The sequence below is a fragment of the Hyposmocoma kahamanoa genome, unplaced genomic scaffold (genome assembly GCF_003589595.1).
Source record: "Hyposmocoma kahamanoa isolate Upper Pololo Valley unplaced genomic scaffold, ASM358959v1 93, whole genome shotgun sequence".
In the NCBI taxonomy this organism is placed as follows: domain Eukaryota; kingdom Metazoa; phylum Arthropoda; class Insecta; order Lepidoptera; family Cosmopterigidae; genus Hyposmocoma; species Hyposmocoma kahamanoa.
The window spans coordinates 6,349,916-6,422,004 of record NW_020654810.1 but is presented as its reverse complement, the minus strand read 5'-3'; the positions used below and the strand labels follow the sequence as shown (position 1 = coordinate 6,422,004).

The 72,089-nt window shown below is 36.3% G+C and overlaps 2 protein-coding genes across 3 annotated transcripts in view; both read left to right on the top strand.

Annotated features, from left to right (window-relative positions):
* The first annotated feature begins 17,268 nt into the window (after positions 1-17,268).
* Positions 17,269-44,949, top strand: LOC113237632 (ubiquitin-protein ligase E3B). Its single transcript, XM_026474238.1, has 19 exons — positions 17,269-17,282; positions 17,876-18,115; positions 18,744-18,996; positions 19,823-20,011; positions 21,994-22,185; positions 22,613-22,938; positions 23,428-23,552; positions 24,480-24,651; positions 25,394-25,512; positions 26,301-26,473; positions 28,544-28,624; positions 29,736-29,934; positions 31,835-31,998; positions 33,464-33,610; positions 35,204-35,319; positions 35,609-35,738; positions 38,160-38,324; positions 42,127-42,238; positions 44,225-44,949. The coding sequence occupies exons 1-19, from the start codon at positions 17,269-17,271 to the stop codon at positions 44,395-44,397; spliced, it is 3,090 nt and encodes a 1,029-aa protein (XP_026330023.1). The 3' UTR covers positions 44,398-44,949.
* Positions 44,950-67,698: 22,749 nt separating this feature from the next.
* The window catches only part of LOC113237246 (serine/threonine-protein kinase NLK), a 239,800-nt gene continuing 235,409 nt past the window's right edge, over positions 67,699-72,089 (top strand). Inside the window, exon 1 of one of the 2 annotated variants that reach the window (XM_026473620.1) lies at positions 67,699-68,195. In XM_026473620.1, the coding sequence (XP_026329405.1) occupies positions 67,999-68,195 (197 nt within the window). In that variant the 5' untranslated portion in view covers positions 67,699-67,998. The remainder of the gene's footprint in view (positions 68,196-72,089) is intronic. The other variant, XM_026473621.1, reaches the window with a different exon arrangement.

The window sequence follows — 72,089 nt, the reverse complement described above, 5'->3', positions numbered from 1 at the left end:
TTACACTTAAATTTTAATTTATTGACAATTAATATTTTACATGGCGTTAAATAAATCCATTAAAGAAACTTAACGTAGCTAGCACAATAAAATAATGTTTGGTTGATTAGCGTGCGTGCGATACGTCCGTTCACACCGATATCTAGCGTGTCGTAACGGCGGGAGCGAGCGAGTCTCAACGCACCTCAATTTCTATATACTACATCTACTTTTAACTATTCTTTATATTTCACCGGAGGCTTTAACGACGTGGACTGAAAGTTCGCTTGAGGCACCCAGGGTATCCGCTAAAACACAAAAGTCGCAATGCTGTGGCACTAGTTGACGTTGGTGCATTTAAATTGTTTCTGGTTCCCAGCTTCTCTACCGGCAAAATCTTGCGTGAACTTGGCAGAATGTCACAGTGTTCGTAGAGGTCGCATCCCATTCTAGATGTTTATCCAGTTACCCTAAACCCACAATGGTCAATTGGCTTGAAGATAGCCGGAGGATAATGTTATTCAGTGTTGGATGTCAAGATATCCAACCAGCAGCACTTCGAAGGACAAGGGGCCATGCTGGCCGAAATTATCAACAGTATCTGCTTATATATGTCACTGACTATTATTACTGCCTTCAGAGGAAAAAGCATCTCCATTCAATATTTCGCTATCCAGGTACCTTATAATAAATTTGAATTTGAATTTTGACATAGTTGATGTATGGCCAAAGTGAAAAACACCAGACCGAATGGGTCACTGTTGACAATGGCCCACTAAATCTAGGAGAATGTTTGATTATTCGTTTGTTTTAAATTGTACCATTTATTAGAAAATTATAGCAGCTTAGTAGAGAGTGGGTGCATTGAAAGACATTATATTTGTAGTTTCCAATCAATCTGAAGACGGATCCAAAAAATTTAATACGTCTGTAAAAATCTCTTCTGCTTTATTTTGTTTTTCAACCTCCAGTGGATAAAGAGGCCATAATACATTCCACCAGGCAGCAATACTATCAATAATGCCCGTTTTGTTTTTACTCTTATTAAGAAAAGCACATAACTCACAGAATTCTCTGCTGTAGTTGTCCTCACCCGTAAAGTGAAAATTGTAATGGTCATGCCACCTAAAAAACTCATAGTATCTATTTTTATCGTTTATAATTTCAATCATTTGTTTCGCCAGTTCGTCAGGTGTCACATAATTGGCATTTAAGTAAATTCCTTCAGGCATGAATCTGTGAAGTATGAAAGGATATTAAAACATTTAAAACGATACCTCAATGGCATTTTGACCGATCATTTAAATTGCAATTGAACTTGCGTTGATTCGATGTCTTTCTGTACTCAGCTAATACGGCTGCTTGATTTACCTGGCTCAACACTCTTGGCATGGTCTAGCTGTTGAAGCTTTTAATTTTATTAGAGTTTATAAAATATTTACACTTTAGGGAAATATAAAATTGATAATTCATTATTTCCACCTCGCCCGACGCAAAAGCATCTATTAATTTCTAAGCTAAATTTGTAAACCGGAGCTGAGAAAATGGTTTCAAAAGTAAATCTTAGCGGAAATTGGAGCGGATGCGGAAGCGGAAGTGTAAATATTATAAAGATCTCAACGAAGTAGTCCAGTGCGGGTTTTAGAACCTGATTTTCATAATAGATGTAAAAAATACACATAACTGCTAAAAAAAACATGCGTCCCATCGCCAACATTGCAAAGTTCCGATTAAAGATCTGTAGCATCACTAGTAACAGTCTATTTAAAATTACATCTCGCAAATATTGCAGTTAAGCTCTCCAAATCAATCAAAAGCTCGCTACACTTAGTTTTATCAAAGCCGATAATTACTCGAGTGCAAATACATCATTTGAATAGATTTGTATAGATACCTGTTAAAATCACCTCCTCCAAACACTACGGGCACTGCAAAGTGTTCCAAACCATTTAACATCTTTTCAGTGACATAATCTTCACCGAATGAATTTTCAAACGATAAATAGAAATAATAATCTGATTCTACCAGAGCAAAACATTCTTCCTTACTTTCAGAAGAACAGGGAATAGTACCGCAATGTCCATAAATATCTAGTCTGTGTCCATACTGAGCCAATTCTTTTTGCAAATCGTGGGCATAAAAAAATCGCCAAGGTGTTAAATCGCAGTGGGATACGATCCACGCTGCAGCCAAGTGTTTGTTCTGCAGTTTACTTTTAACATATTGACTTGTTTCATTCATGTCGCTCAATTTCATCCAATACATATCAATCTTAGGCCCAATCACATTATTGTTTTGATCCCTTACTACTATGTAAGGAATCGAAACATTTGATGAGAATTTATACGTAAAAGTCATATTAAAAAACCCATTAAATATTTCAGAAATTTCATGGAAACGCGCGGGTTCAATAGCATACAGACAATATTTCTGTGTTTCAGATCGATTGGCAGGTAGCTCCAAGGCACCCTCACCGTCTACGCTTGCATAACCAACTTGAATAGCGTTAAACATTATGACATCGTAATCAATTACGTTTTGCAAATAATTCCGGTTTTCGGTCAAGAAACAGTTGTCGTAGGTACAATTCTCAAATGGTTTCCGCTCCCTAAGAACCTTGTCAAACGGTGCCCATATCGCAGGAGTCCATATAAGAATGTAAATAAGTTCTTTCTTCTTTTCATTATATCCGCTAACGTGCAATGTACTGATCACAATGGAAAATATAGCAACTAATATCCTAGTAAGTCTTGATTTCGCATTCGTTTCGAACATTTTGAAATTTGTTTTTTATTTGTTCTACTTGTGGAATATTTTAGCCAAATTATACACACGTAACAGTTTCTTCATTTGACCAAAATTAAATATCAAGTTGGACACAAACGTTTATACCAAATCGAGTAAAACTATGAGAAGTACAATGTATTGGTAAGTTTTTAAGAAAAGCAGTAGGCGTTAATTAAATTGTTATGATTGATATTTGTGATTATTAAAAAACAATATTTTAGGTATACTTAATGCAATTATCAATGCAATCCACTTTTGGAAATAACTCTACGGAATTTTGCGATTTCTAATACTGTGTTTGTACCTACAAGTCCATTATCTCTTGTAAGTGGTTGTTGGACAAATACTAGACGTTATATTGTATATTACCGTTAGTTTTATTGGTAGTGTTAAATTACGAATCTCTTTTATAACAATCAAGTCTTAATTTTTTTGTCGTATTTATCATGGCTATAAAGTTACCTGCTGATCGGTCATAAATAGGGAATGCAATCCAGATATTCTGGGATTTTCTTACAACAAACAATATGTCAATAACGTACCGAATTCCGCGCCCGTATCACAAAAATAACTCTGACACAAAAATAACAAAATAGCAGAGAATACACAAGAATATACAAAGTCACCTGAAAAGAAACAGCTTATTTTTATATTATAGTCCCGCAATGATGGCTGGCTGTAGGCCTGACGGCTATAGGTCCCACGCGGGCCTCTTGCGGACTGAGAACTTAATCATTAATAATGATGTCATTATTAATGATTAATGAAATATTATGCTTTGATGTGTGCAGGTTTCTTCACGATGTTTTCCTTCATCGAAAGGCTCATGGTAAATTTCAAATTTAATTTAGCACATAAATTCCGAAAATCGCAGCGATGCAAACCCGGATTCAAACCCACAGGCAAACGACAAGTAAAGGTAAATTATTTTATTGTCCGGTCTTAAAACTTTTATATTGAATGAAAAGTACACATCTCATTTTTTTAAACTTCATGCTGAGTGACGGGACGAACAAGTCGCGCGCCTGGTATTAAGCTACACTTTTTAAATCCCAAAAATCTGAGGGCGCACCCGTCTTCCTGGGAATAAGTGGACAAGTTTCATGTGCCTATAACTTCACCAGTACCCTTCAAAACCGGATTACAGTAATACTCAGATTACCGCCTGGCGGTAGAAATCTTCAAAAAATTTACTAAAAATTTAAGTTTTTAAAATTTAAAAAGTTACTTCGATATCTAATTATTTTTGTAAATTACCTTTTTCTGTATGTACCTATTTCAACGTACAAAGATATCGTCGATGTACCTATCATTTAATAATATATATATATATTAATACATATTAAAAGGATAAACTACATGAACCACATAAACATTGTTGTATTAGCGAGCACAATTTAACAATGATTTTCAGATGTTGTTGGAGCTGCCAGGCATACTTGCCTTTTTTGTCATTATGCGTAAAATCATTCTCACTGCGCGCCCAACCCAATACCAGGAAATCATTCACTCTCCTTTTATTAGGCAAGGCGATCATGCGTCATGTGATCATGTGTAAAAAACAACAACCTTATAATACATACATTACTTTAATTACTAAAATTAAGTTGTGATATTGACAACAGGTCTATGAAAGATTTCAGGCCACAATTCTAGCCTAGGGTACAAAGGAACTGCCAGAGGGAGTAGAGACTCTCGTTTTGATTGCAAACATCTGAGGAAAGAGACTTAGGGTCGTATTCTAGAACTCTACTCAACGCTCAAGTCAGGATTGCACTGGAAACACAAGCACTAGAAATACGACCCTAATGGCAGGGACTTGAGTATGATTTCGAGTGCTTTAAACCATACTCAAATCCTGACTTGAGCATTGAGTAGAGTTCTAGAATACGGCCCTTAATTGGTTAGGTTTTGACGCTTGCCACACGAAATGAACCTTTTTTCGATTCTGTATGTGGCAGTAATTCGGATATATCTACATCTATATATTTTTTTATGATATCAAGCGACACAGGATGGTGGTAAGCGACACGTCTATCTATAGAGCTTAAATCGCAAACATATGAGTATGCAGCCACTACACCCGTGACCCTGAGACGTGAAGTTGACAAGTACTACATGCCTGTAGATTCACCAGCACCCTTAGGCCTTATTCAGAGTGGCGGCGGGCGCAGGTGCGGGTACATCAACCCGCGCCCACGCCCACCTCTTGATTCGGTCCGCCCGTACTTTTCACAGCGCTTGGTCTAGCGTGTAGCGTATGTTTGTGATTTCGACATATAGATATTTACCAAAATAAACGACTCTTTTATGGGGAACTGTTACGTTTTTACAATAAGTTTCCGGAGTGTATATTAAGCTTATCATTTCCTAAGTTTAAAAACTACATTAAAATTTTTTTTTTTATTGAAAAGTCATATTACAAAATTTAAAACTACGTGTTAGATAAAGATGCATGGAAAGGCGACATGGCTCTAGATTCCACACAAATTCGATTCAAAGTGTATTATTCGCATTAATATATATATTATTAGCATTTAAGTTTATTTGAAAAGAGCAATCCCTAAAGTTTCGTGCTCGTTCTTCTAAGGGAAGTCAGCATAGTGAACGAGCAGTAGCTCAAATATGACGTTTTCAAGTGTAAATTTATTTTACCTATGGAATAAATTCTTTGATTTTGGCCCGCTCGTAGCGGCACTGTGAAAGAGAACACGCCAAGATCCGCGCGCCCGCACCCGCCGCCGCGCCTGCGCCTGCACTCTGAATGAGCCCTTACCTTTCAAAGCTGAAACGTAGTTCACATTATTGCTTGGCGGTATAAATAGTTATGGTCTCGTCGAACGGTCTCATAAGGAGTTCTATTATTGCTACTAGTTGTTTCTAACGATTATACCCAACCAAAGTTAATTTTATTCAATCATTATAAAACGCATAGATTATTTGCAAGAAAACAATAATAATAATAACGCATGCACTAATCACCCCGCGCTAGGGAAACCCTGTGTCGCGGGTGCCATGGACACACGCATAGACAACAACGAAGTACACCCAAACTCACGAGAGAAATAAATGTAAGGCTATACAAAAAATTTCTCCCAGGAATCGAACCTGGGACATCTGCGTGGCAGACCAGCATGATAATCGTTTGGCCACTGAGGCAGTAAAAGTAAAAGGCACGTATTACGTGAAAAGATTCTTCAGAGATAAAAGAACAGTGACGCGTGCGCATTTATTTATTCAATCGTCAATTCAAAAATTCAATCGGATGGATCGAGAAAATTTAACAAATTAGAAAAGAACTTCTCTGCACCGGATTGTTCTTCAAGAATTGGCCAAGCTGGTTGTATTTCATTCCACCATTGTGCAATATTATCATAAACGTTCGTTCGGTTCTCATTTTTATTGAGAAATGCACATAAATTACAGACTTCTCTATTAAAACGATCTTCAGCTGAAGAGTGGAAGCTATAATGTTCATGCCACTTGAAAAACTCATAGTATGTATTAATATCGTTTATAATCTCGATCATTTTTACAGCCATTTGATCCGGTGCTAATACATTAGCGTCCAAGTAAATTCCTTCAGGCATAAATCTGTAACATGGAACATTGATCGATCATTTAAACTTATTTTAAAACAACATTCAGCGGTAAAAATGTTAGGAATCTGCTTCAGTAATCCAATTTGCTATAGGTAAGGATTTTTTAATTCGTTAACTATTGTAAAAGCCACAAACTGTGAATAATATCAATGGAGTCAGTCAACTCTACTAAATCATAATAATAATAAAGAGCTTTATTTATCTTCATTGAAATAACAACAATTTAGCGTTAAGTAATATAATCTAACGTTACACATGTACATAAATAGGTAAGAGCCTCATCTGGAGCAGTTTTTCAGAATTTACCTTTTTGATGATACTAGCTACATTTTATATTAGTAATAATAGAACGCGTCCCGAGTAGCTCCAATAAAATTATCAGTAAAATATACACAACTGAAACTTATAACTATTATCATCATGTCAATTATATTTTAGTTCAGTCAAATCAATTATAGTTTTCCAAAGTGGTCCGCCCAATTGGGGGCGTTGATGCTGTCCAAAAGCGGTAGTACCCACCGCATAGAAAAAAAAAACTGAATTATCTATATAAATTACACTACACACATATATAATATTTTTCCATGTGATTGTGTGACGTTAATATAAAAAATTACATGTTTTCAATTTTTTTTTTTGTAGTGGTGGGCGTAGAATTTTTTTTATCTCGCCTAAGCCAAACAGTTTGGGAACCAATGTACTAAATTGAAAGAGTTTACAGTTATCAAATTTACAGATCATTTTATCATATTAATTTTATCTCTAAATAATAATTGAACTCATCTCGAGTTTACCATCGCCAATAATAGTATATACAATTTGTTTCGTCTTTTATAGTACTCGTGTATCATAATCTTAGAATACTTGGTAATATACCAATATAAATATTGAAATGAAACTTTTGCCTCTGAGATTTATGCTAGTTGTTCGATGCGGATATTAGGTATATTTTAGGCCTATTTGTCCTTCTTTAGTATTAGATGAACATAATTGTTCTATACCAGAAAAAAAACCACAGCTCAGTGTTAAAATATTGAAATTGTTTATTGATATTTCAGCTATGCATCATTAGGGTAAGTTTCGACAAGTCGAACGCTTTAACTAATTTTAACTGTTCTTAAAAGAGAGTTTTGTGCTGTATTTTTTTCTATTTAAAACGGATATTTGACCATTTGTCACTTAACCGCGTTTTAGTTAGTGGACGACAGTATACCAATTTCTACTACGTAAATTTATTATGATAATAATCATTTATTTCTGACTCTGAATCCATAGTGTTAGTAACAACTGGGAAAGTACATTTTAATATTTGTTAATGAGATTCCCCTGTAGAAAGGCTCGAGGCGCAGCTACCGGCTTGGTGCCGTGTGCAACTGCACCCAGCGTCTCACCATAGGAAAGTCCCATCTAGCGGCAAGGGTGCTAAGCAGCTTGATTTTGATTGCCTCTCCCGATCGGAAACTGCGTCTCTTCCGAGTCGAGGCGCATAATTGTGATTCACAACTGGCCGATTGGAAACTTTTGACATTTGTAATCGGAACAATAGTTAATTTAACTCACAAATTAGAAAGATATAGTAGGAATCAGGTTCATCTTCTCGCTCAGAAACCCATGCGATTTCGAGTCTACCCGATCCATCAATTTCGATTTAAATCAAAATCAGGCCCCAAGATGCCATTCGTGCTGCCTCGTAGCCGAGTCAGGAGTGATGCACAACGCTTTCGTATAACGGAATAAAAGCAATTCGTACGAGTGTCAGCAAACATAGTGGAGGCACTACAGTAACGCGGTAACCCAAATAGCATTCTTATATGTGACACGCCGTGCGCCGTGTGCACGCTGCGTAAAGTTGACCCACAGGCTACACGTATAGAAGGACTGGCAATATGCTTTGAAAAGTAAAACCTTAACCTGGTCGCTACTACGTGAAAACCTCCGTGCCAACATATTACACCGCACAGACAGCGCCCTGCGTTCCCGTTCTATATCTCAATTATCATTTATATCATCAGTGACCTTAGTGACTTAGATATTTAAACCGTTCCATTTTTTGTAAGGGAATATCAGCAAGTTTAACTGGAGGCACAACGGTATACGATTTAGTGACTGCCTTGAAAATCATAAGCTCGCTCTTTTTTGCGTTGTACCTAAGTCCATGGGTCTCTGCATATAACTCACATATACGCAACAATCTACGAATGGCACTAATTATAAACGCGCGTTAGGAAGGCGTACTCTGAATTGAATTGAAAGTACCTATAGATATTCATATAGACACTTCTGTATGAATATCGTAGATATTTAAGTAGGTACTAAACTAGAAACTCTGTCACAACGACTTCTACTGATATTAAACTCTTTTCTTCTGTACTACATAACACACCTGCTATAGTTAGCACCTCCAAAAACCACGGGCACTGCATAGTGCTCCAATCCATTCAAAATCTTTTCAGTGACATAGTCATCACCAAATGAATTCTCAAAGGCTAAATAAAAATAATAATCTGATTCTATTATAGCGAAACATTCATCTATCCTTTCATCTTTGGGACACTTGGCATTATCACCACATATCCCAAAAACATGCAGATTGTGTCCACGTTTACCCAATTCTTTTATCAAATCCTGAGCATACAAACGACGCCAAGGTGTTCGGCAGTGGGATACGATCCATGCTGCAGCGATTTGTTTGTTTTGCAATTTGTTTTTCACGTAATCACTTGTTTCATTCATTTCGCTCAATTTCATCCATTGCATGTTAGTTTTAGGCCCAATTACTTCATCATGTTGATCCTTTACTATCACACTAGGAATCGTAACATTGGATGAAAGTTTATACGTGAAGGTATAATTAAAAAACCCATTGAATTCTTCAGGTATTGAATGGAATCCCGCAGGTTCCACGCTGTACATAAAGTATTTCTGTTCTTGAGATCGATTGGCAGGCACCTCGATACCCTCTTCTAAGTTTACTGCGTTAAACATTATTACTTCAAAGTCCAATATGTTTCTAAAATGATTATGGTCTGCAGTCAAGAAGCAGTTTTTGAAAGTACAATTCATAAAAGCTTTCTGTCCCATATCGATAAAATTAAACGGTTCAAAATTTGCCGGTGTCCATATAAGAATGTAAATCAGTTCATCTTTCTCTTCATATCCAATAACATAAAACACATCGAACAATACGATTATTATAATTTTGGCTACTATTCGAATACTTTTTTCTTTTCTTCCGAGCATCTCTAGGCCACTGTAGCGTAATCCAAAAAACTGTGTAATGTTCTTAAACTGTAGCTATCTGTGCTAGTTTCTAAGCTCCTATGATATTCATCCTAAAGCAGACTCCCATTGGCGTCAACAAGTCCAACAATTTTAATTATAGCACCCTATTTATTCATTAATGGCATTAAATTCGCCATGTGTACTGTTTTGTGTACAAGTATAAATAAATAAATAAATTTATGTTATGCTACGTCAGAGCCACTTCAACAAAATTATATTAATTGATATACAGTTTTGATACCAGGTTTGTGCTCTTATTAAAAAACGTTTTTTTTTCTTGGCTTTTCGCGGTTAGCGTTATCTACGTATAGAAATAAATTTTCGCCGTTAAAATTTCTTTTTTACTATTCAGGTAATTCGCGGTTTGTATTTGTCCCACTACAAAATGAAGAAACTTACTAAATTACATTTTTTTATGACTATTTTCTTTGCACCACATACACACACCGTTATTTCTTTAAATGTTACAAATATTATTGTTGTTTCTACAGAGATTTCAATACAAATACTTGCATAAAAATAACAATTATGCTTCGTCGTATTTTTCGTTATCTAACGGTAACAAAAAACACAACAGACATCCTATACATAAGGAATCTGAAATAGTTTATATTGTCTATTGGATTTTTATGATACAAAGAAATGCCCTACTAAGTAAGAATTTATTTGTTGCTTTGTCTTTTCTAAAGTTATGACCGAAATGCCATTCATAAAGTATTTACTTGAGAAAGTAAATCAATTATAGTAGCAGTAGAGCTCCTCGTGAAAGAGTTCGTCCGGGGAAGTACTGCCACCTTACCTATTTCTGCCGGCAAGCAGCCATGCGAGCATTATTGCGTTCTGTTTTTAGAGGGTAAGGGTACTGATGAAATTTATTTATTTTTATTTTATTTTTTTTTATTTATTTCAAAACTTATAGACTAATTTCACATTGACAGTATTAAGGTTGCAATATTGCATTTAGGGCAGGACATCTGTATCTGAACTAGATAATCAAATTATCTGTATTCCAGATATCAGCGCTCTTCCGTGAATACAAGAACATGTGACTGATTTCAAAAATAACATTGTCTTCTAAAATAAGTCTAGGAACTTCGAGTTTAAATTTAAAGTTACTTATAATTTTAGATGTGAGTAGTGACCTCGCTGTGAGTAGAATGGAGATGATTGAATGTATGTGGGAGTGTGTGTTGGTTAAAAGAGAGAAAAAAGCTACTTACTGTATAAAACTTAATAAGTTCTCGGTTTCATCATAGGTCAGTTTATGGATATACTCTGCTACTCTATGTTTACATTCTCTTTTGTTTACTGAATGTATATCGATTGTTTTATTAATTTTATTAAATAGATGTGAACCTAAAAAGCAACAATATTTATTTACATATTTATGTTTAAATTTTGGTATGTCATTGTACGGTATAGCGTTACGTCGCCTGGATTTTTGAGATGTTTGTTAGTTTTTAAATTAGATTTTTGCCTAATGATTGTGAGTAATATAAACAGCTTACGCACCGACAAGATTTTACATGTCTGATATAGTAGCTGTGTGGGGGATCGAAAAGTGCTGACCTTGAGAATTGCTCGTTGTGCCATTTCTAGGGGCTTCATAATAGTTTTTGAAGCACCACCCCAGACAGTAATACAATATCCCAATATTGACTGAACAAGTGCCAGATATAACTGTGCAACATATATAACATTTTTAAATGTGTATATTAACGTTCTTAATCTTGAAGTTAGCATCTCTATGTGAGGTTGGAAAGAAAGGTTATTTATTTATAATTATGCCAAGAAATTTCAGGATCGAAGATTAAAACGCGAAATTATATGAATCTCGAACTACAATATGCGTATCGGCCCGTTTTAAGGAATCCCGAGTCAATCCAAACACGCCGCCTCAAATTGCCTATCCTCTTTGTGGCCGCCATATTTACAGAAACAAACTTCATGCTTACGCTGATGGCTTTGCCAAAGCCTTAATAAATTTAAAAAAAAACAAAGTTTAAAAGAAACGAAACACAACACACAGCTGAGCGAGAGTTGCTGGCTGCGCAACAGCGACATCTTTGTAAAGAGGCGCATAATTCTGAAGAGTGAAATGAAACGAATCCTTTTTCCCCGCCAATGGCTCTAGATTCATGTTTAAAACCTCCACCTCCACCAAATTCCTACATCAAATCAATAATCAAAAATAGTGTTTTCTTTTTTCAACGTTTTCCATAATCTTTTTAACATAAGTAATAGAATTAATTTAATGTTTTGGTAGCTATAAAAATTATATTATATTGCAACACAAAAACAAAATGTCACAGTAATAGTAGAAATTTTCTCTGAAAGGGTGAAGTTAAATTCGATTACAGCTGAATTTTTATCGAATATTTTTTCCAGTAAACATGGTTTTGCATCGCTTTCAATAAAATTCTGCTATGGTGTAGGTACTGTGAAAATGGTAGTTTTGCCGCCTAAATAGAAGTGTTACGATGTGTATTCGTTGTTTGATATCCTGACATCGAAGCAAAGCTGTATTTTTATATCGAGTGCAGTAGATTGCTTGCAAAATGTTTTCTAAATCGCTCACAAGTAAGGATACGTTTTTGGAGCAAACGAAAGCGGCTCGGGAAGAGAGGGCTCTGGAGAAAAAACGTGAACAATCGGCAGTAATAATCCAAGCTTCTATTAGAGGCTGGTTGGCTCGACTGAGATTCGTCAAGCATATACTGTAAGTGTTTAATATCAATTCGTGTTAGAAACACCTTAGAACACAGTCCTATACACTAGACTTGAAATGAAACCTGAGGCACTTTCATATTGCTATTTGCAAATATCATAATATGTACTTGGGAGTAGGTATGTATAATATGTGTTATTTATCGCTGTCGTGAGATTGTAAAGTGCCAGACTGTGCAAATTGATTTCACATTATTGTGCCGGTAGCTATTACTGTGTACCTATATCTATTTACGTAACTGTATACAGTTACTTGCTCAAATAACTATGTGGTATACAAAACAACTAGCTCTTTGGCCGGTTAGGGGGTTAAATTGTAGATACTAATATGAAAAGCTAAATTTATAATTTTCAGCTTCCTGAATGGGTTCAAATGAAACACATTTTTCCATTCAATGACAACTTATTTTTTCGTCTAAATCTATCAAATATTATAAAGAATTTACATCATCCTCCTGCCACGGAGTTGCGCATGTGCTGGCCAATACAAAATATGCACACAACCGATGTTTGGAAATAACACAAACACTTAAAACAATAAAATTTAACACTGAATAAATATTTACAAAATTAACCTATCTGGTAACTTAACACGTCGACCAAAACGTGTGGCAATGCCTGAGGAGATGACCTTGTCCATTTCAGGTATGTCTTCGTTTCGTATGGACAGTTCCAGACGGTACATAGCCTGTAGGGATCGAACCCTCACCCCTGAATTTGTTTTTATGCGAGCTACTCTGCTACACCCATCAGCTCCTTGAATCGTTTCAATAACAATACCGAGAGGCCACTCTACACACCTCTTTTCTGTCCCTATCAAAACTACATCTCCAGGTTTAATTGACCTAGCCTGCTCATTATTATATTTATGTTTAAGCAAACTCAAGTATTCACTTCTGAAGCGATTTTTTAAGTCGCTACATAGCTTTGTTATATAACCTCAATGCAATGAGTTCAATACTTATGTTACTGTTAGGCACTGTTAGCTGAAAGAAATGTGAAGGTGTAAGCGTAACCAAATTTTGTATGTTTGTATATTATTGACAAAATAATCAGTCTGAATAACTCTAAATATTCGTTGCTCCGCCACTCGATACTCTTCAATAGATAGCTCCCCACATTGCCGTAGTACATTCTGAACTTGTATGAAAACTTTTTTCGCACCAAATACAAGTCTGTACTACTTCCTTACTCTTATTATCATTTGTGGAAGTAGCATTTACAGGACTAGCATTCATAGAAATAGCTAAGCACGATGCAGTCGTATGCTTAGACAAGTAGTGTCAGAACGCGCTATTCTATTATATTAACGCGTATTCTCTCCTCCGATTCAACTTCAAATTTGAGAAATTCCAACAGCTGAGAAAGCGGATTTTCTTTTTTTTTTCAGTACGAAAGTTGGATCTATTCCAAGCTCTCATCGTCTCATCGAGTAACGCTGACTCTATGGATATAATAAAGCAGCATACCTGTTTTGCGTTAGGCCAAGAGACTCCAACTTGTCATTAGCTTGTCATACAAAGATCTCATTGATAGTTTTGACACACTTTTAGAGATGACTAAATGAAGTACCTCTCTCACATAATCTATAATTAAATCATATCTGGCAAACCTTTGGCGTAACTGAGTGATGGCTTTCTCATAATTTTCGCCACAAGGAGGAAAACTTCCAATGAGTTCTCTTGCTGGAGAACCTTTTTCTATTGCTTGCAACAAAAAATGCATCTTGTCATCATCACTTAATTCAAGCGCCTCATGAATTTTCCGAAATTGCGCCCAAAAACCAATCCAATTCTTCACGTGGCCGTCAAATGTCGGCAACTCAAAAGATGGTAATTTTAGGTATTTCGACTGCTTCGACTCGGGTACTGATGGAGCATCATCATCAAATTCTTTTACTGTGGCTCCAACTGGAGAACTCTCGATGCGTCAGATTTCGGCGGACTCAACATAGACAATGCATCATGCCGCAAAATATACCACCTTCTCTCACACGCATCCACGCTATCTATGTCGGCCTCCATAGCCGCCTCGTCTCTATCCTCCATATCTAGCCACAGAGATAAAATATTATTGTCAATCTCCTTCAAGACTTTGTGATGTCTGGTCAGCTTCTGTAATAAAGCGGACACCACCTTTTTAGTTCCGGCCGCGATCGCACTTTCCAAGTCGTTGGAACATTTTGAAAATAGCCGCCGTGCGACTGTTCTTTGGAATTTAGCGCGGTCCATAATTATTGGTTCGTAACCTCGGTCGCCACAAGTTGTAGATACTAAACTGAAAGGCTAAATTTATAAATTTCAGTTGAATGAATGAAGAAGAATGGGTTCAATAGAAACACGTTTTTCCACTCAAGGACTACTTATTTTTTCATCTAAATCTGTCAAATATTATAAAGAGTTTACAACATAAATCTTGCGTTGGGTGACCCGATGGCGAAGAGGGTTAAAACACTGTACTCATTATGTGAGGTCTTGCCTCTCACTACGAGATGATACAATAGAGTAGAATAATCCACAGGATCACAGGATTGACATCACAAGACCGACATTGACACCCAAGTGTTACATGCCTTAAAAATAAGATTAAAAAAAACATGAGATTATTATTGGGATGTATTGTTAGAGTTTACTTATGACACCACATCTCTGGGACTAGAAATTTATCTCTTGTGATCACTGCTAATTACCTAAATGAACCTTACTTCAGCGGCACAGTGAGCCAAAGAAAATCTTGGCCTCCAAATTCCTCCACGGTTCCTGGTTCAGAGCCTGCTCCTGCCAGCCACTAGATTTCATTGCTCCAGCGGTAACTAAGCCGTCCGACGGGTTGGCGTCCATTCGGATATGTTAAATAAGCTCTCTCTTTGCAGTATGATCCTCTCCCATTCTCTCCACATGTCGGAGCAAGCGAAGTCTCGCAGCTTTAGTTTCTCTCACAGTATTTGGCCTTGACATCAGAACTTCAATTTCCTTGCCCTCCAGCTCCCATCCTCCCTTTCAGTACCAATGAACCAATAAGAAGTAATAATGTTGAACAATAATTGAAGAATTGCAGTATATTTTTAGCTTTTGATTAAATGGTTGAAACATGAGATAGTGCGTTACAATTCATTCCAAGTTTTCAGTTCTTAATTTACGTTTGAGTGTTTTTTTTTTTCTTTCAACCGTGACATTGGCAAAATCATCATTTCTCATAATGATGGAGCCATAAAAATAAAAAGTGAAGTGTGAACTTTAAAATTATGAATATGAACTTGGTACTTGGAGTAACGGGCTGGTGTCCGCAACTCGACGTCTAGGCGCCTATTTTGCGTGTGGTGGGTGCATGGTCCTACTCGTGCCACCCAAGCTCCTCCAGGAATCTCAGCAGCCTGGTCAGTTTGTTGAAGACTTTTTTTTAGCGACATTGGCACCAAGGTACTTCGCCCTGTAGTTGGCCACGCCGGAGCACTGTAGTAGGATGTGCGCCGCCGTTTCCTCCTATCTGTGATACCTAAATTATTGAATATGAAGTAATTTCATAAGTTCCTCACAGTTGGACACGACGGCGAAAAAGCCATTTAATTAATTAAATCTGCGACAAAGATCCACACACCTAAAGAAATTCGTAAGATCTGCTGACTCAGATGCTGGAGTCCAATCTGATTAAAGAAATTTTTCTTAATGTTCGATCTGTGTATCAATTATTATAGCTAATCTATTCTTTAGACCATTAATCTGTGTAGTAGGCACCTCAACAACAGATTAGGTTTAAACTTGAGCCGGCTAGAAGCCAATTTCAATTAGGGGATATTTGGCAGGTTGGGGGGTTAAATGTCGTGTTGGGTGAACTGTTGGCGAAGAGGGCTAAAACTCTATACTCATATGTGAGGTCTTGTCTCTCACTAAGAGGCGACACAATATAGTAGAATATATAATCCACAGGGATTGAAATCACAAGGCCGACATTGACACCCAAGTGTTTCAAGCCTTACTGATAAGATTTAAAAAGCTTGAGCCAGTTAGAAAAAGTTTTATTATTTATAAAATTTGATATCAATTCCGTGGCTTTCAAGCATGATGTAACAATAACTAATAAAATTTGTAAACTATGTATACACGCCAGCACATCAAGCTACACATTGTCATATCTTGTTCCATTGCACTGGAGGCGATTTTGGAACAAAAATGTGTAATCTGGCATGCCGTTGTCCGTACATAATATATATACATAGTTTATAAACTTTATTGTAAGTCGACAGCACAAAAATTTATACACTTGTCTGCATATTGCCTCCAATGCAATGGAACAAGATCTGTCAATTTCTAGCTTGATGTGTTGCCGTCTGTACAGTAATAGAAAACAAACAAAAAATATCTTTGGATGCGAAAACTAACAAATGAATTGTTTTTCTTGTAATCACTTGGGTACATTCATATACAGAAGCTCTTGTCAAACATTGTTATTGTCAATTTTTCGTTTAAGGTGGTATATCACTAACTTAGAGCAACCCAAATTTTTACTTAAACTCAATTATGAAATCAAAGTCCCAAAATGTAAACAAAAATTAAGCAATAACAGAAAAAGATTTTAAGAAAAGTGGAAAAGTGAATTAATGCAAGATGTATATTGTTCCTAAATTGTGTGCAAATGTACAAACAAAATATTATCAAATCATAATTTTTATTTAAAACACCCTATTTAACAAGATAAGCTCAAGAAAAAATGATCCAGTGGAAAGATTTTTTATCCTATTAGCAATGTTTTGGGGATGCACAAACTTTGGCTGCCCTTTATGTAACATTTTATTTTTTATCTCGAAATGTAGGAAAATGTAATGTGTGTGGTTTATTTGCAATATAGGTCCAATCATTATCTATAGAGAAAAAAATTATCCATCTTCAGGTACATGCAGCTTTACAAGTAAGAAGGTGTCAAAATTTTAGATTTGTTGTTTATTTTTTAACACAATATACTAGTTTCTCCTTAACTTTCATGTTATTGTTATAACACTCTCTAAATTACACTAAAATTAATTTTTCTTTAGTCAAAGCTCGTGTATTTTATTAAAAAAAGTACATAAAAGGGTTAGCAATTTTGCCGCATCTATACTTACAAAGCTGCAAGTACATGCAGACGAATTATTTTTTTCTACATAGAAAGTGATTGGAACTATACTGTAAATAACCCACGCACATTACATTTTCGAATATTTTGAGATAAAAAATAAAATATATATTTCTCTTACAAAAAGAATTTTTTTTTCTCCGAATCTATCAACTTTTCAAGAAATTATGCAAGAATAAATTTGTTTACATCAGAGTATAGGAGATTTGGTCACTTCAATATCGATTTGCGAAAACTGCATGCTGAACATCTGGGCAATAAAATAAATCCAATAAAGTCTACAGTGAAGAGCACGCCAAACTTTACACTTTGAACCATTCTTATCAGATTTAATGTGTAACTGCGGTTTGACAAAATTCCTGATCACTTGAATTTTGGAACTTTTTCAGAAATGACTTTGACAAGACTCTGCCTGAGCCTATTGCAACAGGTGCTGATGATGCTCCTCATGCACTGGAACTCATCCCAGCTTTAGATGTGTACCGTGTTACCTGCCGCCTTTTCTTGGTGTTTAAGCAGCAGCGTGACAAAAAACGGTTTGAGAAACTCTGCAAATACATTGTACAGAGTTTACTCTCTGAATCTGTAAAGATGTCTTATGTTGGTGTCTTCTTGAATAAGGAGTACAGGTAAGCTGGTAGGATGTTCACCAAATCATATTTCTTATATTTTTTTTATAACTAATTATTCTTATTTTTTCATTTTTAAGCCAGAAACTATGTAACACTTTTAATAGATCCCGCATTCACAAACTAGTTTACAATTGTATAGGCAATCAATATTTTGTTCTTATATAAGACTTTACCCGATCATACAAAATCCTGAAAACAGGCTAAAGTAAAAGTCGAAAACGAATTATTTAGGAATGAAATATCTAACTTTGTGCATAATTTTTATATGGAGATATTTCTCTTTAAGTACTACAGAGAAAATGCAAAGTTTTGATTTTCAACTAAAACCCTATGGTTATTAAATTCACATTTATACCAAAAGTTGAAAATCGCCCAGTGCAGCGGTGTGACGACCGCCGCGCCGCCTTCTGCCCCGTCAGTCGCCATCGACCGCTTCTCAATGTCAGATCTGTCTCAAGTTTTCTCCTCTTGTTTCTTATTATATTTTCTGCGCACGGATTGCCAGATGCGTGGGCGCCCTCCACACCTTACCTCGCAAAATCTAAGCTCGCGTTCAAATACTTTGCCGTCAATTGTATTCTATTCTATTATTTTGTACAAAAAATCATTTTCTTTTATCCCTCAGTCTTCCTTGGATTGCACACATTAAAGACCTTCTATACAAATGCTGCGTTTACTTAGAACAAATGAAACCAGAGTCACCAGTAGACATGCAGAGTATCTTGATCTATCTACACACTCTCATAGCATTCACTGCTACTAACACCTGGGCCTTGACCAGGTCGAAGAACTTTGAGAAGCTTCGTGGAGGCATGACACAGTTGTGTGCAAATATAATGGGATCCTTATTTCATAAAGGATATTATTTAACATTGAAGGTATGTATATTATTGTTACGCACACACAAGTGCATATTTAAAAATGTATTTAAGAAAGAGTATGGTTATAATTGTGACTATTAGCGCAAAAGTAGTGTAACCCCATGAAATGTATATTAGTAGATAATGAGAGATTTAAAATTAGCTAAATTCATTTTATACTTGCATAATAATCATAATATGACCACTATGTAATTATTCTTTAAGCATCATTTTTTTTTTTCATTTATAATGCATTAGTAATGTACATTATAAATACATTACAATTTAGCCAAATACAAGACCATTAAGTAATTTACATATCAATTAAATATAATAATAATACCTACTAGTACCTAGAGTACAGAGGAAAACAAGATCGCATGACCACGTATTCGCATTGTAGCGGCGCGATTACACCGGCGCCATTCTATATCTTAGGTAGTTGATTGCAAAATTTTAAATGGGTTATAGGTTACTTAATTGCGACTTAAGATCCTACTCTACTGTTGTAGACATATGGTTTAAATTCGATAAAAGCTAGTTTATATTCCTGTACAATATCGATTAATTATATTACTAGTAGGGCTAGCATAACAGCGACTTAAGCGAGAGCAATATAAAGCGCGAGATACTGCTATTCTCGCTTTAAGATCCGCGCTTTACGTCGCTCTTGCATATCGCGCCCTGTTCTACTAGCCCTACAGACGTGATTGAGATTGTTATATGTTTTCCAATTTATATCGTTTCATATCCTATATGTTTGTGATATCTAGCTGAGTATAAATTTAGAAAAACTTCATTTTGAAATTTTTTTTAATAAAGTTTATTTCAAACTTATTTCCAGTCGCTTCTTCTCCGAGGTTTGTGTCGTGAAAAGGTGGTTCTCAAGAATGTGGCTCTGGCCGCCATAGTGACACTATCCTTGCGACCTTTGGTCTCAGCACAGTTTTCTGAAAAGTTGCTGACTATGTACATAATACAGATATTATCTGTGCCCACGTTAGTGTATCATATGCAACAGATTTCGCCTGAGGTAATTTCTTTTTATAATATCTTATCATTTTGTATAGAAACAGACTAAACATCCGGACTGTGGAGCAGGTTATTCTGAGGTAATGACATTCAAATATTGCTATTAAAAAAAAAATTACAGAACACCATACAAGTTTTGTTTAGTTTAACGACTGCGTTATAATATTATATTTAAAATGTTACTTCTCCCCCTGACCTCCAAGAGCGCTTTAAAATTTTCCATACAAAATTGCAAAATATAATTTACGCGGCCGCCAGCTGTAATTGTCACTGAAAACTCATGCTCAAGGCACTGTAGTAGCAGTAGAGCTTCTTGTGGATGAGTTCGTCCCTATTTTTGCCGCCTAGCAGTAATGTGAGTATTACTGCGTTCTGGTTTAGAAGGGTAAGGGTGCTGGTGAAATTATAGGCACTGTGTGAGACTTGTCAATTTATATCTCAAGGTGACAGGTGCAGTAGCAGTTAGTATACATAAGATCTTTGCAATTTAAAGCTCTGGATAGGCGTGTCGCTTATAACCAGGCGCACGACTTGTTCGTCTCGTCACTTGGTATTATGAAAAAAAAAGAACTGGAAAGATAATTATCTTTCCAGAACAATTTAGAACAATTGTTCTGTCATGGGCGGTGTGGTGTGTGGAGCGAGGAGGACTGGGTGCTACCACAACCTCTTAAAACAATATTACTTTAACCTTACATTGACTTTTCGTACCATAACGCGCTTAAAGTAAGCTTATTGTAATGTTAAAACTATGATGTTTTTTGGCAGCATTGGGATTATCATTCACTCAGTTCGTACTATGACGTGACTTTAACATTAAAGTAATATTGCTCTTATGTCAAATTTAGCAATCTTAAAATAGTTACACGGATACAATGGAAACAAATATTATTTTCAGTTTTGTTGTCTTAATATTGATTTGTAACGATTAAAAGTTAAGTTGAACTTATTTATTTACATATATCTCTTCAATATTTTGTCTATTTTTTTATTTAATATCACATAGTAAATAATTTTTCGTTAAATAAAAATACGCGATGTTTATTTCGTAAAATTATAACAGCGCCATCTAAATGCTCCCTGGCGACACCAACAGTTGACTATAGACTATAGTTCTGAAATCACAACGTGACTATCAAGAATCAGCTTGTTTTATTTATTTTTCTACATGAAAATGCAGAATAATTATTGAAAACAACGTAATTTTAAAATTTAAATAGATTTTATTATTACATACTTTTCTTTTTTTAACAGTGAAAATTCTCTGAATGTAAATAACATTAAGTGCTTAAACATTATACTACGATAAGACGATTCGGAACATCAAAAAAGAAAGAGATGGCAGTATATAGTTTACATAGCGTTATATCTTTCCTATTTTTAGTAAGCAATAGACAATATTGGGAAATCATTCGATCTTTCAATCACTTTTGCAATAATACATTACTTGGTTGACAGGTTCATCATAGTACGAATATGAGTAATATTTTAATAAGCTTACTTTAGCTTACATTGAAATAAGATTTTTTTTTGGAAAGGTTATGGGAGGCTCCCTGATGCTCACTCGCACTAACCTTAAGTATGTACTAAACCAGTGCTTGCAATGCAAAAAACACTTAATACATTACGTTAAGAGTGACTTATCAATTTAAACAAACGTTTAAGTTCTTAACGTTAGTGCAAGTGGACATGAATCTCGCCAGAAAATTCGCGTGCTATGATTGGCCGGTAGCGCCTGCGGCTCATTAATTAGACCGGTACGGTGTGGGAGACACCGTATAGGTACAGTAGTAAAAATCTTACTGGATTCCAAGGAGACAATTAAGACAGACGAATTAAAGTTAAGAATTCGATCATGAGAAAGATAAATGCGGAATAATTTGTGTATACAGTCCACTTACCTCGAGTTCAATAAAATAAGAGTGAAAGAAGTTACATTGAGGACTCCCAGAGGGTGGACATCTTATAATTTTTGCTTTCTAGTCAATGGCGGCGTTCCGGCAGCATTCAATGTTCGACAAATGCGTGGAGTTCCTCAGCACAGATCAAAATATGCGCATTGTATTCAACACGCTTGAAGGCAACTACGCGCTATGTCTGTTGGCTAATCTTATACAATTGGCTCATGCGGAGAGAGACCATACTTCGCCTGAGACTTTTTATCCTACTTTTGTGGTAAGTTGTTGAAATTCTTGATTATGAATTGTAATGTAATTCATATTGCTTGTCTTCATTAAACGTGTATATCATTAAAATGATGATTAACATAGTAAATTATTATAATTATAAAAATGGTTATTAACAGCATATAAATTATTCTTTGGCTTTTATTATGTTACTCAAGCGAAGCCAAAATTTCGACAAAGTTATAGAGATCGGTGATCGGTCGCTGTCGAATTGTGACTTCGAAATGAAAGTCTGGTCAATGACTGCTTTTGACATGCTAAATGGCCCAAACTGTTAGTGTCAATAATTTAGTGAATAACCACGAATGTCTTAAAGCTAAAAGTAGCTCTTATGTCCACGTTCTTGGGTGCAATTCCAAGCGTAGTGTTTAATATATATAACATACATTTTAGTCATTGTTCTCGTTGCCCAACAGTTGGTGGTAACACGCTTCCTGGACTCTTGCCAACAATATGTAGTCTGCAAGAAGAGTAACCTTAGCCACTGGCATCCAGTTCTTGGTTGGTTCTCACAGGGTATAGATACATACCTTCCTCCCACTATGGGGAACCTCCGTATCCAATTATCCTTGTTGTGGGGAGCTCCATTGCTGAAGAAACTAGTCGCTGCGCCATTGAAGGAAATGTTGGAAGCTGGTGTGAGTGGGGAAGAAGGCGCTGGGCCGTCTCAACCTTCCACTCCAGTACAGAGTAACAATCCAGCTGCTTTTATTAGAAGAGCTATCGAAGCTAGAACTAATAGGTAAGGGTATGTGTGCTAGATAGGTTTTCAGTTCCGCTTCCCGGGATGTAAAATCACTGTAATTTCGAAAGTCTGGAAAATTCTGGATAAACAAGACTTTGGAGATTACATAGAGAAAAGTAGATTTCCACACTTATAGGTTTTCTTTATTCTATATTTAGACTTAATTAAGTCAAATTATAAAATCAAAAAGTTTTTTTTTTTTTCATTTTTATAGTAGATACTTAAGAAACAAAGAGCTTTTAACCCGTCGAATGAATGGCGCTAAAATCGCTAAGATAAAGATGAATCTCTTTAGTGCCTTGCCCGGAACCCATCTCTCTGACTGATTTCATTAAAAACGAAAATAACTATTCACGTATTCAGAATGGTGAACTATAGCCTAATCCCTATTCTAAGAGGCCTTGCAGTGCGTCTAGAAAAGGGGAGGTTACTTTTATTTATTTATTTTTAATTAATTTATTATGAAATTCCTTTTGGTTTTTTCAGAGGTAACGCCCACAAGAACTACAGGAAATTAGGATCGCCAGATTGCACGAAGGTGGCCCTTATCTGTTCTATGTATCACACCGCTTTGCAGACAATGACGCAAGTAAAATTGGATATATTGACAGGTAAGTCGTCAGCATTAAATAAAACTAATCTAGTGAAGTTATTAACGCATGTTGTAGAATGTGTTTACTTAATTAAGTTTAGTTTAATTTGGTCATTTACAAAAAAATACTTCTAAATTGGTCGGGCCAGGGTGTTTCGGCAGACACTTGTTTGTAAACTATGCGCTGTAGCTTTTTTCTGTAAATGTAAATATTGGGCCATCAAACACGGAATTTAATTTGACGACTTTCGAAGTAATGAAATAAAATACCCGCAAAATTAATCATCGTTCACATAATGATTGATCGAAAGAAGTGACTGATGGGGTATTATTTGCTGATCAACGATGGAGGTCAACATCTGAAGTACAAAGTTTTTGTCCTGAGTACAAACAGCTGATTTTATGATTTAGGGTTGACAACACTGACTTTTCTAGCAAGTTTTTTGTCTCCGTTACACTCTATATTTGTTACTACAATCCAGAAAAGGGTGGTTGTTTTGCATTAATGTTGGATATAACCACCTCTATTTGATAACAAATACCATCTCAGTCAGACATGATCATTGGACCTGCAGAGTACGAAAAATTGGTTTGTTAGAAAAACAAATATAACGCGATTTTATATCCGAAATTATGGGTTTCCTTTCCAATGTGTAGCAATCGCAAAACGTAGGAACTCGATATAACGCACACACACTCACACACTCAACATAGCCCCGCACTAGGAAAACCCTGTATCGCGGGTGCCATGGACACACACATAGACAACCACAAATTACACCCAAACTCACGAGAGAAATAATTGTAGGCCATACTACTATTTCTCCCGGCCAGGGAATCGAACCTGGGACCTCTGTGTGGCAGTCCGGCATGGTAACCGTTTGGCCACGGAGGCAGTTCGATATCTTTTATTACAATTAAACTTTAATTAAATCTCTTTCCCCAGGTCTTTGCAATCAAGATGAGATCCTGTACTCCCTCTGGCAGTTCCTCTGTACCCTAGGCCAGAACTGCGGCCTGAAATCTTTCCTAGATCTGCTCGCTGTAAATACAAAGACATCAGCACCTGAGTTTCAGATGCTGATTCTTTTTGCTGATTGCATGACACACTATGTTACGTAAGTATAATTTACGATATGCGACATATGTACTAGAAGATTTTTTTCTGGGAGTCTGGTAACTCGCAAGGTATATAAAACAATAATAGCCTATTAAAGTAAAGAAGATTTCTCAAGCATAAAAAATACTACTATACACGAGATCCTCTTCTTCCTCTGTACTTAGGGCCAGAACTTCGACCTAGAAGTCTTTTCTAGACCTGCTTGCCATCGAACAAAGACATCATCACACTGAGTTTCACATGTATGAAAACCAACACTGGACTGGAAAAACAGATACCAATGAATTGTATTATCGTTGATGGACCGCCTTTCGAGTTCTACTGAAACTCTAGCGTTCAATATCGGAGATTAAACGTGTCTAGATTTAAAACAGCAGTTATGGTTAGTCGCTTATTAAAAATTAATGAAAAGAAAGAAAGTAGACAGATTTATGTGTTCTTCAAGCTGCCAGAAATCATACCGTGGCTAGAAACTTACAATTGGTGATGATTACTGAATGAATATTTTCGATACAGTTGCTATTGATGTTACGTTATCAATTATCACTTGCTTGTTGGTAAAACCATATGTCGTGATGTCAGAGAAATTTATAAGAAACTTTTTTGGGCATTTGTGTATCAGATGCATAGGAAACCAATACAGTTGGCATCGGGATGGGCGAGATACTGAATCCTCTCCTTACAGTCAATGTAAAAAACGCAAATAAATTACATTGGTACCTTTTTATGTGTCTTTACAGAATCCTGGATGATATGGAAATGTATGAACAGCAAGATCCATTCAAACTGCAGGATTTCATTAACATGTCACAGTTTTTGAATATGTTTGTTTACAAATCTATCATGGGACAGTTGTTTGGTGAGTATAGGTCGACAATCGGCTTCTCATTTTCTACATTTAGAGTACCACTTCCGGTAGTCTCCGTTAAATTGTTGGACGTATTGTTCGCAAACTTTTATTATGCAATACAGAGATTGCTACAGCGTAATGGTAGGGAACAGTGAAAGGGAATAGGGGAGGCATTTGCAAAAAAACTTGACTTCAGACATAATGGCTTTTTGCCGTAGCGCCATCTATGAGAAGCTTATGAAAGTTTTTCTTCACTCAGCCAGGTACCTTTACAGATACCAACGGCAGCCTGGTACCTTTACAGCTATCAACGGCTGCCAAGATGTCGCTTTATTTATTGCAATATTTTTTTTAATATCATAGATGTTTTTACTTCGCAATAATGAACAAAAGAATAAGGATTGACTGCCGATGCGTTCATCTTTTTTGGTTTTGAAAAATATGTCACTTGATATTAACGACTTGTCTGTACTATGTTTTTCTTTCAGTTATATTTGTTTTATTGAATAATTGTATAAGCATATATTTTTTTCTGCAAATAATAGTTTGCTGTTATTATTAACATAAAGGAAAATTCCTACGATCCGGCTGGACATATTATAAAAATTGTTCCTTTACTCCTTCCTAATAATTTGTATAGCGTTCAAGTTTGCCCTATAGAATACACTTATTTCGGGAAGTACCGATGCTGACAGTATATTTTGACCAGTTCACCATTCCTTTTATCGAACGCATTAGGAACGAGAAAGCAAAAAGCTTTGTGCGAATTAGTGGTATAGCAAGTTTGTCACCTTCAGATCTGAAAAACATCCAAAGCAACAAGCTGTTCAATGCTCTCCACACCCTTCTCCTGGTGCTGTACCGGCGCGACTGTCGCCGGCCCTACACGCCGCCCGCCCACTGGCTGGTTAGGGAAATCCGCGACGCCCAGTTCATGTGTGACCTTGATAAGGGCAAGAAGCCACAGCAGGTACGTATCGTCTAATATAGTCCCTTTCAGCACTAACCGCCATGTCCAATGGTTTTTAAAAGCGAACATTTTCCACTAAATGCGACAACCTCGAATGCTTGACGTGCTCTTCACTGTTCTGTAGTCTAGGCTCTACTCTATGAGTAGAACTACTGGCTGAGTGAATATAGTTTTGTATTTAGAATGTGTTTGAAAAAATAGGTTAGAAAAAAATAACATCTTGATAGATTTAAAAGTAGCCTCAAGAAATAAAGATGTAAAAAAATATAATAAATATCAAGTTATGAAGTTAATCCCAGTTTATATTTATAAAGTACCTCTCGCTACGCATACTAAGCTACGCCCTCAGGTTACAGTACCATGTAGACTCTATGCTCCGTCCAACCGTTTATTTTACTTCTGACAGATCGAATTCTAATTACTTAGTGATGTCCTAATGCATTTCCGATTCGTGTTTTTTATAACAATAATTGATTTTACTTATGAAAAAGTTTATAATCGGGAATGTGAGTGGATACAAAAAAGAAGATATTATCTGAGTAGGATCGTGATGTTGCGTTTGACAATTTGTGTACTCAAAAATTAATGATTAATTTTACTGAGGATTCAAGTGATGATTCCCTTTCATATGGAGATGAATCCGATTCATTATAATAAAACAATAAGAATTTATCATAATTATTTATAATTTATTTAATTTCGTTATAATTTATTAGACAGGTACCAACATTTATCAACTTGAGTAATCTTCGTTACATCATCTGTTGGCTCGATAAACTTTGTAGCTAAAGAGCACGTCGCTTCACTAAAATAAAAAAAAGACTACAAGAAGTATTGCATTTTTTTGTCTATGGTTGTATGTCAATTATTATGGAACTGCATAATGTTAAAAGTTAAATGATTGGACGGAGTATACCGGATTTATTTTATTACAATACACTAATGAGCATGCAATTTTTGAAGCAATGTATAACTTTCCCCATATTGATGTTGAAGTGACCAAATGTCCTAAGTAAAAATTTAAGTGCTCTGTTACTTATATACCCCCTTAAACATTGACTTACAAATAAATGGACGACGGGTCTAATACAAAAACCACTAAAAAAATGTCCCAAGTCAACCTATTCGAAATTTAAATTGTTATGTCATCGCAGTATCGCGCTGTCCGTAGAACAAATGAAGACTAAAGCGGAGTGTCGCGCTCTGTATACGATTTTAGCGCCTTACAAGTGCGGACACTTTTTAGCGCGGACCCGACGTCCATATAATTGTAAGTCAATGCCCTTAAATGAAAATTTGAACGATTGATAAGAGCTTCTACCTTTATACACGACTTTGAGTACTTCGATGTCCCAACGGTTTGCACTATGGGATGCGGAGGTGCCGGTTCGGTTCCTGGTAGAACCAATTTGGGAAAAGAAGTTTTCTAAATTGGTTCTCGTTTGGGTGTCCTGCGCACTGCACTAGAGTGAATTTCTGAGTATTCTGGTACTCATTGTACAGGGAATTCCCTGGTTTGAGACCAGGCAATTGGTGTGGTTGGCTAGCACATTATTATTGTTACTAATGTCGATCAATAATCCTCAAGTGTTTTGAAGAAAAGACATGAGGGACATTTCGTATATTTTTCAGAGGAGCATGTTTTATGTTTTAACGACTGTTTTAAAATATTTACGTCCTGTTTTAAAATTGAATTTTAAAACAGGGGCCTTACCATGAACTCTTGTTACTATTCAGTTTAGGGCCTATAATGAATCGTTGTGAGACAGCGCTACATGAAGTGTATATCACCATCTCGCTTTTTTGTCGTTACGAATCTATACTGAACTGTAAAAAGAGTTCATGCTAAGGCCCCAGGACTGACAAATCTATGAAAGGTCGCTTACATCCTTTCTACAAAACACCGAAGATATAATATATCGTCTCACTCCCCAGCAACTGCCGTGTCGGTGATTTTTTATCACAACTGTAACTATCGTAAGGACAATGTACAATCTTAAAAATGCAAACTTTACAGGGTGTCCCCTCATTTATCGAGAATCTTGGTGATTAATCAATTTCTTTTCTCAGGTACTAGTTCAAAAGACTCCACACATGATAGCTCACGGTGAACGGGTCCGATTGTTCAGGCGAGCAGTGGCTGATGAAAAGGTATTTTGTTTTATTTTTAACCGACTTTAAAAAAGACGGAGGTTCTCAATTTACAGTATTTTTATATATATCTATGTTACGCGATAACTCCGACATTTGTGAACCGATTTCCATAATTCTTTTTTGGTTTTCAGTAGTGGTCTCGTTCAAATTTGAAGAAAATATTAGCCTTTAGGGTTGGCAAATTAGGGGATGAATCCGGTTTCTTGAATTTCACCCCTTTCCGTTAACCGATTTTTATGGAATTTCACAAACTTTAGCGGTCAAAGTTTTTTCTAAAAAGTTACAATTTTATTAGAGTAGTATAACATTGTCAATGTATGCTTATAGATTCCAAACCCCTAACAGGTCCTTGTTTGCACAAGATACATTTCTTTGTGCTATCAATTAATTAAATAAATAAAGATGCTGCATCTCATAAGACATAAAAAGGGGATATGACGACTATTGTAGTATCAATTTAGATTGGGATAATCAAATGGATTGGGATAATCAAATGCCTTGTTTTTTACATTCATCGTCATTATGACCTTTATACCTACATTTAACTGCCTCTGTGGCCGAACAATTACTATGTTGGTCTGCCATTGGTCCCGGGTTCGATTTCCAGTTCGTAAGATTTCTTTTTTATAATATCAAGTGACGGGACGACTAAGTCTGGCGCCTGGTGATAAGCTACACGCCTCTCCATAACAGTTGCAGTGCCACTCAGAGCTTTAAATCGCAAAGACCTGAGGGGCACTGCCATTGCGCCCGTCACCCTAAGACATAACTGACAAGTCCCCATGTGCCTTACCCTTCAAAACCGGAACGCAGTAATGCTGGCAATACTGCTTGGCGGCAAATATAGGTAAGGTGGCAGTACTTCCCTGGACGAACTCTTTCACAAGGAGCTCTACTGCTACTAATTTGTATGGGCTACCTTTATTTCTCTCGTGAGTTTGGGTGTAATTTGTGGTTGTCTTGTGTGTGTTCCATGACACCCGCTATACAGAGTTTCCCTAGTGCGGGGCTGTGATTGTGTGCGTTATTATTATTTTCACCATAGTGTCGTAAAAAAAAATTATTGTCTCTTAAAATTTGGTTTCATTTGGTGGTCATTTGGTTGAAGGTGGTCCTAGGCCTGACGGAGCGAGCTTGTGGTGGTCGGTCTACCTTAGTAACCGTGCGTCGAGCGAGACTCGTAGAAGATGGCTACAGGCAGCTAGCAGCGCTGCCCAGCAGGGCTTTGAAGGGTGTCGTTAGAGTCCGCTTCATCAACGAACAGGGGCTGGATGAAGCGGGGATTGACCAAGATGGCGTGTTTAAAGGTTAGTTGAATTTACATTACAGGCGTTATAGAATACCTAAGAATCCTCGAAAATGCCTGCGAGAATATGCATATGAAAAAAAAAAGCCACATGGAACGCTATGCGCATCTGAGAATCTATATTCAACTATAATTGAAAATCACGTTCGTTACGCCGTTTTGTCAATTTCTACGGTTGACATATTTCATAGGCGACACACGGTCATGGTTAATCAAGTGACTTATTCGTAATCACAAATTTAATTTTGTATTGAATTGATATTCAATTATTTTTTGGGAAATTCCGCCACTAGTTTGTTATAATTATTAATATAAAGATCGGAACGAATCAAACAAATACAGAGATCTGACAACAAGCACGTTGAAAAATTCGTGAGCCTCGCTGGTTCGTTCCATAGCTTAGTTGGCATATTGTCTTCTAGCATAGTTTGCTAGAAGACGTCGGTTCGAATCCGGCCGCATCGACAGAATTTTTTCTAAGTGTTCGATCTTTATATTAATAATAATCACAAATTTGTCGATAATTAATAATCACTTTCTAACCTAAAATACCCTAGAGCTTCAATTGTAACACTTTCAAGTATTCCTCTCGTGTTCGACAAGCGTTAATGACAAATATTCATTCATTTTCATCAATCATCAATCATTTATACACCCCACTGCTGGGCACGGGTTTCGACCACAACTTGCCACGCCGTTGGCCCAACGGGAGTTGGGGACTTAACACGTTTTCTGAAGCTTGTAAACTTTCAACGTGCAGATTTCATCATTTCATCACTGATGTTTTCCGTCACCGAAAAGCTCATGACAAACTTCAAACTAGGTCAAACCATTAAGCTGCCATGGCTTATATTGACAAATCGACCCCATCTTACGTAAAGTATCGTATGTCGAAATTGCCGAGTTTACAGGGGAGCATAACACGTGAATTTAGCATTTCTCAGTTTTATTTGGCAAAACTCGTTACTTACATAGAGTATTATAAAATCCTAGATATTGGTCAGATGATCTACAATTATCTATTCAATATCGAGTTCTTAGGTTTTCGCGATTGTTACACATAGGAAATGAAACTATTTTTCCGGATTTAAATCGCGTATATTTGTTTTTTCAAACAAACCGACGTTTCGGGCCCTTTACAGGTCCCATGGTCACGGTTGACTGAGGTGGTGCAGTCTTCAACCAGTTATGTCTAATATTAATGCAAACCACCCTATTTTTTCACTATAGTTACAATAGTTATTAATTAAATACCTTATTTTAATTTTACAAACAAAACATTCCAATTTACGCTACATTAAGTTTTACAAATTATTTTATTGAATGAATTTTTATTAAGTTTAATTTATTATTAATTATTAATATAAATTAGAATAAACTAAAACATATTAATTAGTACTGCAGTCTTATGTCTGTTTGGGATTTTTCATTAGAGGAAATACTGGATCCCAAACTGGTGGTACGGAGAAACCATCTTCCCTGTTGAAATTAGGATGTTTTTTAATTTCAATGGCCTCTCGCAGCATCCTGGGTATGTTTTCCGTCACTGCGAAGACTGCACCACCTCAGTCAACCGTGACCATGGGACCTGTAAAGGGCCCGAAACGTCGGTTTGTTTGGAAAAACAAATATACGCGATTTAAATCCGGAAAAATAGTTTCATTTCCTATATCTATTCAATGATCACTCTTTCAGTGAATTCAGAACTTTAAATCGCTCCCCTATAAACTTGGCAATTTCGACATACGATACTTTACGTAGGAGGGGTCGAAATATAAAATTACAAACTTTTCAAAAAATATTACAAATTCATTTCAATTAATAATAGAATATCATGGTGGTGAAACAATCTTTGTTACATTCAATAAAAATTTAATTTAAATTAAATTTACTGTTTCCAGAATTTTTAGAAGAAACAATAAAGAGAGTGTTTGACCCATCCTTGAATCTGTTTCGGGTTACGAGTGAAGAAAGACTTTATCCATCTCCAACGTCTTGTCTGCAAGAGAATCACTTACAACTATTTGAGTTCATTGGTCGGATGCTTGGAAAAGCTGTTTACGAGGTAATTATTATTACTTTTTGAAGCTAAGTAGCGGGTCGAACAAACCATGCGCCTGGTGGTAAGAAACACACCTGTCCATAACAGTTGTGATGCCACTCAGAGCTTAAAATCACAAAGATCTGAGGGACACCGCCACTGAGCATCCTAAGATAACTGCTTCCGTGGCCGACCGGTTACCATGCCGGACTGCCACGCAGAGGTACCAGGTTCGATTCCCGGGCCGGGAGAAATGTTTGTATGGCTTACATTTATTTCTCTCGTGAGTTTGGGTGTAATTTGTGGTTGTCTATGTGTGTGTCCATGGCACCCGCGACACAGGGTTTCCCTAGTGCGGGGCTATGTTGAGTGTGTGTGTGTGTGTGTGTGTGTGTGTGTGTGTGTGTGTGTGTGTGTGTGTGTGTGCGTGCGTGCGTGCGTGCGTGCGTGCGTGCGTGCGTGCGTGCGTGCGTGCGTGCGTGCGTGCGTGCGTGCGTGCGTGTGTGTGTGTGTGTGTGCGTTATTTAAGATATAAATTCACAAGTCCCATGTGCCTGTAATTTCACCAGCACCGTTCAAAACTGGAACGCAGTAATGCTTTACTGCTTGGCATTAACTCTTTTGCAAGGAACTCTACTGCTACTAAGCTGAAAGATGACGACCGATTAACGCCTAACGCAGCGTTGACCAAGTCGACCATATTGCAGCGTTATAAGATTTACTTTAGTTTCTTATAACAAAAAATGTGTTACGATAAAAAACGAATTCCACAAATTCTACAACAAAGAGCTCTACTAAACCGGTATCGTAAACCACACTAAGGGTTCTAGTACTATCCATAGTAAAATCTGTTTTTTTTTTTACTTGCGCAACATACACGTAAAATAAATGAAAAATCTGATTGAATATATTTTATTGTAGTTACGAACCAGTCCGAACGACCACGAACGAACGAGACGAACCAGTCGTGCGCCTGATGATAAACGACACGCCTGTCCGTAACAGCTACAGTACCACTCAGAGCTTTAAATCACAAAGGTCTGAGGAGCACTGCTATGAGATTTTAGTTGACAAGTTCCATGTGCCTGTAATTTCACCAAAAATGTAATAATTTGGAAAATACAACTCGAAGGCCCATATTATGTTCTGCGTTTAGATATATCTTTTGAAGATTTATTTAGCGTGAATTATGAAATAAAATTGTATAGCTAAAAGAAGGTTAGAGTACAACGAGATTTATAATTAATGAACAACAGCGCAAAAAAAATCGTACGTAAGAAAATCTTTATAATGGCTCCATCGTTTTCGTTCAGTATCTTCAACTTTTGACAGTTGTCAACCATCGAAATTATTACAAATTTTATTTAAACAAAATAACAAATTTTTCCATGACTCAACACTAATTACTTATGAACTTCATTCTGGGTTTCATGTTACACTGTTAGACACTAATTGCAAATATTAAACGCACTTCTGTTTACTTTTTCAGGGTATAGTAGTAGACGTGCCGTTCGCGTCGTTCTTCCTCAGCCAAGTATTAGGGCAGACGCAGCAGGCGCTTTACAGCTGGATCGACGAACTGCCATCGTTGGACCGCGATTTGTACAGAAGTCTTACCTATATCAAACACTTCCAAGTAAGTGTTACCCTTGTAGCACTTGTAGCCTTGGCAAAATTAAAGTGAAGGCTCGGTTCTCATAATTTTTGTTTTAGAGGTAGAAACAAAGAAAAGGTAAGAAAAGGAGAAGGAAAGGCTATAACAATGGTATAAAAACAGAGGTACTGCGCTATAAAACACTCCCTAACCACACCCCGGACACTTCATACAACGGTCGAAAGTTATTTACCTACTGCTACTACATACAGCAAGGCGCAATCTGCAGACGCGCTAATGTGCGCGTAAAAATGGCAGGGTTATCCATCACTTTCTCGTACTATTTTACGTTACGTGGTGAGAGCAGCAACGTAGCGAAAATTCTAAAAATATTTTTCATTAATTCACTAACTAGAATAATATTGAAGATTTATTTTAAAAATATATTAAAAGCACTTAAAATGTTATATTTTGGACAGGTACTTTTAAATAAGGTAACCAAAGTATTTGAAATTGCGTGTCCAAGTTTATCATTACTTAGTTAATAATTAAGTATATTCACTACATAATATTTATCGGCTATACAAATTGAAAATTCGGAAATCCTTGTCTTCTAGCTCAGGAACTTATGGCGTCTCATTATATTGATGTAATAAATCTTTATTATATATTACTTTGAACAATAACTGAATGACCCTCAGATTTAAGTTCTTTTTACTTACTTCGTTTCATTTTTCGGAAAACGAAAGAAACTCCTCTCTTTATCCCGTTTAGATGATGATAAACAGCCGCACACAGCACAATTCAGGACTATTATAAATAGTAACGTACAATGATGTAATATATTAATGTACAAGTTTCGTAATGAATAAATGAAAACTATATTCAAATATCAGACAGCCTTGTTGCCGCTCCGTCAATGTGACGATCAATGTACGGGGCGTGGTGCAGTATCTAAAGCTAGGGAGGGGCGGAGAGTTTCCATTCTCATTACTTTTTATTCTCTGCCCTAACTTAAATTACATACGCATATGCTTATAAATGAATGTAGACACTTACCCCAAAAAGGCCTGTATTCCTATATAATATTGCACTTTCATAAGCCGTTAGGTTTACATAATTAAAGGACACGTCTTTTCGAGAATTTTGATGAGAGAACGATTCAAAATTTCAAAAGTAAGTGACCAAAGAAATGGGTGACAAAATGGTGGGACGACGATGAAAGAGGTCATATCGTCACAAGCTTAGTGAGCACATGTTTTCATCGTCAGCTTCCGAGGTGTCACTGTCCCACAAGATGATCCGACCAAGTCTGTACAGCTCTCGGCATGAGTCTCCATGATGCGCGCACCAAAGATCGCCACTGTGTTGTCATGCTAAAACTGTTTCTGCGAGAGAGTCACGACTCTCAGTAATGAGGAATATGACACTAGGAGAAGTTTTCATCGTCCATCCGTTATACGTCCCACTGCAGAGCACAAGTCTCCTCTACGGAGACGGTTAGTAGAGACTTCACACGTTGTCCAAGAGCTATGAACCTTTTGTTAAAGTACAGGTTTCAACGCGAAGATTTTCTTCACCGTTAACTAGAGATGTTGCGTTATACATGTTTTCACTGGAAATTAATATTTTCAGGGAGATATCTCTAGTTTAGAACTCACATTCTCCGTAGACGAGGAAAGATTGGGAGAGATCGTCACCCACGAACTGATGCCCGGTGGTAAAGCTATCCCAGTCACCAATGAAAATAAGTGAGTTTAAAATTTAGATTACGCTTAACACAAAATAACAGTGTCCAGAATATTTCCTTCAAACCTAAAAAAACATACACGATTTAGATTTAAAAAAGTTAAGTTTCAAATATGTAATAACTGCTTAAACCTACGAACTCGATTTGGATATAATGATTAGAAAGGTGAAAAAGGACTGCAGCGGTTTTCTACAATGATCTGTTACAACAGGTTAAATAAAAATGACCTACTATACGGCAAATTTTTATAAAACACCTGTTATTATTAAAGTCAATATTTCTTATTTCAGAATAAACTACATCCACCAAATGGCCCACTTTAGAATGCACACGCAAATTAAAGATCAAACAAATGCCTTCATCAAGGGCTTTAGAACCATCATCAATCCGGAATGGCTCTCACTGTTCTCTACTCCTGAGGTAAGTTCAGTTACTGAAATTTCTTGCTGACCATCTTTAAAGATAATTGTATAAAATATTTTTATTTACTTACTATATTTAAACTCAAACACAAATAATATTTATTTCATAGATAACGTCGGGGATAGTGCAAATCCGCGTATGTAGCATTGGTAGAAATTTTACTAGAGAATGATTCAACGTCGTTACTTTGTTATTTCAATGGCTACGGCGTTCAATTTTCCACGGACTGATAACGATAAATTGCCGTAAGTGACGGTAATTTGGTTGGCACAACAGTTACGTGTATTTGATTTGGCCACTAATTTACCGAAATGGAAACTTATAATCTAATGCAAGTTACGCGTTATTGCACTAAATTACACTTGAAGTAGTAACATTGATTAAACTTAACGTAAAGCTCCTTGTGAAAGAGTTCGTCCAGGAAAGTAAGCCACCTTACCTATTTCCACTGCCACTGCCATAATAAAAAAAAGCTCTACTGCCCTTTCGTAAGGCGGACTCCCCTAAGAAGCATGAGTAAGAAACTCTAGGGGTTGCCCTTTGTAATTATACATTTATCATTTACAATATTTATTTAAAATATTGTAAATGATAAATGTATAATTACAAGAGTACAATTAAAAGAGGTCCCGGATTGGATTCCCGGACCGAGAGAAATATTTCTAAGACCTACATTTATTATTTCTCTCGTTTCGATTGTCTGTGTGTGCCCATGACACCCGCGATACAGGGTTTCCCTAGTGCGGGGCAATGAGTGTGTGCGTTATGACTAATTACAATTCAATACAATGCTGACACCATAGGCGAAGTTGACACATTTAATTTTCTTGGATTAAAAATTGACACGCATCTAAGCTGGAAAGAACATGTCGAGCAGATTTGTATGAAGCTATGTAGATTTGTTTTGGCTCTATGAAGATTAAGGCAAACTATCTCTCGAGAAGCAGCATTGACGGCGTATCACGGCTACGTTTCGTCTGTGCTTAGCTACGGTTTTATACTGTGAGGCAGTTCAATAGTCGTAGAAAGTGCGTTTAAGGTTCAGAAGAAGTGTGTTCGGACGATCTGCGGTGGGTGACTCGACAACAGCTGTAAACCGCTGTTCAAAAAACTAAACATACTGCTTTTGCCACGCATGTACATTAGGGATATCTGTGTATTTGTTAAAACTTATTCTCAATATTTCAAAACACGTGGTGAAATTAATCAAAGGCAGACTAGAGGAAAAATTATGAATCTTTTGTACCAACCTCGTTGCCATAAATTAATTTATTAGAAAAACTGCTTCAACATTTGTATAATTATTTACAACAATCTGCCAAATTAAATTAAATTGTTGCAAGGACATACTTTTAAATTACAATTGACAAAATGGCTTTTGACACATTGCTTCTATAGTAATAAAGAATACTTAGAATTTCCAAATAAAAATTTACATTAATTTGAAGTGTAATTAACAGTAGAAACCAAACATGAAATTAATATTTGTACATCTGCTTGCAGGTTGAATACAATATACCTTATTTTATTTAAGACCTTTATCATTACTGTATTCTGGCAAATAAACGTATTCTATTCTATTAACTTATTTAATTTATATAATAATTAAATCTTCTACCTTGGAATAATAACCTTTATGGCTTCTTATTCATTCCTCACACACCACCTTATCTTAAGGAGCGATTTGAATTCGCCCATCAATCCAACCCCCGACTTCTGCGCTCATCTTCAACTCTCCAACTTAAGATGCCATTGCATATCTCCCAGTATTACGACAAGTCCTTTAATGTTCAAGCTATTCGTTTGTGGAACGCATTACCTTTGTTTATTCAACAAGCGAAATTATTGAATATATTCAGAAATATGGTAAAAGAAAACTACCTAACTTTAGTGTGACTTGAACTGCTTAGGTCTTTTTATGTCATGAAATTATGTTTTAAAAATTTTATATTAATAGATGAAAGAATATAAATAGTAGTTACGATATTCATATATATGTATTGGTTTTATTATTTATAAATATATGTATACTTGCATTTATTTATCGATTTTGATCTATTGATTAGTAATTCTTCATACACCGCCGTCTTTTCTATGAATTATATAATTACTTCCATCCAAAGGTTGTCTTGCAGAAATCGCTTAAAGCGATAAGACAGCCCATTGTATCACCGCTTATTTTTTAATTTGATTGTATTGTATTTGTTTCTTTTTTTGGTGTACAATAAATAATTTCAACGCGTACGTTATAAATTATAAATAATAATCAACGTTTCGGCCTCTTTAGAAGACCCTTGATCACAGCTGACTGTCAGCTTAGCCCGATGCGTTGGTTTTGTATGAAAAAGCAAACAGATGATTTAAACAAGAAAAAATATAGTCATCTCCAATATTAACATATAAAGTTTTGTTTTATAGTTACAAAGACTGATAAGCGGTGACAACGTGCCACTAGACCTGCGCGATTTACGACGGCACACACAGTACTACGGTGGCTTCCACGACTCGCATAGGGTGGTTTGCTGGCTTTGGGACGTGCTGCAGCGCGATTTTACTGAAAACGAGCGCGCTATGTTCCTGAAGGTGATTAAATATTTATACTTCTTACTATGGACCAATAACTCTAGAGGACTGCTAGTCTCCACATTACAGATCGTAACTCTGAAAATGGTCAACATTCCGTCTTATGTCTAGATGGCGCTGATCGATAGCCTGGAAGCAGCTTAAATTATGTAAATGGCTGAGAATATCAATTAATTCCTCTTTAGTATGAGATATAAGTGGGCCGTTTTTTTTTTCTCGTAATATTATTCAAATATCGATCATTAGCTAAAATTATTTTCAGTACTTTGACAAATATGCGAGTGGTTACGGACTAATTTGAAAGTTAACGCTTGCTAACATGGGTAGATGGCGCTAACCCTAAACAAAATAAAAGTTATCCGTCAGTATCCAAATGTATGCAATAAGCCCCATCTAGTTGATTTGTTTGTTATCACCAGAAATTAGAGTAGCATCGATAAATCGTAGGTTGTCAATGTAAAACAAATTAATTACAAAAATAGGTATATGGTACTCGTCGCGACATCTGGTGTACCAATAGGTCTACTAAATATACGACTACGTTGTCTTGTACAGTGATTCAAATTAGAAGTCCTCTTGAGTTAATACTTGCTCTTACTGACCTGTTCATTCCTCAAAACAAAATCATTTTCAATTGTCTGCCGGTTCGATTCCCGGTAGAACCAATTTAGTAAACGGAGATTTGTAAATTACTACAGATCTAGATGATCTGCGTGGTATCTAAATTTCAGGTAATACATGTAGAATGGATTGTACCTCTGAAAAATACTAAAAATAAAAGGAAAAAATTCTAAACAAAATGGCTTATATTCTTACTTATAGTTACAAAATATTTTTTACACATCATATATATAGACCAGAATAATTTACAATGATTCCGGGAATTCAGAGGGAGGTATTATATAAACTTAATTTATCTATATTGATTAACGTGACATACTAATGGTACTTTAGAGTAACCGGATAATATTGGTTGGAATATGCTTGTAGATGGTCATTATTTGAACATTGTTTACAATTTAGACCTTACGTCTATGGAATGGAAGCGTCAAATGAAATCACCCTGATAGATATTGTAAGATATAATAATAAACAAATACTTCCACCATATAACCTCTTCGTATATTTAGATGAAAGCCAAACAAACTCTACATATATTGTACTGCATATATTTCAACCAATCATATTTTTTTTATGTATAAAGATTTATGACCCGATGCTTTTTGGCCAATTTATCCAGCCAGGAGGCAGTATAGCATTTTAGTAGCGTCCTAATCATTGACTTACAAATAAATGGACGACGGGTCTAATACAAAAACCACGAAAAAAATGTCCCAAGTCAACCTATTCGAAATTTAAATTGTAATGTCATCGCAGTATCGCGCTGTCAGTAGAACAAGTGAAGACTAAAGCGGAGTGTCGCGCTCTGTATACGATTTTAGCGCCTTAAAAGTGCGGACACTTTTTAGCGCGGACCCGACGTCCATATAATTGTAAGTCAATGGTCCTAATTGATATATTTATTAGCAAAAACACGATATGCTTTTTTTGAAACTATAGTTCTGAGCTTTTTCAACTCAGTGGTGAGTACCATAGACAATAGAATTTTGACAGAGAACTAAAAAGAGCTCCTTTATGATATGGTTTATGAAATTATAATTTCATAAACCATATTGACAGATGAAAGTACAGGAGTAGAAAAATATATTATACTCACGGGGCTTATGGCCAGTTACTTCGTCAGGGGCTTGAAATAGGTCTTTATAGACACACGCCTAAGAATTCTTCCGATCTTGTCTGTAACACCTCGCAAGTTAATATGGCAAATCTCCTAAGTATACTTCATAATTTATGGGTTAAAAGATCTCTAAACAGAAAGGTTATAAGTCAAACTCAAAGTCAAATAATCATTTATTCCATAGATAAAATATTTACACTTGAAAACGTAATTTTTTTAAGCTACTGCTCGTTCACTATGCTGACCTTCCAAAGAAAAATAAGCTAGAAACTCTAGGGATTGCTCTTTTCAAATAAACGTAAATGCTATAGAATTCATTTTGAATCATATTTGTGTGGAGTCTAGACTCACGTTGTCTTTCCATACGTCTTTATCTAACACGTAATTTACAATTTTGTAATATGACTTTTCAATTAGAATACTTTTAATGTAATTTTTAAACTTAATATATGCTCCGGAATCTTATTGTAAAAACGTATACAGTTCCCCATAAAATAATCATTTACTTTAGTTAAACGAAAACGTGGTACCATGAGTATGGACTTAGTTCTAAAGTTAATATTATGGACATCTTCTTTTTTAACGAAGTTATGTATATTTTTACGGGCATACAAAATATTTGAGTAAATTTACTATGTTGCCACAGTCATGATACCAGTCTCCCTAAACTTTTCTCTAAAAGAAATCCGATAACCTAAACAGTACACAGAACGAATCGCTCGTTTTTGCAACACAAATATGGTTTGTATATCTGCCGCTTTACCTCGCATTAGAATCCCGTAGGACTATGGAAGTAACTAAAGTAAACTAGTCTAGCAGTAACAACATCGGTAAGTTCATGTATTCTACGGACTGCGTATGCAGCAGAGCTTAATCTGCTGGCCAAGGAAGATATATGTGAAAACCATTGGAGTTTACTGTCTAAGGTCACTCCTAAAAAGACAGCTTTATTAACAAAGTCTGACTTTTCTCCATTTATTTCTATGATTGGGCTAGTCGATTTTATATTAGGTAATTCAAATTTAACACACTTTGTCTTGGCATTGAGCAATAAAATGTTAATGTTAGACCAATAAACTACCTTTTAAAAAGGGTATCATTAATATTGTCATAGCTAACGTCATGTCTGTCTGTTTTAAAAGTCAAGGATGTGCGTGTCAGCAAATAATGCTATTTCGCAAAGGTCCTTAACAAATGTAAAAAAAAACAAGGAATGGTAGATCATTAATATAAATGAGAAATAAGAAAGGTCCAAGTATTGAACCCTGCGGAATACCCATTTTTATCGGAGAACCCAAGGAAGTCACTCCATTTATATCTACTTTACGTTAAAATATGACGAGACAAGTTCCAACGCCTTGCCACTTACTCCGTAATATTCCAGCTTCTTAATAAAAGTAATATGATCCACGCACTCAAATGCCTTTGAGAGGTCACAGAAAACCTCAAAAGCGTTCTGGGACCTTTACCAAGCATCAAAGATATGTTTTAGTAGTGCTAACTCCGCATCGCTAGTCGATTTACCACTAGTAAACCCATATTGTTCACTATGAAAAATATGATTCCTACCGCAATGCGACAGTAGTTGAATCAACATAACTTTTTCGAATATTTTACTTAAAGCTGATAGAATTGAAATGGGCCTATAGTTACTAGGATCACCTTTCCTATTGCTTTTGAATAAAGGAATAAATAACCTTACTATATTTCATCAAATCGGGAAAAATACCTTCGTCGACACACCTATTGAATGCATCAGCTAAATGTGGGGCAATTAAATGAATTACCGAGTCTATAACTTTAGTCGATATGCCCCAGAGATCTTCAGTTTTTTTAACGTGTATACATTTAAAAGCTTTAATTTTTAATGAAACATTTTTGTTTAGGAGATCAATAGCAAAAGATGGAGAGGAATTTTATGATTTTGTAGTGTTCACGGCGATTCCCGAAAAGAATGATTGAAAAGCTTGGACTACCTTATCTTTTTGATCTTTTTGATTTAATAAGTTTGCCATCTAATTCTAGAACTATATCTCTATCATGCATCAAATATATATTTTTCAGTTCGTCACATCATGTTCCAAACCACCAGTGCTGGGCTTCGCGCATCTCAAACCACCGTTCTCCATCCGTTGCGTCGAAGTTGGTGATGACGAGGACACTGGTGATACGATAGGTAAGAATCTTAATATTAACTTATAAGGTATATTTTTTATTAGCCCGAAATGAATTATGATGTCATATTTCAATATAGATATAATATGATTGTAAATAATTAAGATCGAACACTTAGAAAAAATCCTTCGATCCGGTTGGATTCCAACCAACAACGTCTTCCAGCAAACTCTGAAAGACGCTATGTCAGCTACGCCACGGATGAGCTAGCGAACTCGACGCAGCGCGAGCCTGTGATACCACAACCGACTAACCAGATCGAGTCAGCAGGATTATTGCACATGTTTATGCTGGGTTTAAACTGCTTTTTTGCTGGTTGGATTATATGATATATACAATGTTTTTTCTTCACTGGGACAGTATGGGGAAGTCCGAAACTAAAAGAAATACAGGGAAACTGTCTTAGGAACCTTTAAGTGTTTTTTGTGAAAATAATTTTGGCATAAAAATTAATAAAATAGATTTTTTTGAGTGTTTTTGATTCAGTTTCATTGTATTAAAAAAACGCCATTTTTCGGCGTCGGGAAGTGAGCGTGTCTCACAACTCCGTTTACTTTTGATTATAGTTGATTTGACTTATAGTTGACGGCTTAGCGGTAGCAACCGTTAGAGTGAGTACAGCTCCGGTACCTATCTGGAAAATGAGGAGGGTGCTGTACGTGCACCCGCGGATGCTCACCCAAGGCACTAGCCTTTTGAGAACCGGATGAAGTCCGTGTAAAATCCGGGCTGGTCTGGGGTCAGGACCCGACTGAGTCGCATAGGTTTATAGTGTCCTTTCGGTATAGTGGGTGATAGACGTACGAGGTTAAAAATCGCTGTTTTAAAGTTTGCGTTCTTATTCAGTTCGACGTCGGCGACTCACGACAGATTAGCTTATAAAGTTACGCGTAGTCGTCCACGGAGGAGATCTTGTGTTATTTGGGAATAATATCATATCACATTTTGAAAGCTAAAAAAAGAAGACAAAATGGGCGAGTGTGGGTGAAGAACTGGCTTACGAAAAGAGAGCGTTTATCACATGTAAATTTAGTAAGAGTGAAGAAAAGGAAGACTTTCGTAATTAATTAAGAATGTCCGTGTCGTTTTACGAAGAACTCTTGCATTTAGTTACACCTATAATAATTAAACAAGATACCTGCATGAGAGAAGCTATTTCATTTGAAACAAAATGGCGGCTCGTGACTCGCGTCGCTGACAGACATGCGAGCTGAGGCGGGCCACGAGCAAGATTTCAAACATGTTTGATCGCTTAGGGTGACATATGAGTGAAAAAGATCGTCGAGTCACTAGTACGCGTATTTACTCGTACGTCTATCACCCACTTTAAACCAAGAGGTTGATAGGAAGGGTCACTATAAACAAAACTCTTATAGAAAGATATGGGACTGTGTTAAAAAAAATCAGGACTGCAGAAGTTGGTCAGGTTTAATAAAATGTCATTTTGAATGAAACGTGACAAAAAAGAAATCTAAACAACGGTTGCGATATAAAAAGTTGAAAATAAATAACTTTATCTACACACATATCATAAACTCTCTACAATGTGTTCAAAAACCGAACTTATCGATAATAACATCGAATTAAATTTCGAACATCTCTGAAAAACAAAACAATATGATTTGACCTCAATTCTAATATCAATCGAGATGAAGTTTTATTTGAATGAAATGTCAATAGCAAACAATTTTGACAATTGCACGCGTTACTTGATATCGAACGATATGATAGTTGGGGCCGATTCTAGTTTGCCTATGTATTAAAAATAAAAACTACGGTTGTGTGACATGCGTGAGAAAAGTTTTTATTTGCCGCCATTTCGCCAGTCGTGCGGAACACATCACAGAGAGCTTATAATATGTGTGTAGATAAAGCAGTGTATGTAATTGTACATGATGATGCATTAAAACACTCGTGAGATGTTTTCACTCGTATTTTAGTGCCTTTCATTATGTAACAGTCACATAAACTACTATTATTTCCACAGGGAGCGTGATTCGAGGTTTCTTCACGATCCGCAAGAAGGACCCCTTGAACCGACTGCCGACTTCGTCCACATGCTTTAACTTACTGAAACTGCCTAACTACCAAAAACGAAGTACGTTACGCGACAAACTTCGATACGCTGTCAATAGTAACACTGGCTTTGAATTGTCGTAGTTGTGTTTTACATTTCAAGGTCATCGTTTCTTTACTGCGCACCCATCATCTGCAGGTATTTAAGCTACGGACAACCATTACGAATCAATGAATGTCTGATGTACGTACGTACTTTATTGTTACTTAAGTTTGTATATTTATAGTACACAACTGTTATTTACATTTCATAGGAAACCATATTGGTCGACACGGAATCGCATTAAACCACTTAGACAAAGCTTTTTGCACAAGCAACAAGGGCGACGTAATCCTAGGTCGGACGAAAGTTCAAGACGTCGGGGATCGTGTTATAGACCTAAGAGTCTATGCTACCTTAGTTTGAATCCAAATCCTTCCCGCACTAATACGGCTCGTTTTACGTGGAACGACCGGCTGGGACATCTGTTAAAAGTTAACTGTGCTACTATTCAACCGCCATTGCAATGATTTGATATTCAATGGTGAATCGATGGCGTAGTCTACTATTTCAAATAAAAAATACATTTAATTTGAATGCTGATTAAACGAGATAAAAATTAAGATATCGTCGCCTTACTTTCTCAAACTCGTATCTTAAAGTAGTGTTGGGTAGGACATGAAATTAAAATGAGTTTAAGGAAATACCTCATTTGAAAAAATGAAGCGGTATAATGTCCTACTTCAAATGAGGTGAGGTAGTGGTAAGAATGTTTGCACCTAAAGCAATGACTCAACAGACAGGGAATATTAAGCACATTTTCATAACTTGATGATATCAGTCAATTGGATAACTTAATATAGTATAAATAAACTCTAATTTTGTTTAGTACTATGGTAGTATGATCATATTGTGATGTGATCATTGTTGCATTTTGAATTCGAAGCAGTGTGACATGAGTGAGGCTGTGACATGAGATGAGGTGTGAGATGGAACATTTTTATGACATGAAGTGTTGTGACAAACTAACCAAGCGAGTGGTACAAACGAGTTGCCTCGTGTATGTGTAACTCAACGCTATCTTAAAGCACAAAGTTATTAAAATCCAAAAAATGGATTGTATACACAAATTTTACAGGCTGATTTCACGTCACATTTCCTTCATGTTCACACACTGGCTATTCTTAAAATAAGGAATCCAAATTGATAAGAAATTTTAAATAAATAGAAAGTCTTGCCATCTCATGAAGAGTGATTACTCTTCATATATGATACGAGTGCGAGAAAGTAAGGCATCGTTATGCGTAGTAAGTAGTACTTGGTAGTTTTAGTAAGGCAACGTCGACCGTTAGTAATTGAATGAATTAATGCCATCACTACCATTCTACTGACACTCTTTTGATATTCAACTGCCTTTTAGCAGACTGACAAACATTATCACTGTTGCAATATAATATCAGTGGTCGCGGTGGAATTGCAATAACCAGGTGGTTTCAAAAAAACAAATGCAAAACACACGTGTCTTTGTATCCGAGCGAAAGCGTATTTTTCGCTTTTATTGCATGGGCGTAAATCATTTTCTAACCACTTCAAGTCGATTCATCGTTAATAAGTCTAACTTCCTGTACGATTTTGTGGTAAGTGGCATAAAATTGAAATCTTAATTGTAAAGGTAGATACTTTGTATACTTGGTCCGGGTTTTGGAAGCTTTCATTCGTTTCAATGAATGATAGACTTCGCTTCCTGAACGAAAAATTTAATCCATTGTTTTTAGTATCCTCGTTATTAAGTAACGCGCTTCGGCTATTCGCATGAGTATACCTCGTGTATTCATTGAGACAAACTTTTACTTTACAAAATAACATAATAATATTGACAGCTGTTTCTTTCTTTTTTCAATATTTTTTTCCATTCATCATTCGTTCATTCATTCATTTTTTCAATGTCAAGAATAACAATGCAATCGTCAATTGTCGGAAAACTCGAATAGCTCCGAAGCTTGGACTTTAGGGAATTACCACACCAAATACGGCTTGAACTAGTCAGAAAAAGCTTATTTTATGTCCATGCAATAAGAGCGAAAATTACATTGCACATTTCGCTTCGAAAACTTTCGAAACTCACATCTTTTTCGCTCTTATGGAGATAAAGTATTTTTTCCGGCTTAATGCGTTACCGTGTTGATAAATGCAATCACCTCTTTAAAACATGGTACTGCACTGAAGACTATATTTTTACATAAAATCCTCCTTTAAGGTTTAAAGTCCGTTGCACTAAACTTGATTCAAAAGACACTCTTCAAGCATTAGTTTTCGACGTATTTAAGTTTAGTGCAAGTGGACATTGGTCTTTTTTGTATATGGAAAATTTGTCCACCAATAAAATGTTCTAAGTTCATAACAACAACGATATTAATTAAAATCTCTAATATTTCTTATTATAAAAATTATTCAAAATTAATCTCGATCTCGATTGCAATTGCGGTCCCAAAATTTGAATTGTTTATGACGCTTTACTTTTCACTACAAAACTAATAAATAAAAGTAAGGCCTTTTGATGTACCATTGCCAGAAAAGCAGTATCGATATATAGACCCGTGCCTCAGAGTGACTCGAGCAGTGGCAGTGCCCCTCAGATCTTTGTGATTTAAAGCACTGAGTAATACTGCAATTGTTATGGACAGGCGTGACACTTACCACCAGGTGGGCGACTCGATCGTCCCGTCACTTGGTCTCATAAAAAAATAAAAAGAAAAAATCCTTCTCTGATATTTTACGGCAAACGCCGTCACTTTCCATGAACGGGTTAAGCTACGTCATAGGGGTCTATTCCCGTTCTCCGTTCGATACAGTCCAAAACAGTTACTGTCAATTAAGTAATACTCGACCAAATCAAAAAACAATGTCAAGTATGAAGCTACATTCTAATGATGAAAGTGATTCAGTCTTTTAAGACCTTTTAAAAAACCTCGACTAATTTTCAACGCCTCACGACTAGTCTAGTCTTTTAACTAGAGGCGGCTCGTGGGAGACTTCAGTGGGATTTCACTTACCTATACATATTTTAAATAAAAAATGGAACTCACATTTTCGTGTTCCATTTTAAGTAACGCCACTAAACTACGCTTCTTAACAACGATTGAAAAATAACAATTTTTACAACACTTACACTTACTTACACTTATTTGCGCAGAGCGCCGCTCAAATCTTGCTAAATTTTCTCATACTAATATTTTGTTTCACGTCTTGCGCTGTTAAGAAATTTCTCTTTCGCACTCATAGAATTCAGTACTGCACTTTGTAAACAATGTCGGTTCATAGGAGCGCATCGCGAAGTGCTCCACTAAAGGGTCAGTATGCTATACTGTATTAAAGAGAAAGATAAAAATCTAATTGCGTTTGTCGTTCATTAATAAAAAAATACTGCGGCTACTAATATAATAAGAAAGCATAATTAATGAATTTATTTTGGTGGGTTGGATAGGAGTGGGAGTACACTGAACCAGCGCTCCTAAGGACGAGCCGCCTCTGCTTTTAACCCTTAAGTCCTGAGTCATAAGACTAAAACTGAAGACTAATTCGAGTCGAAGTCTTTTAACCCTAGGAAGCTTAAGGACTAAAAAGACTAAAACGACTGGCGCCTCATGAGCCGTATGGCGTGATTTTATTTCTACCCACAAGGTATTTAATTTACGATTTTTATTATAAGTAAAAAAACATGATTATTTACTACATACTACTTACGTCATTTTTATTTATAAACTTGGGGTTTAATAAGACAAACATTATCACTGTTGCAATATAATATCAGTGGTCGCGGTGGAATTGCAATAACCAGGTATAAAATAGGTATAAGTCCTTTGCAAACAACTCAAGACGTTTAAGTCTTTCAAGTCGTTTAAGTCTTTTGAGTCTTTTAGTATAACGACTGAGCCTTATTAATAAAAACTCGAACCACCAGTCTTAATTTTAGAGTCGAGTCCTGTAAAATGCAGTCGAGTCGTTGTAAAACGCCTTAAAAGACTGAGTCTCTTTCATCACTACTTTATTCGCATCATGCGTTTTTTAACTTGGTCGAATATTATTTGAGAGTAAAGTTTCGGACGAAGTACGGGAGTAGATCCCCAGAGCCGTTATTATATTCTAACTATAAGCAGGGTCTTATTCCCTTGAAATGAATCTTAGATGCCCATAAATGTCTTAATATAGCTGAAGAGGCAGTAATTACAAATTAGTTTTCTCTACAATGCAACAACTATTGTTATTTAAGCCCACTTTTGTGGTATGCAACATAATTAAGCCTGCGAAATTTTTGTATACCAATCAAGTCTACAATGTCTGGTTTAACATTGCAGCCTTTTCTAATTGTGTCGATGTGTACCCGCTTTTCAGAATGTTAAGTACCAACGCCTGCCTTTTGTATTATGGCAATAAGGCACTAAAAACTTTTGCTTTTTTAATTTGATCAGGCTCTTCTTCGTAAAATTTTCAATCGGTAAAATTTTTTTAACTAATGTAGATAGGAAGCGTATACCTTTAATTCGTGACGGTAGCAAATAGATAGCAATTATTGGTAATAGATACTTCTGAAAAATCTGCTACCTTCATGCTGAACAAAGTGACGACCAGCCACCCTGATGTCAGAATGGCTTGTCAATTATTTTTTTTTATTTCTCAGAATATATCAAAGGTAGCAATTATTTAGAAAAGATAGCAAATAGTAGCAAATAGATAGCAATTCTTGAATATACACTCAGTGCCAGATGCGACAGGCGACCAGCCATCCTGATGGTCACAATGAAGCTTCATACTTGACATTGTTTTTTTATTATGTGGAGTATTACTTATTTGACAGTAATTGTTTCGGATATCGAACGGAAAACGGGAGTACACGTCCTGTTTTAGTACTAACTGTAGCTATCAGCTCTAAAGTGGTATAACCGACATTCAATGTTTTTTTTTCTACTATATAACTAAATTATACTAGTTTCGCTTTAGTAAAATTTAAAGTAATATTGTAGAAAAAAAAACAAATACGGGTTACACCACTTTTGAGCTGACGGCCTCAACTATTCATACCATTGACACATATATACATAATATACTTTGTATATAATGTCGTGGTTTGTCACTAGTTCATTAAATAATAATTATAAATTATTTTAAGAAATTGCAAAGCCTTAAAATCTATTTTATTTAAATTTTATTAAATTCATATTCAATTATTTTTATGTGAAATTACTCCACTAGTTTGTTATAATTATTCGTCTTCTAGCTAGCATACCGTGCCAGAGGTATGTTAGAAGACGTCGGTTCGAATCCGGCCGGATCGAAGAATTTTTTCTGAGTATTCAATTTTTGTATTAATAATTATAACAATCTATTTTATTTTCCGACGAACGCTATTTTTTTTCAAAACACTAACACAATGTCCATGGATGCTTAAAAGCCATAACCACCCCTAGGAAAAAATAATGTCTTCGTACCCTTGGTATAATAAAGCCACATATGATCAGATCTCATTTATCACAATCACAGTCTTGAAAATAATAAAAATTGCATGAAACAAATTACGTATGTGAAATTTTGTACCTCGCTATTTAGGGAGTCTAGCTTTATATCCATAGAATAAGAGCGTAGAGACATGCGTTTCGCTTCGGCAATCCGAGCGGAAGCGAAACAACGTTATTCTCGCTCTTATTGTATGGACATAAAGATTTTTCTAACCGGGTCAAGCAGACTCCGTGTTAATAAATGTGATGACACCCTAAAACAGGGTTTCTTAACCTGTGTTCCATGGGACCACATGGAACCCCTAAGAGGTCCGTGTAATGGCCACCGGGGCGTCCATGACGAGCCTACCTAACATATTGCATTAATATAAAAATTCGTATACAATTTGTTGTGAGTAAATAGGTGCAGTGCACTTGACCTTTTTAATTTTCGCGCCCTTTGATGACTATCCATTATAGGGTTATTATATATATAATAATAAATAATTATTTTATTTATTATTACCAATTTTATAAAAAGAATACTTATTAATCTAAACCTGCACAACAAACACCTGCGTAGGTTTATCCGTGCACCGCAAGAAGTTCTTCATCTTTCATCTTTGAGATGGGTCCATGACTAGCAAAAAGATTAATAAACCCTGCCCTAAAACATAAAAAAATATCGACAAATTTCGTTCACAGAATCTTTAAACCTCTCCACTGAAAAATTGTAAATTCGCAGATGTGGCCTTATTACAACAAGGGTGCTTCTTTGGCATCCAAATTACGCAGTCTACGAACAGAATTACCCAATCGTTCCTCAACCGATATGCGTGAAATTTGAAAATAGTATAAAAAACACTATTCTTCAGGTCATGACAAAGCCCAAATTTTTAATTTCGGTCTGTGACCTGCGCTAATTGAGGTCAAAGGTCACCATGTAAATTTTTTACGCGCACTGATTTGCAGATCTGTAAAAAAAATTAAGACTAGCTTCCACTTCGGTAAAAACATCGACATTCCGCATAATTTCTTAAATAAACATTAAATTACCAAATATAAAAATTTCGTGCCGAAATGCTCACTAACGAGTGCTATCTCCCAGTGTCTATCAAGCAGTAATGTGAGCATTACTTCGTTCCGGTTTTGCAGGTTTAGGTGCTGGTGACTTACAGGCACATGGGGCTTATTAACTTATGTTCATCAGATCTTTTAAAGCTCGAAGTGGTATTGCAAATGCTATGGACAGACGTGTCGCTTACCACCAGGCGCACGACTTGTTCGTTCCGTCACTTGATATCATAAAAAACATCTCGCCTCGCGTTCGCATTACGACCGATGACAATTTATCATTAAATAGGTACCTCATTCGTCTGCACGGCCTGAGAAGTCTATCCTTTAAAGAACGTTATTTAACGAATTGAGTTTCACGCGTCCATTCTCCAAATATAAATCCTACATAGTAATTATTTAGCTATTAATTCTACGTGGCTGAATTTGTTTGTGTGAAGCCATTGTTATTTGTAAAAAAATATATATATCCGGTCAAAGCTTTGCGATTCGTATCACAACATAATGTAAGGGTGTGCAAAAATGTATGTTATTCTTAGATCTCTTGTATTTTGTATATAGATTAAATAATATAACCAATAGTGGCTGGCATTCGTAGAAAACACGTTTTGCTTACAAAGATATACATGAATAACCTGTGAAACGATCGTTATATTCAAAAATATCTAAATATTTAATGAAAATCAACCTTATCTCAAAGTTCGATATTCAGTTTCAAATTTTTGATATAAGGTTGACTCTTATGTGCAATTGTTTTTTTTTATAATTAGAATGCATCGATCATTTTCGTTCGCTGTCTCTATCTGTGTCTTTCTGCTGCCGTTATGTAAATGAAACGTAAGAACAGAGGAAGAGTGTAAAGAAAACAACACCTTAATGTCTTGTCGTAGGTGCTGTTTTGAATTCAATTACATGAAATGTTGACTTCACAAGTTCATTATTATTTTGTTCTGGCTTCGACTTATTTATTCGTCCATAACAAGGTATTTGAAAATATTACAGCAAATTTTTGTCAAAATTTTCAACTTTGTATAAACTTACCAGTATCACAGAAAACCTTCCGAAGCCAAAAATTACGATTTTATCTTTAGGAATATGATATTTTAGGGTTGGTATTCGCTATTATAAACTGTGTTTTAATGAAAAAGCGTTGTAACTAGGATTTTGTATCACCTCAAATTGACACAATGGAGTTTTTCCGTTTTTTTTTAATTACATTAAAGAAAAATGTAGAGTCGGTAGTACGATTAAAGAAATAAAAAACAGAAGAACTCCCATTGTGACTTAAATGTGGACTACGGTAGCATTATTACAAAAATAAAGTCATTACATGTAATAGTGCAATAGAAGTAAGTTTGGATAAGATTCGGCTTTAAGGACAAAGTGAAAATGAGGCTGCACTGTCTCTAGCATATTTGAAATCGGGGTGCCGATCTTGGTGTACTTCTCCCTCGATTTCACAACACTAAGAGCGCTTTCAAATTAGACACTTATAGAAACTCTGCAGTGACATCACTACTAATTTTATAATAATTTATTTAATAATAAAAATAATATTTAGAAGCGAAATTGCAGCATCACTATCTTGACACGCGCGCGCTACGTTTGAAGTTTTTTACAATTATATTAGTGAATTAAATAATATCTGAAATGATACATACGCGCGGCTGCCGCGCCTCAATCGCACCACTGCAGCACTACTTCTACAAGCGTGTAATTTGAAAGCGCTTTTACGGATTTACTCCTGTATAGTTGTATGTGTTTACAGTGACAGTTATCGCGAATCATAGATTTGTCACAGATGGCGCTACGGCAAAAAAAACATTAAAACGATAAACAAAGATTTGCAACAAGTACTTTGAAAAATTCTTAGATCGTTTCTTAGCTTATTTGAGGGAGCGTCAACCACGGTATGGCGAGGTCGCTGGTTAGAATCCAGACAGGCTTAAGGAATTTTTCTTTGTGTTAATAAATTATGCTACAAAATGTTGTTTCTTGAGACCGCTAGGTGCGCTGTACAGATTGCCATATAAATTTGTCGCACGTTGCAACTGTCATTGTAAACTCCACTTTGAGTGAATCCCGTTCCAGTCCAAATATATAACTATGTGTAATTAGACAATAACGTGGTAGTTCTAATGGATTTGTATTTATTTTTCTTTTACGTAGAGTACAAGATTTCACCTTAGTGTTTTCACCTGATTTCCATATTACGTCGAAATTTAATTTAAACTATCGTACATATTATTCTTGTTTGTATTTTATTTTTGTTGTTTGTTTAAGATCCTATTCAATTTAGTAAAATACTAAATTTGTATATTGTCTGTTTTCGCTTTATATTTTTTTATCACGCTAAGTAGAGCCCAGTGACTTAAACGGATTCTGTCAGAACCTTTTTCTTAATTAACATTGCATGTTATATGTTGTAATACTTTTATACTGTAATCTCAAGTTTAATATGTATGTACAGTCGGCGACATAATAATCTGACCGATTAAATAAACCAAAAATGACTTTCTCTTAAATTGAAGAAAGTTAATTCTGTCTTCGGAAAGCTTTTCCATTGACCTCACACGACGTGTCCTAACCCCCAACCCGAGGTCAAAGTAACTTATCTTATTGTAGTAGTAGAGCTCATTGTTCGTTCAAGGAAATATACTCCCACCATACCTGTTTCTGCAGTTATGTGAAATACTGTGTTGTAGTTTTGAAGGGTATGGACGCTGGTGGAACTATAAACACATGGGACTTGTCAACTTTACGTCACAAGGTGACGGGTGCACTCCTCAGATCTTTGCGATTTAAAGCAACCCCGCCTGTCCTATCACTTGACATCATCAAAAGAAAACTTATTCTCGATCGTCCTCGTTTACGCTTGCCTTCCATTTTTTCTTTGATCAGATTTTTAATGACGTCATCATGTTTAGATGGCCCATCGAACTTGACTTCGATGATGTTCATCTACTTTAAGATGTTTCTACTTTCCTTCACTTTTTTAGTACCTCTTCACTCTTTCTGTTCAAGTTTTTCCACCTGCAAATTCAAAGATGCAATTTTATCTATAGTTTTATATACTTACAACGCTATAAATGTACACATTAGACAAACCTCAACCTTCTGTCAATGATTTTATAGTACACTTTCCAATCTTAAATGCACTTTAAGTAATTGACATAATGTCTAAATTGACTTTTGTCAGATGTGCAATTAATTTTTAAAACCTCTATTCGCTTGAAGATGAAATTGATCGCTTTGGACGTGTTGTATTATTGGTTGGTAATGCTGACTGTACCTATTGTTCGCGAACTTTAACGTATATGAATCTGTTATATATATTTTAAATTTTATTATAAAATACTTATCTCGAAAATTAAATGTTTATACATACAAATTTCTTTATTTTTATAGTGCAATTTCTTTTATGCATGTGTGTGTGTGTAATCTTTATAAATGTAAAGTGTTGAACAAAGATAGTATTTTGTAGTGGTGTTTCCATTGATTTCGATCGTAAACTTTTAGCTATTTACTAATAATTATACATTAATATGGAGCATAAGTAATTTTGTACTAGACACGTAAATAAGTTGTATAACACAATGTGATTCTCTGTGATAATATAATTGATATTTATTAATTGTGAGTTTTATTTCCTCAACAATCTCATTTAGAATGAAGACGCTAAGGCTCATCTCACACTGGCGCAGAGTCGAAGCGTCGCGTCGCGTCCTGTTTTTCAACTACAACGCATAGCGACACGCGTCGTCACGCGACGACTCTCGCATCAGCGCGCCCGGATCACAGTGTGATCGGCGTCTGACGCCTCACTGCGCGCAAGAAACCAAGCGTCGACGCGCGATTTCATACTTGCATAACGCAAATTTGTATCTTAATAATGGGGAAATGGAGATGAATATGCTATAGGCGAAAAACATGACGCGTCGCGTCGCTTCGACTCTGCGCTATTGTGAGTTGAGCCTAAGGGCATTGTGACGCGTGCTTATTTTGAACGGAATCTGCAAAGGCAAGGTATAAGTATAGGGACATATTAACGTGTGCAGAAGGAAAGCGATTTATGATAATTCGAAGACTACAATACATTTAGTAGCATTAGAGCTCTTGTGAGAGTTCATCCAGGGTAGTACTGCCTAATTTATTCAGATGAATAATAAATAAATTGGAGGGTTAATTAAATTCATAGCGATTACTATGTCTTAAAACATTGAAATTGATTATTTCTACACAAAACAAAAACTGATTTTTTTAGTTTTCCGCCGCCTAGCGCACTCCGCTAAGACCCATCTCATTTCCCGCCAAGCTCACTTTGATTAGCCCGCTGGCTGTGGAAGGCAGATACCTCTATTCAGTGAAACTCTTTTCGAGTGGACAAAACCATTTTACTCCAACCCACTCATCGATTTTCCGCTCATTACCCTTTCGCAATGGAATGCAATACATTGTATGAAAATTAGTATTTACGCGGCTGCAGCGCCACTGCAGTGCTTTTATAGACGTCTAATTTGAAGAAGCCTGGGTGCGGCCTGCGGCGCAGGCTCCATTCGTTAGGTATTAATCACGTTGTTCTTGCGCGCGTGTACAAGATCGTTTACAGCTTGTAAAAAAATTTGCTTTCCTTCGGACCCAATGTTTTTCACTCGTACATTAGATCTCTTTTAGAGATAAGTCGACCTTTGCTCAGCTTTTCTATAATTAATTCTGTGCAATAATAATAAGGCTTTATTTATAAAATATTTTTGATAAAAAAGCATACTTTTTTTATACCTTTTCACATTTGCACGTTTCTTAATTTTTTTTTTATAGTGGCATTTCTTTTGTTTGCACTTTTAATCTCAAATTCCATCGACGAGATTACAAACTAAATACAGGGTGCACATTTAATCCTCATTAACGAGACTTTCATTTGCTGGCCACAAAAAAATACCTGTAAAAATAACTGTTTAGAATAACATTATATACAACATACTCTGTTTAATATTTACTTTGATTTTGTATCCTTTTTCAGACACCATTTGAATAGTACCTAAACTAAACAGACGAACACTTTATGCAATATCGCAGCTACGAGGAAACAGTGCCTCACACACATTTTTAAAATTTACAGAAAATTAATTAAAAGCTTTGTATTTAGGACTGAGCAAATTTGAAGAGCTCTTGAATGTTATACTATTTCTATGCGCATTACTCCCTCTCTAGAAAAATTAAGGAATGCGTAATGCGTCTGTTTTTCCGTAGATATAAACAGCATTTTAAAAATCACAATTATTTGCATTAAGTCTGTGTTTTAGCGGATGTTCAATATGTAGAACAGAATATACTGCCAGTTTAACACTATCTATGGATAGCTCTGCGCAGGGCCGGCGCTAGGCCAGGTAGCACTCGCGTGCAATCAATACCCTGGTGCTTTCCAGTAGGCACGCTATCAAAATGGAATACTTAGTTATATTTCCCCCCAGTGACCGGATATTCGGATGCAAAAGGTACTATTATAAATTATGTTGGGAAGGAATTATAGACCGCAGCAGCATCATTAGAGCTCCTTGTGAACGAGTTCGTCCAGGGAAGTACTGCCACCTTACCTATTTCTGCCGCCAAACAGTAATATGAACATTACAGCATTACGGTTTCGAAGGGTAAGGGTTCTGGTGAAATTACAGGCACACGAGACTTGTCAATTTATGTCTCAGTGTGTCGGGCGGAGTGGCCTCAGATCTTTGTAATTTAAAGCTCTGAGTGGCACTGCACTTGTTAGGGACAGACGTCGCTTACCGTATTATAAAAAAGGCCGATTATTTCACTTGCGCCTCGAGCGACCCAGGTTCCTTGGAGGTATGTACGCTGTACACCCTACACACAGATAAACCCGGTACTGGCTCTGATGGCTGGGCCTTCTCTCTAATCATAGGTACAGAGCTTTCGCGAGCTCGTCTGAATTCTTTTGTCCTGAACCTGAACTTTTTGTCACTCTTTAATCGATACGGTTCTGTCACGCTCTTTTTCAACAGCTATACGATTTTCTTATCGTGTCAATCATTCTTTTACTTTATGAATATACTATTTTGTAGAGCTCCTTGTGAAAGAGTTCGTCCAGGAAAGTAGGTACTGCCACCTTACCTATTTCTGCCGCCAAGCAGTAATATGAACATTACTGCATTCTGGTTTCGAAAGGTAAGCGTGCTGGTGAAATGACAGGCACATGGGACTTGTAAATTTATGTCTCTGGGTGACAGACGCCGTGGCAGTGTCCCTCAGGTCTTTGTGATTTAACGCTCTTAATGGTACTGCAACTGTTATGGACATGCGTGTCACTTATCACCAAGTGGGTGACTAGCTCGTTCCTTCACTTGGTCTCGTAAAAAAGAGAAAAGCTATATAGACTTTGAATAGTATATTGCCATCTTGATTGCGCTATCCGTGGCCGCGATCTTTCCTCGTACAGGACAAGTATTAGGATACGTAATACTATCTGAAATTCGACGATAATTTCGGTTGAGAATATTTTTAAGTTACCGAATTTCTTAATTCATTGTTCTTCTGTTTTCTGGTGAAAGATTTTCTGAAGCCCCTCGAACTAGTCTTTTGTCAACTCTGAAATACCTTCCTCCGGCTAAGAACGCATTCTAATCGGATGATCCTGTTGTCGATAGGTAGGTGTTTCGTCACGATGGTGGCAGTAGCCGCTGCTTTTATACTGGTAAGTAAAGGTAGAATGTTTATTATGCGCTAGAAGGCTTTCAATTTTTAATACCCACACAAGAGTCCAGTTTACATGCATCTACTGTTATTATACTTGAAGACTACAGACAACTACACTCTCGGACACATATTTGAAACCACCAGAGAAATATTGTTATCATACAAATTCAATTTTTCAATTATGGCTATGACGTTATGTACCTCAGTTTCAAAATTGCATAAGTAATAAGTATTGCAATAATAACAAATAAGTTTGGTCAATCAAACGTCTTTTAAGTTTAGGCCATTTAATATTGAAAACGCAAGGTGGCACGATTTATATGTCAAGAAATATATTTTTATAATATATTAGGAGACTAAGATTTCACATTAAGTGTTATACATGTTTATATTAATAAATACTTACGAGACAATACTGAATTCAAATTAAACAATAGAATTGATTCTTTTCAATAGAACAAGGGGTCGTGAGTCGTGACGTGAATGTTATGCGATGGCACAAGGAAGTCGTTGACAAATTGAACCTACGGTAGCGAAAACAGAAACGCAGAACCAACAAAAGCAGCATTCTAAATTTGGAGACTTGAAAGTAGATTGTCCAAATTTTTGCCATATAACCAAGTTCAAGCATCAAGTAATTTTATGTCCCTATTTGAAGTAAGCCCGTAGTATCGGTGTTAGCAGCTGCACAAGAAAATTTGCACTGCGTATTAAATAATTTTCTAATTGAACCCGCTGCAGCAGTAAATAGGATCCATAAATTGAAACTTATTACGACAATACCGCCGTCGGAACGAAAAATAGGTACAACTTATAGGGGAGAATCACCAAATATCATTCGTCAAAAAAATTTAATGAACATTATCGGTTTGAAAATATTTATGCATTTATTTGTATTACTAGATGCTAGTACATAGTATTTGCAATGATAATTTGGACCCGACGAAAACAACACTTTTTCATAGAATAATATATTATTTTGTATTGGAAAAAAGTAAGTGATCTTATTGTTCTGCCATTTTCAAAACTAATCAGCTGATTTATTTACAGTGGCGCCACTTTACAGGTGGCTAATACAAAATAGATGGCACTATGGAAAAAAAGAGATAGTCCACTGTACGAAATTAGGCAACTATCCGATATATAGTGCTTTTTCCCTATTTTTATCAAAAGTTATTTATGATTATGAGTTATTTATGTATATAAATATCAGGAAAATAGGCCAACCTACTGAATTTTTAGTGGAAATCTATCTCAGTAATTGATGGATATATACATAGGAAGCACAAGGAGCACATCTGACGTCAATAATCACATTTTCTAAAAGTCATTTTTGACGTTTACTTACTTACTACTTACTTCGCTGGCTCAGCGACCCGAAGTGGATCTTGTCCTCCGACACTCTTCTCTCTTCTGTGCCACTTGTTGCCAATCGGCTATTCCAAGCTCAAAGTCTTTGTAAACTTGGTCGATCCAGCAATATCTAGGACATCCAACCGGTTGACTGCACGATCCTCACCCATCCTTTCGACGTGGCCAAGCCAGCGAAGTCGGACCAATTTGATCTCTTCCATGATGTAAAACTCTTATCAGATTCTCGATCTATAGATTTTTCCTCATTCGCCAGACTCCATCTTTTTCCCTAGTTGGTCCCAGAATCTTCCTAAAGAGCTTGTTCTGCTTCTTCAACGTCAGCGTCTAGGCTTCGGCGTACATCAAGACTGGTCTGATGACTGTCTTGTAGACCCGAATCGTAGTGCTCCTACTAATTAGCTTGGTTTTGACGTTTATTCAGTTAAAATACTAATATCAAAGAATTTTACTTAAATTACTAAGGTACGTACGGCAGGTACGCAACGGCAACGACAACTTCACGTACATATGTTGCTCTGATCCCAAAGTGACCCGACACTATGAAAACGGGGGTGTAAATCACTCGACAACGGAAATCATCTAATATAAAATTTTAATCCTTTTTTTTTCATTCTTGAAATAATGTATTACTTGCAATTTTTATTTCTATAATAATATTTTTTTTCTACTAAGTTAATAGAGAAAATTAAAGTATTGAATTTGTAATTAAAATACAATGAAATATATAAAATGTTATAAAGAAGTTCCGTGATGAAACTATTATATATTTTTCCAAGTAGTTCTGTGATAATCATTTAAGTGATTAGTGGATAATCATTAAAAGTGAATACAAGTCTAAAGGAATGAATGGATAGAGAACTCGGTACTCAGGGCAATCTGCCTCACGAATGTTGAATCAATGTGACGATTTCAAAATATGTAGGTAAAATTTGCGTGCCTATGAAATTTGTAAAAAAAAGATATTTTAAATTTGAATTTATCGACGGTTGAAAGATTAAAGGGACTAATTGACACTTAGGTTGGAAATGAATTATGGCCTCGGTAGTAAAATTTGTGAATTATATTAGAACCCATTATATGCCATTAGAGGCCATTCACATTTTTCACAAGTTTTACTGATGCCAAAAAAGACCTTTTCTAGGTCTAAGTAGTTTTAAAGGTAGTTTTTCAGCTGGAGAGGGATGATATTTGATATCATGTAAGGAGAACACACTTATCGACAACGAATCGCATTAAGCCTGTCTGAAAAACCTTTATATCTAAGTTATAAAGAGCTACAAGATGGGCGATCGGAAGCGACACATGCTACCTACCTACCTACCTCCACCTCACCTGATGGAAAGTGCCGATGAGGCCGACGATGATGTATGCACACCTAAATAATGCCTATTCACTCTCGTTTTGAAAGGCCCAAGTTATACCGTTCAGGGAAAAAGTCTGGAGGATGGGCAATTCCACTCCATAGCCGTTTGCCAGAATAAATGTGGAGGCGAAATGATTCGTGTGAATCCTTGGAGTATCTACAAAATAGGGTTGGAACCCAAATCTACGTCTAGACCACCAATACTGGAAAGAGGAAGGCGAAATTAAAACATGCAATCCCGTCGCACACTCCTCGTGTTATATCCCGTAAAATACCGATAAGCTGGCAACTTTATCGCTCTTATTGCGATTATTAATAAATGTGGTGGCTTCCGTTGGTGCTTAGATTACAATCGGGTATCACATGCTATTTACAAGGTATAACTAGATGCTTTCATTTTATTTCGTAGGTAAGCAAATGACACTTGAAATAGTCAAATTGCAATACTATTATATTCATTCGTAAGGCACACACACACACACACACACTCACACACACACACAAACACACACACACACACACACACACATCCTGGGAGTATGCAATTACATGCACATCTCTGTTTTATTTTTTCATTTTTTATTATTATTATTATTATTATTATTTTCAGTGTCATATTAGCTTATTCTTTCATTTTATTGGTTGTACTTACGTCACTAAATTATCATAAATTTATTAGTATTATAATATTTTCACTTTCTGCAATAGCTTACAATGATTGTAAAAATTGATGTTTGTAATTTATTTACATTGCAACTGCTTTTTCAAACACGGTTTTATCAGGTTGGGTGAGAGCCTGGAGATCTGTCACACAGGTTAGTTCCTAGTATAGACTCCAGTCTCTTGCAAAGGTACTCTATTATTTAAGCATTTTCATGTAAATTACATTGTAAAAACTTTGTACCCTTGTAAGAGTAAATAAAGATTATTATTATTATTATTATTCGTAAGGTTGCTTGTCATGCGTGATTCCCATGAGAAGAACGAGTAAGAAAGTTTAGAGGTGGTCTTTGTAATTAGTTTCACATTTATCATTTACTTAACGTAATAACGTAATGTCGCGCTGTCCTATTTTTTTCCATCCTCTAAGTGCTGTCCCCAAAATACTTAAAAATGTCCCGTTATGACATTACAGGACATACGTGACAATAAATTTAAAAATCACGCCAAGACTCATTCAATTCACATTGAAGAACAAAACCAGACAAGATATTAAAGAAACATTATTTGAGTATAGTATTCGCCATTATTTATTTGTTTATTCGACAGGAGGTTTCGCCAACAAAAAGTAACAGAAATGATTGTCATACAATAACCGTGTGAATATAATTATTTCCACATACTACTTTATTCCCATTTAATGCACTATTTGTTTAATTTTTTATTGAATTTGTTAATTTATTATTACTTGAAATGTTAAGCAGAATTGATCAAAAGTTTTACAAGTTATTTATTATTAGATTTTCAAATTTCATTGGCGTCGTTACGTTACCTCCTACTGTCACATAAATAGAACTCAAAAGTGGCGTAATGGAATGCTAAAGGTCGTTTCACTGTGTTGTCGCTCTAAATAAATAATTATTCGAATTTAACATAATGTTATGGACAGGCGTGTAGCTTACTATCAGGCGCACTTGTCCCGTCTCTTGTTATTATGAAAAAAATTAAAAGTATTTTTGATACCTTATAAACTGTACACATGTAAATCTAAAAGATCTCAGAGGACCTTAGGAGACTCAGAGGAGTACTTATTTCGTACGAAAGATAACCTACGTCGAAACGACGTATTCGATTTTGAAAAATCGATATAATACCTTCGTATTAAGCACCAGTGCACGGGCCGTTTCTGCCAACTCATTCGACCCACAGAGCTTGCAGAAGACGCTGGTGTCGCTTAGTACTCTACTTATTTAAATAATAACCTACCACACGTCGAAGTGACTTATGGTTATTTTTTACAGGCTATGTTATTACAACAAAATGACGTGATTAGGTTTTGTAAAAGATGCAGAAATATCCCGGTTATTACAAGAATTGCGTGACGAAGAGGTCGAATGGTCGTGTAGTGAAAGAGATGATGATATTTTACAAGACGACGTACAAAGTGACATCGAAAATCATGAGATAAGTCCGCCATTTGTACGTCTCACTGCTGGGCACGGGTCTATTCTCTGTCGAGAGTTTTAGGCCACCTGGCCCAATCAGACAGCCGACCCCATCAAACAGTCCGCCACGCTGGGCCAAGACGGAATGGAGACTTCACACCTGTTCAGAGGTTTGCGAACCTTCTTCGACGTGCAGATTTCAACACGATGTATTCCTTCACAGCTCATGATAAATTTCAAATAAAATTTTGCACTTTAGTTCCGAAAAACTTAGAGGTGCCCGGATTCGATCCACGATCTCTGCGGGAGAGTCAGTAAGTCAACACTATTAAGCTACAACGGTTGCTTTTTTTTTAAATCTTAATATGTCTGTTAATAATAATAAATTACCGGAGTCAAAGAGAAGGAAATATTATGCCTTTTGTCTATAAAAAGTGAAAACGATGACAAGTCAATGTGCGACAAATGCCAAAATCCCATTTGCGCAAAGCACAAATCGAACACTTGGCCCTTGTAAAGGCCAATTTTTTAATTTACTTTCTTAAAGTAAAATATATTACGTAAAATTAATTTTCTAACATTCATAGTTAATATTTTTTGGTTTTTGCAACGTAAGAAAAACCTATTTTTGTCGAATCGACGTATGGTTATCTTTGACGTACTATAAAATACGGTTATCTTTATAGGGTTAATTAAATGGGGAAAAAAGGTAAGTGAAATACAGTCACATCTTAGACCATTTTTAAACCTGTTAAGACGGTAGTAATAACGCAAATAACATTTAGAACACAAACCATGTCATCTGGCGCTCAACAACCTTCTCATTCACTAAAAATTAAGATATGCCTAAGTAACATGATTATTATCATAATTCTGTGTTATATAGATATTGCATTAAAGTTCTTAAACGTAATTTCGAATTCCCACTCTTGCTGTCAACAATACGTCACTGTCCCACTATTGCTATGATTTAATATAATAAGATTAAGGTTTTTGTGTTTTGTGGTTTATTTTTTTTTTTTATTTATTATAATTGAACGTTTACAATAGATATTACCCATCTTTGTCGCTGAAGAAATAGTACAAAGTATCCAAAAGCAGCTTTTCTTTAAATTTGTTTTAAAACCACTTTAAAATTAATAGCGACATGGAATTTCTTACGATCGAAATTTGATTAAAATTGTATTTATTTTTAAATACATAATAATTTTTTTTAAATAACACTATTTTCATGCAACTCGTAATATTTTATCAATTTTGTTACATTTTGAAGCTTGTTGAAGCTAAATATAAAACTCATATACAACTAGAGTGTAGTGTAGTGTGCGGCGACGGTTAGTGATTGCATCGCTATACTTGCGATTTATAGGCGATTGACACAGACGACTTCATTCATACAAACGCGCGATTGCACCGGTACAAACGCGCGATTGCATCGATGCAATCGCCTATAAATCCCAAATGTAGCGATGCAATCGCGCGTTTGTATCGATGCAGTCGCGCGCTTGGATCGCGTTTGCACCGCTGCTTAAAATCGCGCGCGTAAAGGTAACCACTGCATCGCGTTTGCATCACTGCAATAAGTCGCCGTGTGTCTGCCTGCTGCCCGCCTCGTAACTGCTTCCGTGGCCGAGCGGTTACGATTACGGGGACTACCACGCAGAGATCCCAGGTCGGATTTCCGGGCCGGGAGAAATATTTGTATGGCCTGCATTTATATCTCTCATGAGTTTGGGGGTAATTTGTGGTTGTCTATGTGTATGTCCATGGCACCCGCGACACAGGGTTTCCCTAGTGCGGAGCAATGTTGAGTGTGTGCGTTTGTGTGTAACTACTTTACTTTGTATAAAGTTTTTGTTTCGCAGTTATTTTTAAACTTTGTAATTGGCATTTTTTTGTATCAACAGAGATGTTATTCTGGAAGCATGTATTGACTTTATGGAGACGACTGTCGAATACAGTCAATACACTTTTGCTTCTTTTTTCCCATAGATGGCATTAGAATACTTTTTGCCAACTATAAAATAAAAGATCAAGAGTTGGACGAGAGAAAAAACAAAAAGGAAAATAAAGGAAAATGGTTAGGAAAGCTAAGATTGGAAGGAATTAATAAAGTGTATTAATATGTTTACTGCAATTTTTAATGAAATGATTTTCTCATCTTTACAGATATTTACACAAGGTCCAAAATGTCAAATTAGATGTGCGTTTGACTAGGATTTACATCCCGGGAATGTCAATCTTGATGATTTTTTGATATTTCCGAGACTCGACACTGATGTTATCAGTTAAGGGAATATCCAGACTTTTAAGACTTAAGTCACATAAACATTGTAAAAGTCTATTTTTAATACAGTTGCTCAAAACGTGGTATTTTTCGTACTACAAATCATGCCGAAAGTTGGTTTTCTCGCACTAGTGCTTTTACTTTTCCATTTTTTTTTAATTTACTGTTGTTTCAAATCTTAGACATAGAACTAAAGAGGTTATATATTTATTTAATATTTATGTGCTTTGTGACGTAAGTCATTCGTCATTAAAACTTATATTTACTTACAAACATCTTATTTGTTTAAATTGCCTAGGTGTTTTATAAACAACGGGTTACATTTAAAAATACCAAAATATTTTCCATAAAGATGGCTGATTGAGTATTAACAATGACTGGAGGTGAGTATTACGCGAGACCGCTGCGCGCCGAGCCACTAAAATAGTAATTTTAATGTAGCTGATTACTGGCAACAGTTGCCATTGTACACTGAATTTTTATCAGACAAAGAAATATTATATTAAATACTGTTTTATTTTACTTTCAGTGTAGTTTTTTCGCAAATGTATTACAAAACGTCGTTTGATACATGTGCCGATTTTCACTTGTCTCGAGTCTTGACCTTCGCCTCTGGCTCGGGCCAAGCAGCCTCGAGCCTCGCGAATAATGACTAACTTTCCGCACTTGTAATCAAAAACAACTATTATATACATATATACCAACAGGCTTTTTTTTCCAGTTTCGTGGATATGGCAACACTGTAGATTGGACCATAGAACAGAATAATCAGTTTCAGTTTTTCATCCTCTAAGGTTTTCACACGAAATAATTTATAGTTTATGTACAACATTAACGTTTCCAGTTTCTTAATTATTTGTGACCTTGGTACCTTTTTAAGTTGAAAGCTCTATAGACAATGCTCAATAAACAATTCAATTAGAATGATCTGTGGAGAAAGGGGAACAATAAAATAAAATCCGGTTTTAGTAGCAGTAGAGTTCCTTGCGTAAGAGTACGTCCAGGGAAGTACTGCCTTACCTATTTCTGCCGCCAAGCAGTAATGTCAGCATTACCGCGTTCCTGTTTTGAAAAGTAAGGGTGCTGGTCGAATTACAGGCACATGGGACTTGTCAACTTATGCTTCAGGGTGACGGGCGCAGTGGCAGTGCCCCTCAGATCTTTGCGATTTAAAGCTCTGAGTGGCACTGTAACTGTTAATGACAGGCGTGTTGCTTACTATCAGGCACGGCTTGTTCGTCCCATCATAAAAAAAGGTTCTGACTATCTGAAACCACACTAAACGTCCTTTGTTTTTACGTGTCCAATGAAAATAAAAGAAAAAAATACCTATCATAAATATAGGAAATGAAACTATTTTTCCGGATTTATTTTTTCAAACAAACCTTCATAAATAGTTTTTGATTTTATAATTTGACTTAATAAAGAACTTGATTAAAATATTGTTTTGACTGCCTAAATGAAAACTACTTTTGAAGTAGTCTCGTGTCTTATTTTTCCCGGAATTTCGTGACCATGTCGAGTCCCAATTTTGCGACACTGAACGCCCTGCTCTTGACCGTACATAACGCTCCAGCTTTAAAATGTTCGCTGTCTGTCATTTTCAGGACATCCGCCACCGTGAAGTCTTTTGAATTATCAATGCAATAAATATAAATTTTAAAAATACCTACAAATATACCAAACTCTAAGGGTCGTATTCTAGAACTCTACTCAATGCTCAAGTCAGGACTTGAATATGATTCAAAGCACTAGAAATCATACTCAAGTCCTTGCCATTAGGGTCGTATTTCCAGTGCTTGAAATCATACTCAAGTCTGCTCAAATCCTGACTTGAGCATTGAGTAGAGTTCTGGAATACGACTCATAGTATGCAGGTACTATATTATAACAACCTGTGACTTTCATTATTATGTTATTATACCTATGTTTCACTGAGTTTCCCCGTTTTATAAACAAATAAAAACAAGTCAAAACCTTTTAGGTGGCTGAAATGCTGAAAAGCCGCGAAAAGTCAATAAAAAAGAAAAAACTGTTTTTTTAATACTTAAAGCCAATGCTCTTATTATAAGAATTAACAAAACTGACAAGCGGCTTGGCAGCCATGCTTATGCTCGTTTTCGTTTCCCATTCGCTTTGTCGAATATTTGTTATACACAAAGAAAGAATTCCCAGAAGTTACACGCAAACAAAATTGAAATAAAATAAATTATAAATTAAGTAAATAAAAAATTTCAGCGGAATTTCAACAACACAATCACGCGGGCAGGGTGGGCAGGATTAATTTTCAAAATGTCATTTTTAGGGGTCCCGTACCTACCGGTAAGAAACCTTCTCTTGAGTATCCTGTATTTGGTCTGTCATTTCGTTAATTGCCTGATTAATTATGCAACATTTTTATCGGTTTCAAAGCTTAGTTATAGGACTTTGTAGCTGACATTCTACCTTAGGTGAGAGAATTTCTAAAATATATTATTTTTAGTGAAAATGTTATTATGGTCTATATCCAACTTGAAGTGAGACTACTTGCTCAGTAAAAACAGAAGTCAATATCTATGAGTATTTAAATTGAAAATTCTGGCATTGTATCTAACCATTTGCATACATTTACAGGAAAAATAATACAAAGTTACATTTATCATTGCATGACGCATAAGGTCTTCAATACGGAACTCACTTTACACGAATTTAACTCGCACTTGGCGGGCTTTAATATAATAAAAATATATAAAATGGAACTTAATAAAAATCGTAAGAAAATATCAGTGATAATTATTTTATTTTCAAAAAAATCGTTCCTCGTTAACATAAAACTTTATTCTTCAAAAAAAAGTAGGCTTGATGCGAGCAGCTGTTCACCGCGTCGTCGCCATTGTTATTTCTTGTCTCTTTCTGGCGCCCGCTTCCATGCCGCTTCTTCCCTCTCCCTTCCCGTTCCCCGCATGGCCGGCCAGTTTCGCTCGATTCTTGTGGCGTGAGGACGACTGCGTGCGGTGCACAAATAAATTTCACGGTTATTATCCTTTGTCCAGGGATAACTAGGTTCGCGTAAGCGGTCCGGGTCATTTGCTACAGAAAACTTGATCAAACGTGACAAATAACTTGTGGATTTAGCCGGTGTATGTGTATTGCTACGTTTGGTGTGTTTTGTGATTCCCGCATAGCCGTTCGAGCATGAATAATAAAGAAGTAGCCGGTGATAGCGTCGCGTGTCCACTGGGAGAGGGCTGGTGATCGGGCGGGGTGTTGGCGTGTGATGGTGGTGAGTTTGCGGTGACGGCTCGCCGCGGCGCGGTTGGATGGCGGCCGTTAGTGGCCCCGCGCGGCACTCTCGCGTCTCCATGAGCGTGTCCATGTCGCTGATGCAGGGCGGTACGCAGAGCGCGCCGCAGGGCGCCATCCTGGCGGCGGCGGCGCCCTACTACCAGACGCAGGCCATCCCCACGGATGTGCAGCCCGACCGCCCCATCGGCTATGGCGCCTTCGGAGTCGTATGGTGAGTCTTCCAATCCCGTAAGGTGTTGAACCAACTTATTCAACACAACTCTGCTTCATAAACAGTGATTTGTCTGACAAACATTTGCTTCCAAAACACAAGTTTGTTGACAAATTGTTTAAGCGGCAACTGCTGTATAGATATACAAACTTCTAGTTCCACCTGCACTATAACATTCTCACATTAAAATTGGGTACTACGAGTTTTCTGTTAAAATGAAGTATTTTATTATTTAAACTATGCATTTTGATAAATAGTAGCAGTAGAGCTCCTAGTGAATGTGTTCGTCCAGGGAAGTGCTGCCATTTTACCTATTTCTGCCGCTAAGCAGTAAAACTGAGTGACATTGCAACTGTTTAGGATAGGAGCGCTTACCACCGCCTACCTGGTCGGCCATACGACTTGTTCGTCCTGTCACTTGGAAAAAGATTATACAGTGAGAAAGAAGAACACGAAGAAGGTCACGCCGAAGTTTCTATTCTAGTTACAAGCTTGCTTAATGAAATGTACAAAAATCTTAAAGTTCAATCATTTAAAATGTAACAATAACATATTAATAGTGTGAAGGTCAATTATGAAATAGGTAGCTACTTCGAAGAAATGCAAGTCATTTAACAACCATTTTAAGTACGCAAGTCAGTCATTTTACAACTTGAACGTAAAACATTTTGTATTGTTTTTACTGTACATGATCCCTAAACTCATTTCCTTCTCCTTTGCTGAGACAGATTTAAGACCTATAAATGTTCCTCATGGTAATGAAATTAATTCACTGGGCGTTGTATTGTACCTTATATTAGTTAATGTTCTGCATTTTATTGTACGCTAAATATAATTAAAATGTAAGGTGAAATAAAACTAGATGGCATAAACAGAACTGCAGAGAAATGAAACAAAAACAAGACATGTTTTCTTCCAATAGACTATTTTCTTTTTGATCAAATCCTAAAACTCGACTTTCTTATTGTGAATGTTAAAGTAACAATGCTCATTGTTGCGTTTTACAATGCAGCTGGCAACAGTGCCACTGTTGCGTGTAGTATATGTCACTGCTTAAAATTTAGTTGATTCGTATCTAGAACATTTCTTTATATTTACGACCATCTTTGTGTGTGATTAATTATGTATACCGTTAAAAGAATGCAATACAATGGATTGGAAACATGTAAGAGCAAAATCCACTGTTAGGCTTTACGTACACGATGCTATTACTGGTTCCCGCCCGCGGTTGCCGTATCAGAGCGGCTGCGTTTACTGGTTCCAAACACGAGCTGTACGTTAAGTGAAAGCCCCCAGATTCGTTTCAGCGTCAGTTTTTATTATTAAACTTTATTAGATCGTTTTTATGGCGAACGGTGTACAATCTGGACCGCGAGACGCTATCAGTTTTCGTGTTACGTACGAACCGAGTGTGGGGAACATTTCAAAGTTTACAACATGTGCGATGAAGTTAGGCTAGCTAATCTGCCCTCTGTAAACACGTGGTGTTTCCTCTGTCGGGCGACGTGTATTCAATCCAGCGTAAACGACATAAGAGCGCTTTTCAATATTCAAACATTCCGCAATCGAGTGCACATTGCGTCTTGCGACTGCGTACTAAATGCAGACGATTCTGCACTTTATTGCTGGCGTGTTGGATCGTTTTCGATTCGTGTCCTCTGTGAGTTATTGAAACGAGTGCAGCGCCTGCGTATTTGTTGTCGTAACGTTGGACTCTACCGTCTTGTTGATAAGGCTGATTTTATCGTAGTAAGGGACGCAGTCGTCACTCTTGCAGCGGGGGTTAGTAGATGGTAAGGTATGGGTGGATGCTTTGTGCCGACTCGTCGTGCGTAGGTAGGGTCCTCATGGCGCTTGGCGCGTCGATTGTGTGTGAACGACCCCGACGAGGGGAGGCCTGATTATTCCGAAGCGCGTCGATCGGTGGAGGGCCCTAAAACCCGACCGCACTTAGTTCCCAGCCCTTGCCTCGTAGTCTAGTCGTATGTTAAACAGGACTCGAATCGACAACGTCGGATTTTAGGTATGAACGAACTTTAAAATTCATCTCAGTCCTTTGTCTTTTGTGCAAATAGTATATGCTCTGAGACAATTGGCTCGCACGTAACACGGCTTTCTGCTTCACGCTGGCATGAAATGAGTTCGTTTCATCACGTTGTGATGAGACAATCGCGATATTGTCGAAGGCACGACCTACCGACTATAAATAAAGCACATAGAAAGTTTAATAATGACGACCTGCAATTATTACACGTCGAAAATCACCACTACAGACATCACTGGAAGGCTACTTTTTTTTGGTCATCTACCGTAACCAAGAGGATGTTCTACGTTGACCGTAGTCCGTAAGACAATGCCCGTAATTAAAAATAAACATTGAGTTTTATTGGACACTGACAGCTTTGAGGGGTAATTAACCTTGAAACTTGTTTTCTTTCGTGTCGTTTAAAATTTAGGCGTGCCGTATGACAGATGACACAAACCAGATATTAAAAATTTTTTGTTAGCCATCAGAAATAAAAAAAATGCACATACGTTCCTTGACATGCATTTGATATGCATTTTCTTTTTTAACCGACTTCAAAAATGGAGGATGTTTTTTCGACTGTATTCTTTTGTGTGTATGTTACGCGATAACTTTGTGAACATTTGTGAACCGATTTTGATGATTCTTTTTTTGTTGGAGAGAGGGTATCTCAGTGTTGGTCCCATTTAAATATGAAGAAAATTTTCCGCTTCTAAGGATGGCAAACTAGAGGATGAATCCGGTTTCGCGCACGTTCCAGCAACTGATTTCAATAAAACTTGGCAAATAGATGTAATTCCAATGAACTTTTGAGGTCTTATTTCTTTATAAATAAGTTATAATTATACAGTACTCCGAATTTGATATCTATGGTTTTTTGTATTAAGTACCTCAAACTCCTAGTATCCTATGTCAACGTGAAGAAAAGGGTAAGCATTGAACTTGTAACCTGAAACCCTCGCACCTTATATTATGACGTCACATTTCACCAGTTAATGTCACGCCGCTTTTAGACCATTCCGAGAATAGAAACTAGGTATAAGTAGGACGTTATTGATGACGGGACTGTCGCAAAAGTTCGGACTTCTAATGATATACTAGATGAGATACTAGATGTAGTAATCGTGACATAAATATAATAACTGTGTAAGATGGTAGCACCTACCCTTAATTACTAATCACATTATTCTGAATCAGTCAGATTCTGACTGATTAATAAAATAATGACTGGATACAAATTTACATAATTTGGAATGTCACACACAACTATATCCACGTTTGATCACTACAACCTGTTGAAATAAACGTTTTTTTATGAAACCAACTTAACGGGACGAACAAGTCGTGCCTGCTTACGACATAAAATAAATGTATAGATCTTTAAGACACATTGCATTACGTACACACCCTTTTACGGACAAAAACTGTAACAAAAATGAAAAACAATAAAGAACTTTCTATTCTATTTTAAGCGATTCGCCAGACTATAGTAGCTGCAGTTTCGCTCAGAGCTTTAAATTGCAAAGATCTGAGGGACACTGCCACTGCGCCTGTCATCCTGAGACATAAGTTGACAAGTCTTATGTGCCTGTAATTTCACCAGGACCCTTAGCCTTCAAAACGGAACGCAGATGCTCACATTACCGCCTGGCGGCAGAAATAGGTAAGGTGGCAGTACTTCCCTGGACGAAATCTTTCACATGGAGATCTACTGCTACTTTGTCCAGTATTATAATTTAATTAATTTTATAATCGAATAAGAAATTCACCACACTTATTCACGCGAAATCGGCTTGAGCTGGTTAGAGAAAACTTTTACAAATATGCTCTAAGAACGAAAGACGTTGCGCGTGTCGCTTTCTTAAGAG

What these genes read in the sequence shown, in the direction of transcription:
- LOC113237632 (XM_026474238.1), top strand. An exon ending in TTCTTGAATAAGGAGTACAG is followed by an intron (nt 18,116 to 18,743) that starts GTAAGCTGGTAG and finishes TTTATCCCTCAG; the next exon opens with TCTTCCTTGGATTGCACACA. An exon ending in GGACACTGGTGATACGATAG is followed by an intron (nt 42,239 to 44,224) that starts GTAAGAATCTTA and finishes TTATTTCCACAG; the next exon opens with GGAGCGTGATTCGAGGTTTC.